This window comes from Suricata suricatta, chromosome 5 (assembly GCF_006229205.1).
Source record: "Suricata suricatta isolate VVHF042 chromosome 5, meerkat_22Aug2017_6uvM2_HiC, whole genome shotgun sequence".
Classification (NCBI taxonomy): Eukaryota; Metazoa; Chordata; class Mammalia; order Carnivora; family Herpestidae; genus Suricata; species Suricata suricatta.
In genome coordinates, this window is record NC_043704.1 from 11,227,854 (window position 1) to 11,299,942 (window position 72,089).

General features: G+C 42.0%; 2 long non-coding RNA genes across 2 annotated transcripts; one reads left to right on the forward strand and one right to left on the reverse strand.

Moving 5' to 3' along the window:
- Positions 1-21,335: 21,335 nt before the first annotated feature.
- Positions 21,336-32,567, reverse strand: LOC115291032. Its single transcript, XR_003908371.1, has 2 exons — positions 32,470-32,567; positions 21,336-21,815 (listed from the first exon to the last, which is right to left on the reverse strand). It is a non-coding gene; the product is annotated as an uncharacterized LOC115291032 (long non-coding RNA).
- Positions 32,568-32,655: 88 nt separating this feature from the next.
- LOC115291510 lies at positions 32,656-57,400 on the forward strand. Its single transcript, XR_003908495.1, has 5 exons — positions 32,656-32,809; positions 33,430-33,606; positions 37,054-37,154; positions 56,259-56,353; positions 57,088-57,400. It is a non-coding gene; the product is annotated as an uncharacterized LOC115291510 (long non-coding RNA).
- Positions 57,401-72,089: the final 14,689 nt, after the last annotated feature.

The following is a 72,089-nucleotide window of genomic DNA, read 5'->3' on the forward strand; positions in this document are numbered from 1 at the left end:
TTTCATTTTGGAGGGAGAAATAAAGGGGAAGTGATGGGAGATGAACACATTGTGTTACCTTAAATCTGGGAGATAGAAGCTGATGGGACAAATTGGGGTCAGGAAGCTACAAACCATGAAAATTAAAGCATCTTAATAAGACTATTGAAATATTTCCTCCAGAACCATTGAAGTCATACACACACAAAAATGAAGGGTCTGGTTCCTTCCTGAATTTACTCACTACTGTTTTCATTTGGTATTAAGGAGAATTAATAATCCTTACCTGTTTAGCTCAATGTGACCAAGTCAAACAGCACACATGACAGGGAGAGAGACTGAGAGACAAAGACAGAGAGACAAAGGTGGAGAGAGAGACACACACAGAGAGAAAGAGAGAGGCAGACAGAGAATTTTCCTTTATATATACATAAATATATGTATATTTAAAATAGAAAGTTTGAAGGGAGCACAATTCATCAGTATTGACTGACATTTTGAGACTGAAGGATTCCATTTAATTTAGAGGTAGCTGTGGTCCAGCATAGGGACCATTTCTAGAAATACTGGAAGCCCAAGGGCAAAAATGTGAGGGGGGTAAATGAGGAGAATGGGTTGAGTTGAAAACTCAAAAACAGGTGTAAATCATTCTTTCCTCCATTTTTCTCCTGGTTGCCCAACTCCATGACATGTGGAGTTCAGCTGCACTTGAATTAATTGTGGAAGTAATTTGAAAAGAGGACACCGATCATTTTCTACAGTGAGCACAATAGGAGTAGTGCTGGTGAACTTTGAGGAAAAATGCATTTGACTAAAAAATATATTTGAACTAAACAAAAATTGAACAACAAAAAGCCACATTTGCTTTTTGTTCTGTCTTCATGATTAGGCCCCTGTTTGTTCTTCACTATTCCAAAGGTTGGCCTGTGTTCTGAATTTCTTACCTTTTAAAAAAATATTGATGGATGCTCCATGGTTATCTTTCAAATACTATTACAAATATTTGTTCTAAATATTTGAACAAATGTTGTTCCTTTTCGTGCATTGTGTTTGGTCTATGCATGTACTCAACTTTCTGAACAATTGAAATGAAGGTTTACAAATAAAAATTTATAAACACAAAACACTCTGTTTTCAGGAGCTTTAAAACATAGGGGGGAAAAGCCTGATATCTTTGTAAGTAATTATAATCAGGATTAGTATCTTAGTCCATCAGGTGCCTATAACAATATATCGCAGGCCAGGTAGCTTATAAACAAGAGATACTAATTCCTTACAGTTCTGGGGATTGAAAGTCCAAGATCAGATGCCAGCCTGGCCAGATAATGGTACTCTTTATGTTGAAGACTTCTCATATCATCATGTGGTGGGAGTGGTTAGGGAGTTCTCTGGGGTCTCTTTTGTAAGAGTGATAGGCTTATTCATGAGGGCTCCACCATCAAGACCTAAGTACCTCCCAAAGCCCCACCTCCTAATACTATTGCATTGGTTTTTAGCATTTCAACATATGAAACTTGAGGGGACACATTCAGCCCATAGCAATTGGCTACAATAATCTGTAGGCCCCAGGGCCAAATAAAAATACGTGCTCCTTGTTCAAAAATTAAGTGTTTCAATATGGTGGCCAGATGGCTTCATGCAAGTGGGAGACTATCTGAACGCAGGGCCCTACTCACAGGTTGCACCTCCACGAAGCTGGCCTTAAGCACAATAAAACCCAGATACTGATACAGAAGTTGGTACTGGGGAAATGTGTATATTACTTGGGCTCTGGCTATCTCAATGATTTCATTTCCAGCCACTACTTCTCTTCACTGCTGACTTTCTTTCTACACATTTCAGGTACAAAGCATGACAATCTAGGGTTTTCACTCTTGTGGTTTCCTCTGTCTGGAACGCATTCTCCTGGATCATGACCTGGCTTACCTCCTTGCACCATAAATCTCTGCTCAACTGTCACTTCGTCAGAAAGACCTTTCCTGGCAACCCCATCTAAATAGCCGGTTCCTATCACTGCATTCCTACCCTGTTTTACTTGTTCATAACTTGTTCCCTGGTTGACCAGCTGTCTATGTGATGAGTATTTCTGGATGGTCTTCTCCAGAAAGAATGCAAACTGTGTGTGAACAAGGTTTTTGTTTATGAATGGCTGTATCCTTAGCACATTCAGCAAATTCTGACATGAATAAGGAACTCCAGAAAGGAATAAGTGAATGAATAAATAAGTGAATAAAGAATGAATGAAGACATGCTGCTGCAGGATCCAGGATTTTTACCCAGGGGAACAGCACCATTTCCAACGTTTCAAGTCTTTGAGGAAAGATTTGACCTTAGATGGCAGGTGGTGTGTGAAAGACATCCACAGTTACAAAAAGACAGGAATGGTAGAGCATGGCATGTTTACAAATATTCTAATACTTTCTTCTCTCCCGGGATGAGTATTTTGTAAATCTAAGCAATTATATTTCTTATCTAACTGTATGTCTTGTCTGTATTTTGTGAGTTCTGTTCAGTTCATATACTTTATCCATTGTGCTGAAAATTTCATCTTTATTTGTATCTGGTATCATATTTCAGTGTTTGCTGGACTCACAGACCTGTTTTCTATGGATTTCCCAAAATTCATACTAAAGGGTACATCTACAAGGCCATGTTTTGCTTTATTATATTATCATGTTTGCCATAGATGGTTGAGCTGAGCTGAACATCTGACCCAATATTATCTAATCAGCTCTCTGGCTCATGACGAATCAGCTTCTCTCACAAAAATTTGAGCAGAGCCACTGAGACTGGTAATGTGTATTGCACCTAAGACATTCAGACTTCTTGGCTGCAATGAATCCAGTGGAGACACAATGTGGGCAGAAAGGAGAAGTGACAAACACACAAATAGAGAAAAATGGAAGACCATGGAGCTGCTGATAAATGAAGGACTCTTTTTCTATAAATTTCCTGGTTTCATGGACCAGCTGTATTTTTGTTCCTCTCTCTAGATGAGATCATTTTCTTATCCTTATAATAACCCACTCTGGGCAACTAACATCCTCACTTTCTGAAATTGAGCCGGAAATTAACCAGAAAAACACAACGACTGGGAAATGCATCTTTCTGTTTATTCAAATATTCATTCCAACAATATTTAATATAATGTAATGCACTATATAGCGATGCACAACCATAGACACCGTAAGGGATAAAAAAAGTAGTAAGTGACAAAATTCATTCTCTTGAGAGGATATGAACTTTCTTGGGAAAAATACACAGGTAACAAAGCATGGTTAATATCTCATGAAGTGGAGAGATCTGTGTAGATGACGTGGGTGAAAAACTTGGTCAGTTCTGAAAGATTAGGTAAGATGCAGGAGTTTTTTTTTAGATGAGATGAATTAGAAGAAAGAATGAAGAAAGTGTCTGCAGGGCCATGAAATCAGCTTGTCTAGAGCAGAGTTCACATAAGTAAGTCAGTGCTTGGGTAAAACTTCTTCTGGAATGTTGAAGCCTTTGATATTCTGGCTGAAGAATTTGTACTTTACTCAGGAGACAACAGAGCTACAGAGGAGTTTTGGGGAAATTAGTAACATTGAAAGCTGTTGCACTGACAGGGTTACCCTGTATCAGAGATCAACGATGTAACTTGTGCTTCTGGTACCCTGTAACATGCATCACTTGTCCACATCTGACTTCAGCAGCAGCGGGGGTGGACAGCTCCTGGGCCCGCTGCTGGGGTCCCATCTCAGGGCAACTTTCATTATCTCTGGGCTTTCCTCCTGCAGGGCTTTCTCTGAAGCTGGGAGTGCCATTGTGCCCGCCCAGAAATGTGGGGGAATTATATCTTCTGAAGTTATTTCAACTCCTGGGGATGGGGAACAGGCCTTCAGAAGGACAGGTCATGAACATTCTGGAGTGTATATCAGAAGGTCTCCAACAGTATTGCATTATATATATGTATATATAGGACAATAACGACAATAGTGCCTCCATGATTTTACAAGGACAATTTTAAGCACTTGACATGAACCCATTCATTTATTCTTCACATCAACCCTAGAAAATAGATACAGTGATGAATTCAATTTTGCAGCTAAAGAGGTTGAAGTAAAGGGTGGTTGAGCATCTAGACTAGAGTCATAGGTGCCAGCGGTGGGGTCTCAGTCCATCGGATCCTCCCCACCGTAGCTGTGTTCCTGCTCCCATTTTGGAGGGACCTAAGGTCAGAGTTAACTCTTTCTTTAGAAACCATGCAGGAGTTCAGGAGAGAAAGATGGGCTCGTCATGCACATAGAGTTTCATATTCCAGCTGGGAATTTAACTACAAATATGAGAAGAACAAAGGAAGAACATTGACTCCTTCCCCCTGCCCAGGCAGAGATGTCACCCATGAAAGCTGATACTGCCCTCTGCTCTGTGGTCCAGGGCAGATTACGGGGATGCACAGTGGGAAAGCAGCCTGCTCCCATGTGGGGCAAGCCAGAGAGAGGCAGGAGCAGTTATGATCCACTGTGATATAAAACCCACACTTTCTGTCAGAGACTCACACAGCAGAGACTTCGTATCTAGCATCTCTTACTGCTGCTGGGTTCTAACACCGGCCTCTCCCTGAACCTCCTTCCTCCTCACGCTTGGGCCTCCTAGAGACTAAATGAAATGAAATGACATGTATGAAATGACACTACCCAGTGCTCATATTTGAAGTGAGCAACTTTCCTGCAAGGCCACAAGGATCCCTTCTCCGGGGCTTCTCTACCTGCTAAGTAACCCACAGAGCAGAGAATTCATGTGCTCCTAATGCACTGCTTGACGCACATCCCTGGCAACATGTCTGTGGGATGTGGGATGTGGATAGTGGTTCAACTGGAAGTGCGTTGGGAGAATAACCCATTAAAGAGGGGAAAATCAATAGCACAATTAGGAACCATTTCATCCTATAATGATGCCAGCTGCTGTGAGGGCCACCGCGACCGAGTGCTGCCTCTAATGGCGTGTGCCGTCTGCTGCTCACATCAGCCTCGCTCCCTTCCCAGGATGCGATGTCCTCTCAGGACACCAAGGATGTCGAAAATACAGCTGATGTAAGGCATAAATATCCTGACTTCATCAACAGGACAACAGAACAATTTATTACAAGACTAAAAACATCCTTCCCCAATTGGCAAAACTTCATGGACAATGCAGTTTCACTTCTGGGCATATTTTCTTTTTGGTTTTCTTCTTTGCCTCTTCTCCTTTCCCATGTAAAAAATTTAAAGCACCGAGACAGATTATTTTACTATGTCAAAGAAGTATAACGTTCCCTGGGAAATGTTGCGTGGGGAATGACTTGTATGCGCTGGCTGTTATTTTCATGTCCAGAAAAAAGTTCAAGTTTACCACCTGTGTCCTGAATAGTCATTGTCTTTCATTACCATCCATTGATTCATTCTAGAAACATGCATTTGGTGCCTACCTTACGTTAGATGTTGGGTGAGGCAGCTGTAAAGGTCATTACAAATTCAGGTTATTGACATCCTTCCCCCCCCCCCCCAAAAAAAAACTAATCTCAAGATCAACCATAAGCACATCTTTTTAAAGTCACTTAAAACTTACGTTGCTCATTGTTTGGTCATAAAATAATTGAGATGAAAAAAATTGAGCTTTTAGCAGAAGAAATGGTTCCCTATTAGTTTTAGTGTAATTAAAATGTGTGTATTTTATAGTTGAAAAAGTAAAACAACACCAGGATAAAGTGGAAATGGAAAAGCTATTTGAGAATCCTAGTTTGATTCTTTAATTAAATGTCCTCGGACATCTGGGATAGTCCCACATACAGGTCTGGTTTGGGGTTGAGTGTTCAGTTGGCCGTATGGCCTTTCTTCTTGTTTCCCTGACATCACTCAGCTCCTGGGGATGAGGAATCATGTTTTAAATGGCTCCTGGAGGCTCACCACACGGCCCCTGCCCCCAACGCCAGAACACTTCTCTCTTCCTCTCCATCTTCTGTCCTCCAGGGGAAAAAGCACTTAAAAGTCAGTCTTTCAGGGGTCCAATCCACATGCCCCTTTCTCATTTTCTAATGCTCAAGAGGAACAAGAAATACATGCACAGAACATGATGTCAGTGCTCCCTTGTTCGCTGCCTCGCTTCATTTTGCCTTGGAGGCTCTTGGGCAGTGAGGCGTCCGCTTCTCAACTCCGATAAGGACCAGAGGTGTCCACCTGTCCCCTGTAGTCCCAATAGCCTCTTCTTCTCTGACCTCCCCAGGGGAAGGGTACTCTGCCAGATATCACCGGGACAACATCGGTGTTGGCCATCGGCAATGGTGTCGGATTGGAGACATCTCCAACTGGTGTTTTGAGTTGCTTTTCCTAAAAAGCTGGTCATCTGCTTGCTTTGGCTGTGTGTTGAGAAAGGGCCATCAGGGCGAGGAAGCCTGGATCAGGAAATAAATAAGGGTAATTAAATCTAATGCTTGACAGATGACATATGCTCATCACCGAGGTCAGGAAAGCACATCAGTTCTCACATCAGAATTACATTATCGCAGATAGTCTGGTTTGGGATTTTCCCCCCTCACAGTTTTCATGCATTAACCATCACTAGAGACAGGATACAAGATGCAGCGATTGTCCATTACTGTGCAGATCCCTGAATTGCATTTAGCCTAATAGTTGTGCTTGCATTTTCCTGGCCGTTCATTCGACTTGTTGCTTTGGGTTAAGGTCTCCTTCCCGCAGAGATTCTGTGAAGAGAGGAGCTCTTGCATCTGTGGCAGGGAAGGAGCGTGAAACACCACCAGCTTTCAGGCCACTTGTTGGTGAACCTATGTTCACAGCAAAGATGATAACCACTTGCTCAGATACACATTGCCTCTTATTTCAGGATTTTAAAATATCTCAAGATAGTTCCAAATCGGTGTGATCTTTACATATAAAGCAAGTAAGTCTAGTAATTACGTACATTCAGATCTTTTATTTGAAGCTTATTTGTTTATTTTGAGAGAGAGAAAGAGAGAGAGAAGTCCCAAGCAGGCTCTCCACTGTCCGTGCAGAGCCTGATCATGGGGCTCGATCTCACAATCCTGAGATTATGCCCTGAGCCAATATTGAGAGTCGGACCCTTAATCGACTGAGCCATCCAGGCGTCCCTCAGGTCTTCATTTTTATCCGAGGTTCTACTAATCAATCTGGTTTGATAACCAATATGAATACATGTTTTATAGAAGTCTCAACCTGCTCTCTTCCCTCCACCCTGCCCCTCTTATTCTGCCCTCTTAAAATCACTGAAAGCTCAAAGAGCTTTAGTGGACATGACTTTGAACACTCCTGGCATAGTTGAGTCCAGATCTCTCACCCTTGAGATGTTTAGGGCGCTTTTCATCAAAAGCATTGCTTTCTGTTTTTGGAACCGCTCAGGACAACTGGCAACCAACAGGGACCCCCTTCTTTCAACAAACTCCAGAATCCTGGCTTGGGCACAAAATGTTCTAATTTACTAACCGTAAGCCTTAAAAAGTGCTCTGAAATGCTTCATGTTATGATGTTTGCTGCACATCCTTTGCTTTAGATTAACCATCCCAGATTCATTTTGCCCTCAATCCAAATGAAGCACAGTGAACCTCGAGGGAGGAAGGAGGTGCTTTTCTTGGAAGACCAAGGGGGATGAGCTATTCAAAAGAGTGTTTAGTATTTATTCCTAAGCAGTTCTTGAAGAGCAAGGGGATGTGAGTAACTTATAACATTTGTATTGGGGCCAAAAATATATATGTTCAAAGTATGAAACAGAAAATTTGAAAAAGAAAAAAAAATAAGGGGAAAAATTACTTGAAGCAAGATAGCTCCTCTGTCAAAACGTTTGTTTGTATTCTTCTATATCAACATACATTTGCACGCACAAATCCTATTGCAAGCATTCCTTTTGAGAAAAGAAGACAGTTTTACTATGCAAACATTTCTGCCCCGGGCTTTGTACTTTACAATATATGTGAACACTTTTTCCTGAGGCAAACATAATAGCCACCTTGTGTTTCATCTTCTGAGTGGGTTATATTTTGCTTTACCAATGTCCTCTTGTTAGAAATTAAGCTGTTGTACGGAGAGGGAGGCAAACCATAAGAGACTCTTAAATACAGAGAACCTACTGGGGGTTGTTGGAAGGGAGGTGGGTGGGGGTGGGCTAAATGGGTGATGGGCATGAAAGAGGACACTTATGGGATGAGCACTGGGTGTCGTATTAAGAGACCAATCACTGGATTCTACTCCTGAAGCCAACACTACATTGTATGTTTACTAATTGGAATTTAAATTAAAAAAAAGAAACTAAGCTGTTGTAGGCATTATGCATATTTCTATCTCATGATTATCTTTGCATTAGACTTTAAAGATTTCTTTAAAATAAATTCCCACAGATGGAATTGCAGGGTCAAATGTTAGGCACATTCTTCAAAGCCGTTATACCTGTAACTTAGTTGCCCAGAAGCATAGGTACCATTTTGTACTCACATACGTAAATGGAGTAGCTATTTCTGTAGTCTTGTGATAAACATGAATAGTATGACTTACCATGTGCCAGGTGTTATGTTAAGGGTTTCCTATGCATTTTTTCCCCACTTGATTCCCAGACCATTCTCTGAGGTAGTACAGATATCATTTGCATTTTACAGATGTGTAGGATGAAGCTTAGGAGCATGAGTGAATTTGACCAGAATTCCAGGACTCTGGTTTTGACTTGGAAGCCTGACTCTTAGTCACCACTGCATAGACTGATACACATACATGCACTTTCACTGAGGACCTGCTAAGTGCAAGGCACTGTGCTGGGGTACAACAGGCCTGTACCAGTAAATCAAGCTTGGTCTTAGTTTCCAGGATCTTCTAATCCAGTTCAGGGAAAAATAAATGCATTCACAAATATAAAATACCATTGACAGCAGAAGAATGAGGTGGGATGGGAAGGAAGGGAATATCACAGCCAGCTGACAGGACTAGGAAGCACTTTGAAGGGAAAGGAAATATTCGAGCTGACCTTTAAAGACATGAAGGATTTACACATGTGTAAATGGAGCATTAGCCTTTCCAGCAGAGGACAGTGTCAGAGTCATAGCAATGGAGGAACACACCTGGTCATGAGGAAGAGCTTGATGGTAATGAAGGGGGTTATGGGAAATATGATGGGAAGCTGTAGTTGGAAGGAAAGTTATGGAAATCTTTGCTGAATTTAGGAGATTGGGTGTGATTCTGTAAAGAGGTGAAGTGTCACTGAACACTTTTAGTAAAAAGACATGATTTGTGTACTGAAGGTTTGTATGAGGGTTATTTGAAAGTGATTAGAACAATGTTTTAAAATGTCATTATTACCCAAAGCAATTTACACATTCAATGCAATCCCCATCAAAGTTGCACCAGCATTCTTCTCAAAGCTAGAACAAACTATCTTAAAATTCATATGGAACCACAAAAGACCCCAAATAGCCAAAGTAATATTGAAGAAGAAAACCAAAATGGGAGGCATCACAATCCCAGACTTTAGCCTCTACTGCAAAGCTGTCATCATCAAGACAGTATGGTACTGGCACAAAAACAGATACATGGACCAATGGAATAGAATAGAGAACCCAGAACTGGACCCACAAGTATATGGCCAATTAATCTTTGACAAAGCAGGAAAGAGTGTCCAATGGAAAAAAGACAGCCTCTTCAACAGGTGGTGTTGGGAGAGTTGGAAAGTAACATGTAGAAAAATGAAATTAGATCACTTCTTGACACCATTCACAAAAATACACTGAAAATGGATAAAGGATCTGAATGTGAGACAGGAAACCATAAAAACTCTTGAGAAAAAAGCAGGAAATAGTCTCCTAGACCTCAATCGCAGCAATTTCTTCTTTGATACATCCCCAGAGGCAAGGGAATCAAGAACAAAAATGAAATACTGGGACCTCATCAAGATAAAAAGCTTCTGCAAGGCAAAGGAAACAATCAAAATTAACTAATAGGCAACCAACAGAATGGGAGAGGATAGTGGCAAATGGCATATCAGATAAAGGGCTAGTATCCAAAATCTACAAGGAGCTCACTAAACGCCATACACAAAAAATGAATGATCCAGTGAAGAAATGGGCAGAAGACCTAAATAGACACTTCTCCAAAGAGGACATCCAGATGGCCAACAGGCACATGACACGATGCTCAGCGTCATTCATCATCAGGGAAATTCAAATCAAAACCACATTGAGATACCACCTCACACTGGTCAGAGTTGCTAAAATGAACAAGTCAAAAGACTATAGATGCTGGCGAGGGTGTGGAGAAACGGGCACCTTCCTACACTGTTGGTGGCAATGTAAACTGGTGCAACTGCTCTGGAAAACAGTGTGGAGACTCCTCAAAAAAACTATCTATAGAATTCCCCTATGATCCAGCAATAGCACTGCTAGGGATTTACCCAGGAGATACAGAAGTGCTCATGCATAGAAGCACATGTACCCCAATGTTCATAGTGGCACTTTCTACAATAGCCAAATCATGGAAAGAGCCTAAATGCCCATCAACTGATGAATGGATCAAGAAGATGTGGTATATATATACAATGGAGTACTATATGGCAATGAGGAAGAACGAAATATGGCCATTTGTAGCAAAGTGGAATGACCTTGAGGGTGTCATGCTAAGCGAAATAAGTCAGGCAGAGGATAGATACCATATATTTGCATTCATAGGTCTAACAGGAGAGACTTGGCAGGGGACCATGGGGAGAGGAAGGGGGAAAGAGAGTGGGGAAGAGTGAAGGACACAGATAAAGGGAGACTACTGAATATTGAAAATGAACCATGGACTGAAGGGGGAGTGGGAGGGAGGGAAGGGGGTGATGGTCATGGTGGGGGGCACATGTGGGGAGAAGCACTGGGTGTTATATGGAAACCAATTTGACAATAAACTATTAAAAAATAAACACCTTAAACTTACACATAAAAAAAAAGAAATGTGATTAGAGAAGAGATGAAGGATGGGAACATAAATAAGTGTCAGGAAGAGAATGCATAATCTTTAGGTAGAATCAGGATTTGACATTTGATTGTATATGAAGGCCAAAAGGGAAAGAATGCATGATTTCTCCAAGGTTTTAGCCTTGGGGGAGTGGGAGGCTCAGATGCTATTATTGAAAAGAGGAGGGACATTAAGAGCAGGGGCTGGTTAGAGAGAAGGAAGAATCAAGTTTGGAGATGGTTAAGCCTCAAGTGCTCAATGAATACTGGAGACACCAGCTGAAAATGTGCCCTTGACCTTGGGTGATGGTTCAAGATTTTAGAAATATAAGCATTATCTATAGGGAAGCTATAGTGGAAGCCAAGAACTTGAATATTACTTTTGAAGGAAAAAGAGAAAAGAGAGGGCCAAAGAAAGGATTTACGCATGTGTAAAGAAAACTTTGTAAATGGAAAGGAGAAGATAAATGACGCCCCCCCCAAAAGGAGGATCCATCACCAGAGTTAAAGGAGGATGGCTTGGAGTGTTCTGAGCATAGGAGACCAAAGAGGTAGAAATATCAAAGAGCCGGAGTTGGTGATGAGCAGGAAGCAATGGTTTTGGCAACTTTGGGGAGAAAGTGTTCTAGAGGCTCCCAGGCAAATAATGACTGAAAATAGATCTTTAGACTTGGCAAGAGTAATGTTAATGTTACAGGTGGTCCCTTAGAAGGTCACCTCAATAGAATGCTAGGGAAGGGGCCCAAGGCAGGAAAAATGTGGAAGGAGTGAGAAGAAAAGAAGAGAGCTTGAGGGTGTGAATATACCAATGTGCACATACACATACACATGGTATACACATAAAAGTTGCATGTAGAATGTGGAGAAGACCTACCATGCTTATAAGCTGAAGATAAGGAGCCAATATCAGTATCAGGCATAGAATGGAGATATAGGCAAAAGGGAGTGACTTCTTGGAAAAGGCACAGAGGAGGTGAAAGAAGTAAGAGCAAGGGCCCAGGTGAAAAGGTTATCTACTAACATGGTATATCTTCTGGAGGAGGAGAAAGGAGTAAAAGTCATTGAGAGCAGTGTAGAGGTGGCAGGAAAAGCAAATGAGGGAATTGCCCTGATGCCCTCTGGGTTTTGGTACAGAGGGAGACACAGTCCTCTGGTGAGCGTGGGGGCCAGGGAGAGGGTAGAGGGAGGCTTGGGCAGGTGGTATGGGGCAGACACTGTAAGGAATGCATCATACTCTGACATTTATTTATTCCTGGCAAAGCTAACAATTGGAAATACCCTTCCCTTAAGAATCCTAGGTTAACTTTTTCTATGAAGAACATTCTGCTGTGAAGGGTTAAAGAGGACAGAGGAGAAGGGGCAGAGTGACAGATGGGGCACAGGTGTTTTCACACATGGAAAGTTTGTTCAAGGGTTTAGAATGGATTGAGGGTCCTCCCCCACCTCAATTCTTTTGGAATAAGAAAATGGTAGGGTATCATTTTTCTTTGCAAAATGGTATGTGGGGATATTGAAAGCTTTTAGGTATTTTACATTCTAAATCTACTATGTAAGGCTAGATTTGCATATGGACAGAAACTGGAGGGACACATTCACAATGAAAAATAACCATATGAGAATAATAATTATTTAAATATTTTTTCTATATTACAAACCATGTATAATGCCTCTGGCTGTATAGTTTTTTAACTATAGAGAATGCTTTAAAATTGTTCTTTTAAGCATAATATTTGCCATCGCTTTCTGGACATCTGAGGTTTCATTCTGACATAAGCACTCAGATATTTGTGAGTTTCAAGGTAGCATAGTGACCCTTTTGTATCTATTGAGCTAATTCTGTAGAAGCTTTTGACTCAACTACTCGTGACCCATTCCAGGAAATGCATTATGAAGGAGTGAGCAGATAACAAATCTCCAACCTAGGAAGAATTGCTTCTGGAAACTGCAGGGCATGAGATAAGGTTTATTCCATGGGAGCTGACTTTATCCAAGCCCACACTTGAGTGATGTAGTGGGCTCTGAGTAAGCTGTGTACACAGAACTGATAAACTCTGCACTAAATTAATTAAGAATTCTATTGCTTTAATAGCTTGTCTTCAAAGACCAATGACTAATGCCGGGATTTATTATGCAAACAACAAAAAATAGGCTATGTAAATTTTATAATGGGAGATCCAGGGTCATATTAAATCATCTCCAGATCTGTTGTTCTTTCTGATAACTAAGCTGTGTGATTACACACTTTGGATACAGAATTACTAGATCATAGAGAGCCAAGGATTCTTTTGTAAATAGAATAGGAAATTTGCCACTGAGCTTAGAGTTTGCAAGGTAACAAGAATTGTGTCCTTTGAGTTTCATGACATCCCTTAAAGGAGATATGACTAGTCCCAATTTATCGATGTAGATGCTGGTTCATTAAGATTCTGTTTCCTGGAATTCTGTCCAAGGAAGCTGAGCTACTTAAGTGGAATGGCTGGGATTTTTACTCTAGACTTCATACTTCATATCCAATTCTTTCTCTGCTATGCCCCAAATGCATTGAGATCTTGCTTGATTTCCCTTCTTTTTTTTTCTTCTTTTCTTTTCATTTTTTACAATAAGGAAATGGAGACTCAGGGAGGCTAAGTGACAGCACTGCTAGTTACTGATGAAAACAGGACTAAATCTGGACCCATCACCTTGACTAAGGCTCTTTCACCTTGTGCCTTGGAATAGAACATAGGTTGAAAGCTGGAACCTCTAAGTGCTACTACATGAGAATTCACTCGTATGGTTTATCTTTCTGTAAAAAGGTATGTACATTGTACATTTGTACAAATACTTGTATGTCCAAGGCTAGGGGCAGGGTAGATGGAGAAAGCACTATAGGACAGGGCCAACTGTCTATCACTGTTGACATTGTCTTGGTCCCATCTGTCAGCTCTGCTTCCCATGCTGGGTCTTGGGGCTCCACTACTATCAGATTCCATATTCTTGCTCCTGACAATGGTATACTTTTCTAGTAGAAGGCCAAATAAGACATGTTTCATCCCCATATCCTCTTATGGATGAGACCAAATCCTCTGCTCCAGTAATGGAATGTTCTGCTCAAAGTCAGAATCTCCATGACTCAGATGCTGGACTAGTGCCTATGACTATACTGTTCTGAGTCACTCTACGCACTCCCAGGTGCTGTCCACTTTTTGCAATTAGATAATGAAATCCTGATAAAATTATGTGCCTTTGTCTCCTAATGCATATGCGCTGGCACTTCTGTATGTTATGCACCTATGAGCATGTCAGATGAATTGTATTGACATCTGCAGGTTAACAAGAGAACTAACAAATGGCTCTCTAAATCATGGCTATACCGATTTAACTCAAACTGCCTGACGCTTCTGGTTGACGTCATTACCATCATCATAAATGCTGATTCACGGCTTCCCCTGGGAGGCACTGTTCTTCAAATTACATGTATCAATTCACCCAATTCTCACAACAGCCCTAGGAAAGAACGTATTTTGCAGATAGGGAGATTGAGGCATAAATCGTTTGTACTAGTTGCTGAGGGTCACGTGATTTGTTTAAGGCGTTGGAATCAGATGCTTAGCCACGCTGACCTTTCAGCCTACCCTCACAACCATCAGCATAGGTTTTCTTCTCTGCGTGTTTGTTGTTAAAAGAGTTCTACAGCTTTGACAAACAGACTGGTGTAAAATGTTTTTACATTGTAATTAAATTTGCATGTCCATGCTTTCTGGGATCTATGTAAGGTTGGGCATCTTTCTGTGTGTTTGTCATCCAGCCAGGCTTCCTCCTGCATGCATTGCTTGTTCATAATCTTTGCCCATTTTCCTTTTGGGTTGCCTGTTTCTTTTTGATTTTGGGTAGTGTGTCAGTTACGTCTTACCACATAACAAATCACCCCAAACTTAGTAGTTTTGGGGTGGTTTTGTAGATTGACGTGGCTCGATCAGGTAATGCTCACCTGGTGTCTTTTATGCAGTTGCAGTGCAGACGGTGGCTAGGGCTGGAGTTAACTGAAGCTCATTTACTTACATATAGTGGTTACTGATGTTTGTTGATTCCAACCTCCGCTGGGAAGTTCAGTGGGGACACTTACCCACGGCCACCCCATGTGACCTGGACTTCCTCGAGACACGGTGGTGCGGTTCTGAGTTTAAGCCTCAGAAGAGGTAAAAGCAGAAGTGCTGGATTTTTTTATGACCTTGCCCCAGCACTGACACAGCCTCACTTCCAGTGTACTCTACTGGTCAAGGGAGGCCAAAGTTTCAGTTTCAAGGGGAGGTGTTGCAAACTGCCACCCTGGGAGAAGAGTCAATGTCATGGTAAATGGGATGTTTGAGCTGGGATATTTCAAGGCAGCTTGTCTTTGGAAAAGTCCTACAGGCACCAAGAGTAATAATAATTTTGCCAACTCTTGTCGTTTCAAATTCTTAATAGTGTTTTTTGATACATAGCAGTTTTATAGTCAATTTTATCAACCTTTTTCCTTTCCTTTGTGTTCTCTTGCTGCTTTTCAAAGACATCATTATTCAATGCCACAATTTCAGTCATGTGCATATATAAAATAGCCTATATATGTATCTTATATTTAAGATTTTAATTTGGGGAGGACATGTTTCTATCAAGTATAGGATAAAATTCTAATTCACCCTCTTTTCATATTGACCATGGTTGAAATTTGTGGTATATAGTATACTTTTTAAAAATTATTTTTTAAAATTATGCTTTCCCTTTTTCTATCTTATTGAGGTTTTTTTAAGTTTCCTGACACCTCTCCCCTGACTTTCCCCCAATTTATTTCATTTCTTGCTTTAGAAAGCATGTGATTTATTTCCATTTTTAGTAGTAATATAAGTATATATGTATATGTACATATATATATACACATATACATACACACATATACATTTTTTGTTTGTTGTTTTTTAAAAACATTTTTAACAAATAATCTTGACATAATGAAATCTGAATTTTCTCTGCATTTCTACCCTTCTTTCCTCAAACATAAGGGCCTTAGAAGTTTTTTTAAAAAATATTTTATTTTTATTTTTACTTTTGAGAGAGAGAGAAACAGGGTGAGCAGGGGAGGGTCAGAGAGAGGGAGACACAGAATCTGAAGACAGGCTGCAGGCTCTGAGCTAGCTGTCTGCCCAGAGCCCAACGTGGGGTTTGAACCCATGAACCATGAGATCATGACCTGAGCCAAAGTCAGATGCGTAACCAGCTAAGCTACCCAGACATCCCTAAAGTTTTTAACTAACAACCTCCAATAGACTATGATGTTGTGGTGTAATATTTTTTCTTGCTTTTATATAAATAAAAACAAGTCAATCTTTTTGTTTTACTTATAGGCCATGTATATTAGAGATATTCACTATTGTTTAATTATCACATCACATCCTTCTGGGCTCCAATTTCCTTCCTCACACAGAGAATGTTCTTTCAGTGCAGATCTAGAAGTATAAACTGTTCAATGTTTTTTTATTTTTGTTTTTGTTTTGGTTTTGTCTGAAGATGTATCTCAGCCATTTAAAGACATTATTCCATTCTTTTATTGCCTCTATTGTTGCTGATCTGAAGGTCTTCACAATCCAACTGCTGTTAGTTTGTGGGTGTATTGTTTGTTTAAATATATTGTCTTTGTCCTTGATGTTTTCCAGTTTTACTCTGTTTAGTCTAAATGAAAGAATAACCTTTTCATTCGATTTGGGTTCAAGTTAATCTAAGGACTCCTATTTCTTACCAATTCTGAAAAATTCTATTGTTCCTTCAAATATTACATCTCCTTAATTCTATTTGATCTTTCTGGAATTCCTATCAGATTCATTCTAATTGTTCTTCTATCTACCATAAGTCTAGCTTATCTATTTTCTATCCCTTCATAGGATAGATTCATGTGATTCATGCTGTGTAATTTCCTCAGCATTAACCTCCAGTTCACTAATTCTTTTTTCAGCTCTCTCTAATTCATTGATTAACCCATCCATTGGGTTTTAATTTTAATGTCTTATTTTACTTTTTCTAAAAATTTTATTTAGTTACTATTAAAATTTATAATTTTTTAAATTTATAGAATCTTGTTTTTACCTATTGAGTTTTATTCTGTATTTCATATCTTTGTTTTAACAGCATGTATTTACACTCCTTTTCAGATTTTTTTCCTGATGTCTTTAGGTATCAAACATTCCTGCTGTTGAGTCTTCCACTTTGTTTAGAATAGAGCATTTGTTGGTGTAGTTTAAAATCCCTACTGTGTGCTCATTTTCAGTGAGAATCCTATCCCTTCTGGCCTGGGTTAAGGAAGGTCCCACTGAGTAATTTTGCCTTTGCTTTTGCTCGGTATCCCAGCAACCCACGAGGCTGGGGCGAACTTTATGTTAACTTCTCATTCTGAAGATTTGCGTATCACTGAAGCAGTGCAATGCATTCTCTCAATCATGCTGCTTTAGAGTTTCTGTTTTTCATGGGGATGTTTTCTCCCCCTACCAAAAATCCCTGACTATCAAAAATCTTCCTTGCAATCTGGACCAACCAGGTAGTAGAGTCTTGGGATGAGGTTATTTGAAAATTCTAACTTTATGAAAATGGTTCCCTGTCAACATCGCACTTTGTGCCCCACTTTATGGGGGTATAAACTTGGTTTCTAAGTCCTGGTAGGTGCAGTTTGCAAGGCAGTAGAATCTCTATGCTCCAAAACCCTTTTTCTCTTATTCTGTCACCAGGCCAGCTACAGTTTCAGTTCCAGTGTTTCCAGACACGGCTTTCAGTTCCCTTTTCATTTCTGGAAACTGAATTTTTTTCTTACTTGTGTATTCAGTTACATATTTAACTTATTATTATTTATCTAGCATTATTGCTTTATAGCACTAGGATTTCTATGATAGCTTTGCCTGCACTGTTGTTGCCAGAACTAGACATGTCCAGAAGGATGGAGTAAATCCGAAGGGTGAAGTTTGGGATTAGAGTTTTCTCATGGTCTTGGGGCTCACCCAGCCAGTTGAAAGGTTACTCTATAGGGTTCAATTCACAGGTGGTAAACCTCTTCTAATGGTGTCCATTTTGTATGGTGTCCAGGAGGATCCTGACTTTCAACGCATGCTGTGCTCTAGAAGAATATTATCTGGAATGTGTTTGCACAGTATTAATACACACACACAAAGATTGTATGTGTATATGAGTTTGGAAAATTATGGGTTTAGCCAACTTTAACATGTTTGTGTACTGTGGTATTTCTCAGAAAAGAAGAGAGATGCACCTGCCGTTAGCATCACTCCTGAATATAAAAGGAAGTAGACAAGAGCGTGTCTAAGTGAGAGCAGTGAATGGGGATGTGAGATGAAAACCAGAGGGTCAGAGTATCTCTGAATCCAATCCCAGAAAGCAGCAGAGATCACATTTTGGACTACCTCATTGGTTTCATTTCAAACATATGACTGTCTATTCAGCAGGGACTCTCTTTAATTTAACTTTAACTTAGTTTAATTGTTCTATAATTTAAGGAAAATCACTGGCCCACGATCTACAGGACAGTGATTTGCTGACATAATCAGTCCACCATTTTGATTTCCGGTTCCTCTCAGGTCAGATATCCTAGGTAGAAAGAGAAGCAGAGTAAATGTTTCTGATTGTAATTGTGAGGGTCAGCTCAGCTGGGATAACAGCTAACATTTATGGAGTCCTGACTGCTTTCCATATGCAGCGGCAAGTGCTCTAAAGGCGTGTAAGCCTCACAAGTCAGTGAAATTCATTCTATAATGAGGCCCTTTTTACGGATGAGAAGACTCAGATGCAGAGACACTGTGTCTCACCTCCCTCTCCCCTGCCATGTTTCGGTTGGCTTTTCACACTATATACTTACATTTTGGACCATATAAATGCTGACTTTCCAGACTTTGAATCCACAAAATTCTTGGCATTCATCTTGAGAATAAAGCAAGATGGGAGCTGTCATCTAACCCACTCCTATGGGTTGCAAATGTCCCGACTTCTAGACTTTTAGCTGCCACGTGTCATCAGACAGAAGCTTTACCTCCTTGGATTTGTTTCTTCATCTATTAAGCAGGGGTTAATAATATTAGGTATGCTTACTTCATAGGATTTTTCAGGGTTATTAAGTGAAATAATATATACAGAAGATGTTCAACATTATTAAGTGAAATACTGTCTATGTTCATTAAGTGAAATAATACATAGGGAAGTAATACACTTTACACTGAAAAATGCTATGCAACATTTAAGCCTCTGTTATTGTTAATTGGAACACAGCTTTGTTTCCTTTGCACTTGTGAGGTGAGTCTGAGGGCCGGCCATGATCCTGGCAGCGGACAAGGCAGCCTGGTGTCGGAGCTGAAGGTGTGGAGTGGCTGTTGACTCTCCAGTACTGAAGGTGGTCCAGGTGTCAGTGATGGAGACAGAATCTTCCATCCTCGCTTCCGTCTGAGGGCCAGAACTGGGGGCTTTCTTCAGCTTATTTCCAAGTCTAGCCTGGATTTGCTGGTTATTCTTTTAAAGTAAATACTAGCATTTTTATTCCAGAATGTTCTGAGGGGAATGTGTGAGTCTTTTGTCAATGGAAAGGTTAATTTTCAGGGACTGTTCCGTATTTTTCTGTTTTCCCTCACCAGACTATCTCAAGATTCTTTGTGATTAAAAAAATATTTTTAAAGAAGCAGAGCGTACTTAACTCTATTTATAAAAGGGGGCCCAAACAAGTCTGCTTGTCCTAAATCTGCCTAACAACTTAGGCAATAAATATTTCTGTATTTGTTTTCGGAGTTCATGAGAGCAGTCAGACATGTTTGATTTAGGCTTAGTTCCCTTAGAGCAGATGCACTTCCCTTTTCCTCTTACCACTATCATGTTTTTCCAAGAATGCAGACTCCCTCCCCTAGGGCCCCCCAGTCTCCAGGACTAACTGTCTGCTTTGCTGGGAAGCATTACGTTCCATGTTAACAAAGTGGGTGGGAAAATCTGGGGTTGTGGGGACAGAGTCTTGCCTCACATGTTTTTCCGTCATTCATTCCATTCATTCATTCACTCAATGATCCAGCCGTTCAAGAATTGCACATTCAGCATTTAAGCATGAGTCAGCTGTGAAATAGACCAGCGGGGTCTCTGCTGACAGGGGCCTTGCATTCCAGGGGAGAGGAGGCTGTGAAGCAGACAATCACCTTATCATTTATTCCTTTATTAGGGGATATTGCATGCTCAGGTCATTCCACGGGAAGAAATGGAGAACACAGAGAATTATTTGCCGGAGGACTTATCATATCATGGGAGGATCCTGCATTGTTGGGAGGGCAATTTTATGGGTAGAGTTTCATGGGCAGAAAAGTAAGTAAGCTAACCTGTTTGAGTCTGGAGAAGAGATGTGAATGTGGCAAGAGCCTGCACTTTTCTGTCGAGAGTCAGGGAAGAAAGAATGGAGTTTGGGGCGCCTGGCTGGCTCAGTCAGTCGAGCGTACCTATTCGGCTCAGATTTGCTGAGTTTGAGCCCGGCATCAGGCTCTCTGCTGTCAGTGTGGAGCCTGCTTTGATCCTCTGTCCCTCTCTCTCTGCCCTTCCCCCACTCATTCTCTCTGTTTCTCTCAAAATAAATAAATACTTAAAAAAAAGAGAAAGAATGGACTTTGAATTTCAGAGAGAGTATCTAGAAACTCATCCTGGGGGTGCTGAGCTGCAGAGACTCGCCCTGGGCTTGGAGGACAGGGTGACTCGGGTTGAGGAGTGGGGTCCCGAGTTCTGGGGTTCTCTCGCTGTCTCATGCCACTCCTGTTAGTTTTCATGGCTCTGTGATTAGAATATGGCAACCATGTTAGCCGACCCGAGCCTTGGCGAATTGCAACACTCATTTCCTTTCACATATACCGCAGCTGGATCTTGCACTGTGGCTTTCTTAGAAGTATTTGATTTTTTTTTCACATTTTCCATTTTTATCTATTATGATCTATCTCTTCCTGTCACAGCCGGAAACGTGATACCAGGATTAGGCAACTCCCCTGTCTCTTTCTCTTGGGTAAAGTCTGAAACAGAAGAACCCCAACGCATCTGTTATCTCTGCAACATTTTATTGCTCCTCTGTACCATCACTTTCTAATTTGGGGTGGAAGGAAATTTTCCATTTACTCTTAACATAAATGTATTTATCTGAAGTCTCCTTTGCATCACACCGATTCCTTTTGGGTTTTTTGTGGGTGATCAGCCATACACACGTGGCAAGATAATTTTGGCTCTCATCCCTGGCTAATCAGGTTGGGTATGCTTTAAATTTGGCAGGGGTTGGGGGGGGGGGGAGGGGGTACAGTTACCAGTTTTGTTTATACTTAAATTCTGTTTATTTGAGTAACATTGATTTCCTGTTTAAAGTAGTACATAAAAGAAAACACAAAAGTAATGAATTTAGATTTTATTTTTAAGAGCCTGAAAAGCATAAGGAATTGTCGGGAGAGCAAGAAATCAGACCAACGGGGGATGTTTGTTGGGACTCCATTCAGGCAGGATAAGAGGGGTGTCTCTGCCCGTGGCCTGATGAAGAAGGACCCACACAGGGCTCTTGCCTTTCGGAAATCAGCAAGCACGCCAGTGCTTTGGGAAGTACGCATGTAGGAGCGTGCGGCTCTGGTCACATCCCTGATGTTAACATGGTGACTAAGACAGAGACCACAGGGACTGGTCACATGTCAGCTAAATCACGGAGCAGCTCAACTTCCTCAAAGAGCTTGGGAAAAGCTTTTCATTTCAGAAATAAAAACAACTGAAAACAAGCCCTGCCTGGGTATGAAAAGCCAATCCTCCGCGTTCAGATTGGTCCCCCTGGCACTTGATGCTTAAGGTGTTAGCGTTTTTGCAGTAGGAGGCGGAGGAATGTGACCTGAGGAAACAGAAGAGGAGAAGACCTTGATAACCAGTCATTCATTAGAGGAGCTGGATGAATCAGGGCGTTCATTCCACTATAGCATTCTCTGTGCCATGAATACTGCAGCAGAAGTTAATAAACTATTAAATTAATCTATTCATTAACAAAGCTATTACATTTCTAGAAGTTTCCAAAAAGAAATTGTTTTTGGGACACAAGGTAGAAGTAAATGTCTCCTTGTGTTGCATCTTATTTCTTTAAGTTACATTCTTAATTTAAAAATTTTTAAAATATTTATTTATTTTTGCGAGACAGAGAGAGATAGATCATGAGCAAGGGAAAGGCAGAGAGAGAGAGGGAGACACAGAATCAGAAGCAGGCTCCAAGCTCTGAGCTAGCTGTCAGCACAGAGCCCGATGCGGGGCTTGAACCCACGAACTGTGAGATCATGACCTGTGCCGAAGTCGGACGCTCAACTGACTGAGCCACCCAGGTGCCCCTACATTCTTAATTTCTAACTCAGATGTTTGCTAGAATACATAAATTGTGTCAACCTTCCATTGAACACCATTCTTTATCATAAATGCTTCAGGGAAAACAATTCTAATTTGCATTGGATAAAAGACTTAAATTTATAGATATGAACATCTGATTTACTAAGCAAACCATTACATTTGTGTTGTTTCTTTTTGAAAGACTCATTGTAGAAAAGCATATATAGGCAGAAATTTCTGCATAAGTGTTGTGAAATAGAATATTGGAAGGTAGAAACTACCGTGGTTCATTTCTTTACCCGAACTTAAAAATTTCTGGGGCTTTTTTTCCCTCTGTAATTCTAGAAATTACCATCTAAAACAGAAGCACTGAAGGAGATTTTGATTAAATAAAGATCATTCTGTATTCTGAAATCTTTTACATTTTCAGGGAATCTAGCCTTCCTGTAGCTCTTATGGGAAATAGTGCCAGGAAATTTGGGGGAGACAGCTATCCTGACTCAGAGAAGAGGCCCGGGTCTTCTTGAGACTCTAAAGGCCAGCTTGATTGTTTAAGAAGTAAAATGCCTGTTTTAACCACCTGCACAACTTCAGAAGCTGGGAAATACAAGAGTTTGTGAAAACTGACTTCCCATCCTGGTTTCTAGGAAATATTTCTGTCTCATCAGAAGACTTCATGATCTTAGCCTAAGTCTCTTCTACTTTTTCTTTCTCGACTGCCTTATCCCCTACAAAAGTGCCGCAGGGTCCTAGAGCTAGACAGTTTTGCTCTTGGTATCTTTTTAAAAATGTTTATTTATTTTTGAGAGAGAGAGCACGCTCTAAAGCACATGAGTGGGAGAGGGGTGGGGGGACCGAGGACCCTAAGCGGGCTCAGCGCTGACAACAGAGTCCAATGCAGGGCTTGAACCCCCAAACCATGAGATCATGACCTGAGCCAAAGTCAGACCTCAACCAACTGAGGCCACCAGGGCACCCCTGACCTTGCTATCTTTAAGTGAGCTCTGAGTTATATACTTGAAAGCTGTTCAGAGAGGGGATCTCATGTGTTATCACCATACAGCAAAAATGCTAATTATGGGAGGGGATGGAGCCTTATTTTGGTAACTATTTCACAATATACACATGCATCAAATCACCACATGTGTTATATGTCAGTAAAATCTCAGTAAAGCTGGAAAAAAATAAATGACTTCTCTTGCAGTATTTCTCTTTATTCCACCAACTGGGCCTTTGGGGGTCTGTCTGGATGTGAGAGCTTCCGAGTACGGCCCCAGTGAAGGGATGTGGGGCTTTCTGACTTTCCTTCCTTGTCCTTAATGGCAACAGACTTGAAGAGCTAGAAGTGGTGATTATTAGCTCATCTTACTGACTGTGGGCCCCAAAGTATTTATTAACATTTGAGGTGCAGAGAAAACATGGCCTCTCTGTGGGTAAATCTACATGCTCGTCCATTTTCCAGGACATTCAGCTTCACACGTGTCTGAAACTTAGCTAGTGGAGAGAGGGAGGAAGAGAGGAATCAGAGAATTTTAAGGTTGGGCTGAAGTAAGCGTGTTCCTCGTCATTAACTTTATCGGGACTGTGTAGTTTCTCACTTCTGTTCATGTGGTGGGCGGTGGAACCAGAGGAGATAAAATGAGACAGCTTATGTTAGAAAATTAGGCAGCTGAGGGGTGCCTGGGTGGCTCAGTCAGTTAAACGGCTGACTTCGGCTCAGATCATGATCTCACGGTTTGTGGGTTTGAGCCCCACATCAGGCTCTGTGTTGACAGCTAGCTTAGGGCCTGGAGCCTGTCTTCTGATTCTGTGTGTCTCCCTCTCTCTCAGACCCTCCCCTGCTCACACTGTCTCTCTCTCGCTCTCTCACACAAATAAATAAAGCATTAGGAAAAAAAAAAAAAAGAAAGTTAGGCAGTTGAGTATTTTCTCCGTATTGTTCTACTTCTGTCTTAAGATGGTGTGTATACATGTGTGTGTACATGTATGTGGATGAGACACACACATGCACGTGCACGCAGAGAGAACCCGTGAATCAAAGAATGGAGGAAAGACGGTAGGAGACACAGAGAGGAAGACAGACAAAGAGAGAAGAATTAACCCTTGTTTCATTTCAGGGAATTGCTCTCAGGTCTGTAGCAAAAACTATGATGAATTAATCAACTCAGGTTTAAAAAGTTCAGAGAGAACAGAGTCTCAGTTCAGATACTGCACGTACTCATGCTCTAGGGAAGAGAAGGAGATGGATGTCCCTTGGCATGGAGGGTGGACGGACAGAACTAACAATTGGCAAGAGCCCTTTCTTACCTAGTGATATGCAGAAAGACTGTTATGATTGTCCCTGGACTTGGTAGGGACATCAATACTCTTTGAGCACTCTCTTCTGGCGATGGTGATTAATTTTTCCTGAGCACTTAATACATACCTGATACAAAGCACTTGACATCAGTTGACTCAAAGTTGACATCAGTTTTAAGCTTCAAAGAATCCCTGGTACTTATCCTGTCCGGCTTCCCTGGTTCCTATTCTAGAATTTTCTTTGATTTAACGATGAAAGAACAGGAGCCTGCCAGTAGTTGGCTGGCAGGGGCTAAACCAGGATCCAAACTCAAGCAGCCAGGCTGAGCTCTGAGGTTGTATCTCTCTTTTGCTACTTGTCGGTTTTCATTTACATGAGTCCTGTCCTAGAAGAGGTCACACTGGGAGGACTCCAGGTAACCAGGTCAAGATTTTGTGGCCATTTAGAGATAGAATCGACTAAGGTCTTGAGTGAGTAATGAATGGAAAATTTTATTTGCTATTTTAGGTCACTTACCTAAGTCAGAAGAGCGGATGGCACAAAACCTGTTATCGTGGGCGGTGTTTGCAATAGGAAGATGCTGTTCAACAGCAGAGGAGCGTTTTGCGGCATTAATGCTGCCCTCCCCCACCCTCAGGCCAATGCCAGCACCTGCTGCTGCCGGGCTGGGTCCAGGGCTGCTGAACGCCCTGCCTGTCCCCTGCACATTCCCCCGGCCCCTAGCAGAGGAAACCTCTCTGCAACTTGCCTTCTCAAGCTTGGCTTTTCCGAAGTCACTCCCAGGCCCAGGAACTGGGGAAGGACGAGAAGGATCCTCGGGGCTCATTGTGCCCCGGGCATCCTGAGGTCTGTGGTTTCCCCTCTTTTCTCTCTGCCCTGAATGGGAGTTCTGGAGAGATCAGAGATCTGTAAGGTGTCTCTGATGTTGTCCCTGCCACTTTGCCCACATCTTTATAGATCCGAGAGGCTTAGACAGCACACAGCACGGTTGCACAGTGTGTGCCCGGCGTGCTCAGAGAAACCCTGATGCTCGGGTCAGAGGGGTCGGATGGGTGACATGCAGGATCCCGGGCCTTTCCCTGCTCACTGAACCAGCACAGCAGACAGATCGGCTCTAAATCAAGCACCTCAGAGGATCCTTTGCACAAGAAACATTGCAAACCATCCTTTGACAGCTTTGCTGGTTCCTAGACAAAAACTTCTTGGATAACAATTTTTTTAATGTTTATTTATTTTTGAGAGAGAGAGAAAGAGAAAGAGAAGGGGACAGAGGACCTGCTGTCATCACAGAGCCTGGAGCAGGGCTCGAACTCACAAACTGTGAGATCATGACCTGAGCCGAAGTCGGACGCTCGATCAACCGACCCCCCAACCACCCCTTGGATAACAATTACTAAATGCATTTCTGCTCAAGGACTGTGGCAGCAGGGTTGGTACCAGGGCCATGTGCGCTGGAAACCACCTGCTCCTGCCCTGAGGAGGGGGTAGGTTTTCAACTGAAATTCACCTACGTGTGACATAAGCACAAGACTGACCAACGGGGACAGATTCTCTCATTGCCCTTCTCTAGTGACTGCAAAACTCTTGGAGGTAGGGTTTTTGAAATAGGTTTTCCCTATTCAGGTAAATTATCTTTTTGCTCCTTTACAGAGAATTTGACTCACAAACCCTTAGTTAAAACCTTTCACAATAGTCCTTAAGGCAAGTCTGCGGTTTCTGAACTTTTAAAGAAATCGCAATGCTTACAAAAGCTTAAATATTTGTAATTCCTCGCAGACTGTAGGGTAACTTGACAGCGTGAACTAAAGCAGCACTGACTTTGTGGAAAATTTCCACCAGGATTAATAATAGTTATGCCACATGGGGATGGAGGGATTAAAAACATACATTGAAGTGTTACTGATTTCATGTATTTGGAAGAAGGAAATAGATCCTTTCTCAATGGGTGGTATCTTAATGAAAAGAATAGGTATTATGAGAATTAAAAAAATTAAGAACTTGTATTTTGGAGACATTGCACAGAACAAGAGATTTTCATTGACACTGCAGGGGAAATGAAGTGTTGCACTAGCGATGGTGTTTTGGTTTCCCAGGAGGGCCCTTGAACCATTCTGTGATTTGGTGTTTTAAGGGCCAGCCCTGATCAGTCATTCCTGTCACATGGGGGCCAACAGTTTCAAGCACAGTCACATCTCCGATGGTTCCCAGGGAAAGCGCACACTGACACTCCACTGCTCAAAGCAAGAATTACCAAATACATAAATACAGGATGTATTTACAGCACAAATATATTCATTGTTGATCTAAGGTTCAAGTTTAACTGGCTGTGCTTTACGTTCTTATTTTTATTTTTTATTTTTTAATTTCTTTTAGTGTTTATTGATTTTTGACAGAGAGAGAGAACAGAGTGTGAGAGGGGGAGTGCAGAGAGAGAGATGGATAACAGAATTGGAAGCAGGCTCCAGGCTCTGAGCTGTCAGCACAGAGCCCCACATGGGGTTTGAACTCACTGACTGCGAGATCATGACCTGAGCCAAAGTTGGACACTTAACCGACTGAGCCACCCAGGTGCCTCAACATTCTTATTTTTTTATTTGCTACATTTGTCAGCGCTGCTCACTAGGAAAAGGACAGAGTAGTATTTTTAAGAAAACCAGTAGTTTGAAGATACTCATTTCTCACTGCAATCACCCACATCGCCTCCTCTGCTTCCTGAAGTGGTCTGGGTTGCCATCCTCCACTGTCACCTGCTACTGTCCCCTCCAGCTTTTTCTGGAAGCCTGGCTTTCTCGGACTTTCCAGCCCAACAGTGGCTGGGGATTGGCATTTCAGAAAAACAAAAACAAAACAAAAAACAAAAAATCAAAACAAAAAACCCACAGGATTACAGCACTTGTAAGTGAGTCTGTTTTCCTGGGGTCAAGTCAGCTTAGGCTTTCCACCTCTTCCCATCATAAGAGCTGTTGCACACAGAGGCTCACCGCAGACCCAGGCATACGGACTCTTGCACACACCAGCAGCGGCACACACTCACGTCCCTCTGCCCAGTTTCACGGATAACATATTTACTTACACGTTACGGATTAGACACAGGGCTAATGCACTTTTCACATATGTCTCATTTACTCCTACATCAGTCTAATTAGGGCAACGCTGTTTTCTCTCTATTTTTTTTGAAGGAGATAATTAAGCCTTAGGATGGGTAAGTAATTTTGCTCGATGTTCATACGGATTCACAGGGAACACCTACTAAGCCCAAGCTCCTACCTCTTTCCTACTGCCTCACCCTCTTCTCTTCTTCTCACATGCCCGCCCCTTTCTGTATGTTATGTCGATCAAAAAGAGATTGTAAGGATTTACTACAAAATGAAAAGATGCCTTGGACTTTGGGGTCGTGTTGTCTCGGTGAGCTGTGTTATTGGGGGGCAAGTTACTGAATCTCTCTGAGATTGGTTTTTCTCATCTTTAAGACTCGAATTCTGACACTGACTGTGTAAGTTTGTTGATGAGGAGAGAAAGAACCAAAGAAAGAATAAGAAAAAAAAAACCACATAAGAACGTAGGGGGCAGGGAGAGGTTAATGGTCCAAGGGACTTGGGAGGAGGTAGTATTAAACCTGAGTCTGATATTTCATTGTGCATTTCTTTGGAAGCCCAGGGAACAATGCTGAGCATGAGAAACACTGATGGCTTTCAGGGGAACATGCAGAGCCCTCAGCTCTTCACAAGTGGAAGCTGTGTGTGCAACAGCCCTGTGGCCCCTAATGCACCCTGGGAAGAGAAAGGTCAAGACTCAGTATTCCTGAGAATTACTTGAAACTCTGATTCATGACTAAGCAATAGCTAGGCTCTTCATTGGATATACAGTTGCTTTTCTGGGCTTCCCTTGGGGAAAGACAGTCCCCATCAGTTACTCAAAATTTTTTTTCAGAAAAACAAAACTAAATAAAATGATCTGAAGCAATGCTTGAAGGCAGAGATTTCTGGACTCAAACAAAATGTTCAACTATTACAGCTCTCTGAGTAACCTTGGATGGCCTGTCTCTGGGCCTTTGTACAACAATGGATTAACTAAGAAATTCCATGAACCTGTGTCTTGTCCTGTGCCAGGCACCCGTCCATGGGACAGCCTGTCCTACTACACAGAAATGAGATGGCTAAGTGTGGAGACAGGAATCATAGAACCCAGTGCACATTACTAGTGTTCATCAGACGGTCCACACACTATGAAGAAACTAATGCCTGGCAGTGGAAGAGAGTATGGTGGGGGCTAGACAGCCAGGAAGCAGAGCTGGAAAAATCCAGGAGGCTTCTCGGAAGAGGTGACATTTGGGAGGAAATTTGTATAACATGTAGGAACCACTCAGGAGAGTGGGCCGGAAATCTATGCACAGATAAAGCTTTAGAGAGTCACGTGGTGTGAGGAAGGAAGTCACGGCAGGGAGGAATTTGAGTTTTGTTGGGAGATGTGGAAGCAACAAGAAGAGGCCTGCACTAGGTCCTTGTCTTCAGCTTACAAACAGCTTTGGACTTCTCCACATTCTATGTGTGTTTTAGATGCAGTGTGTGTGTGTGTGTGTGTGTGTGTGTGTGTTGTACTCTTTTATGAGACGGTGGGCAGGTGTGGCCACAGAGGAGAGGCTCAGGAAACACAACAACAAAGTGTCTTATATTTGCAGGTCTTTGGGACGGGAGCCACCGCTCGCCATGCAGGGCCATGTGGGGAAACACCAGGGTGGCCAAGAGACAGGGGACAAGAGGGTGGGGACAGTGCTTACTCCACCTGGGGCTCCCTCCGGAAAAGCCATTCAGGGCAGGGACAACAGTTTAGGATTGGCTGACTTGAACAATTTCCCCAGGCTTTGGGGTCTGGGGTGGCCCCCGTGATTAAGGCAGAGAAGCATGGTCTCCTGGGGTGTGATGGCCACACAGGGGACGCTTGTGGCTCTGGACTGGTTAGTTCTTTCATCTTAGTACCACTTACACAGTGTTCTTACATAGTGCCCATCACCCATTCTCCCTCCCTCCCAGCCCCCACGCCCCCTTCCACCCTCGGTTTATTCTCTGTATTTAAAAGTCTCTTGCGGTTTGCCTCCCTCATTGTTTGTATCTACATATACTTTTCTTTCCCTTTCCCCATGGCCTTCTGTTAAGTTTCTCATTTCTACATGTGAGTGAAGGCATATGATACCTCTCTTTCTCTGACTGACTTATTTCACTTAGCATAATGCCCTCCAGTTCCATCCACGTTGCTCCAAATGGCATGGCCAGATTTCATTATTTCTCACTGCCAAGTAGTATTCCATTGTGTGTATATATCACATCTGTCAATGGACATTTGTACTCTTTCCATGGTTTGGCTATTGTTGAAAGTGCTGCTTTAAACATTGGGGTGCATGCACCCCTATGGATCAGCACTCCTGTATCCTCTCGATAAATTCCTAGCAGTGCTATGGCTAGGTCCTAGGGTAGTTCTATCTTTAACTTTTTGAGGAACCTCCACACTGTTTTCCAGAGTGGCTGCACCAGTTTGCATTCCCACCAATGGTGCAAAAGGATTCCCATTTCTCCAATATCCCGCTCCTGGCTGGGCCCTTTGCTGTCCCTAATAATTGGAGCCAGAAAGGGTTGGTATTTTTTAGAATGTCAGGACAACATAATACGCAGAAAAGTTGTAAAAACCTTTACAGTGCACACATATCCACATCCTTCACCCTTCACCCTTCATCCCGATCCTTCAACCCTTCTGGAAGCAGCTGAGCTTCCTGATGCATCTCAGAAGGTCAGAGGTAGACTACGCTACGTCACCGTGCCTGCGTCACTCACCTCATTCATCTCGTCACAGAGGCATTTTATCATCTCTTATCATCATAAGAGGAAGGATGAAGACAGTGCACTAAGATACTTTGAGAGAGAGAGAGACCACGTTCACATAACTCCATTACAGAATACTGTCAGAAGTGCCCTATTTTATGATTCGTGATTGATGTTAATCTTTTCTGTGCTTAATGTTTTTTAATGTTTATTTATGTTTGAGAGAGAGAGAGAGCAAGCCAGAGAGAGAGGGAGGCACAGAGTCGGAAGCAGGCTCCAGGCTCTGAGCTGTCAGCATGGAGCCTGACACAGGGCTTGAACCCACAAACCGTGAGATCATGACCTGAGTCAAAGTCTGATGGTGAACTGACAGAGCCTCTCAGGCGCCCCTTTTGTGCCTAATTTGCATACTAAACTTTATCACAGGTACATACGTATAGGAAAAAACATAGTGTAGACATGTATATGGTTTGGCACTCTCTGAAGTTTCCGGCATCCGCTGGGGGCCTTGGAAAAGTGATGAGAGGAACTCGTGTAGCAGGAGTCCATTCCCTTCCCCGTGTGGCCTCCTGCCCTTCCTGGTGCTCTGTGTGCCCAGTAACCAGGCGTGTGACCTGTGGGGCCGGGAGGGGTACTTTTCTCGGGCTTTGCTGTCTGCTGCAGCAGCATTGACTTCATGGTGTTCTCTGGAAATTTCCGTGTGGGAAGTATCACTGGGGTGGGGGGCGCATACACAGACTGCAGAGGGGCGTTCATGGAACAGGGTTATCCAGAGTGCACCACTGCTTTATGCCTTTGCAAAAGTCTGCACAGAATACCTCAGGATTAAGAGTTTAGGACAGATAACAAGAGTTGCTATTATTATTATTATTATTATTATTATTATTATTTAATGTTTATTTTTGAGAGAGAGAGACAGAGAGAGAGAGGGAGACAGAGAGCGAGCAGTGGAGGGGCGGAGAGAGGAAGACAGAATCGGAAGTAGGCTCCAGGCTCTGAGCTGTTAGCACAGAGCCCGATTCCGGGCTGGAACTCAAAAACCCTGAGATCATGACCTGAGCTGATGTTGGATGCTTAACCGACTGAGCCACGCAGGCGCCCCAAGAATTATTGTTTCTTAATACAGAAAGGCCTTGAAGCAGTGTGGGTCGCCTGTGGCATCAGACAGAACACCCCTTTAGATGTGTACTTACCAGCAGGAAAGAAGTTCAAGTGCTAACCCCCAGGCAGAGAACGGCAAAAGCAACTAAACTCACATCGATACAAAGTGAATGAGTCACTTGTATTTTTGGTGTTCCTGCTCTATTTTAAATTGAATTCCCCCTAGTGTAATAGAAACACCAAGCTATTGATATGAAGAGGGTACGGTTAATTCAAATTAATTGGAACTGACAAGATTATTCATGGGAATCCAAGTGACAGGACACAGTAATTTGTCAAAAGGCGGGCTGACGAATTTATCATTTCCCTACTCTCGATGCCCTTTAAGTTGGGATTTTCTCAGCTGGGTTTATTTTTCTGTCACCTGTGAAGGGCGTGGTCTCAGTGAAGTACTCAAGTTATGCCTCTGTTTAACTGCCTCCAAAGAACACAAGTCAACGTGGCAGAGATGATTTGAATGTGGCACTTTTTCTTCTTCTGAGATTAGCATAGGAAAATAGATGCTAGGGATGTTTGGGTGGCTCGGTTGAGGATCCGACTCTTAATTTCAGCGCAGGTTATGATCTCATATTTCCTGGGATGGAGCTCTCCGCTGGGCTTCACGCGGACAGCTCAGAGCCTGCGGGATTCTCCCTCTCCCTCTCTCTTTCTCTCTACTCCTCCCCAGGGCGCGCACTCTCTATCAATAAATAAACTTAAAAAAAAAAAAGAAAATAGATATTATTGGGATGCTGGTCTTGTCAAGGGCACCTGAAGCCACACCCCTCTCCTCCATTACCGTCTCCCTCTTCCCCCTGCTCCCAGCGCTTCTGAAATGCGCTTTCCTGACAACCTAGCGGGAGTTTCCCTATGCTTTCCATCCTCACATCATTACAGTACGAACTGATACCATCTTCACATACAGGAAGGTACACCTTTGTTGTGCGGCTGTCTGGTGCCCTGCAGGATGCTGAGCAGCCTTCCTGGCCTCCGCCCACTAGATGCCAGTAGCATCCTTTCCCCAGAGTAGACAACTGAATCATGTCTCCGGTCATCGCGCGGTCCCGTAGCCCTGCTCCGCCGTTCTTCCGTCAACGGATGCGCACGTGGTTCCCAGTTCCTGGCTCCCGAAAGCAGTGCTTCAAGGAAGACCATTGTGCTTTTACCGATTCCCAGAAATGGCATCGGGGCATATGTATTTTTAATTGTAATAGATATTGCCAGATCGCCTGACGAAGGCATTTGGAGAACACCCTAAAAACCGTAAGTGGGACGAGACTGATAGTAGTCTAAAACTGAATGAATGAGTCCGGAGAGGAGTGATTTTTTCAGTAATTTTTTTTTTTTTTGTAACATGGAAAGAAATATGAGTAAGTTGGAAAATTCACTGTTTTTCTCATTTTAAAAGTGGCAATTCTTTTTTCGAGAGAAAGTGTAATGTTTCTTAATCAGTTCAGTTATCAGATCTTTCAAATGTTTTGCTTGTCAAGGTTCATGGGCAAAGACATCAATTAAAATGAACTACTATGAAAGAAAACCTGTATGTTTTCCCATAACCAAGGTAACCCCCGTGAAGTATTTCAAGGCCAGAAGTGAAAAAGCCATAGGTAGACTAGGTAAAATTGTATTAAGGAATAGAATAATAAAATGCACATATGAGTTTCTTTAGCATTAATGGTTATCTGAAACTGTGCAGCTAACCTAAATTATCAGTCGGCCCAGTCTGAGTAATATGCCAAGATTAGATGATTGATGAAAATAGGTCTTTATTTGATAGTTTGGACATTTTAATATACTTCCTTATGCCGTAGTCAACAGGTAAGGAAAAACTTTAAGCAACATTTAAAAAAATTATTTATTTTACTCCCCTCTTCCCTTTGCAGAGTTATCTGGTGAAAGAAACAAGTTACACCTGGCTTCTGAATTTCAAGATCACCTTATCCAGTGGTAAGGAAAGAAAGATGTTTCTTTTACAATTCTTGATGGGCTCACCAGGTCTTCAGTGGGCAGACACTATTTCTGATGAGCGGTGACGATTCTGCAAGCAGAGACCGTCTTCTGTAAGTCCATGTGCTGGGTGCTTCTCAGAATGTGTCATGTTTCAGGGGAAGAATAGTACCCATTTAAAATTAATCAGAGTGTTTCTCTTCTCGGTTGAGTTTACTTTAAGAAGAAATAGACAACAAATGCATACGTTAAGCTTGTGTTGTGCTTCTTGGTATTCAATCAGGAGCTCCAAGTCTCTGCTGAGCCTCTGAGCTTTTCTTTGAGGACTTGAATATCATAAGGTCTCACTCTGTCAGTTTTGCTCCTGTGATGTACTTGGACTTTTCTAATTTCTGGTTTTTTTTTTTTTTTTTGGTTGTTTCTCCTAATAAGTAAGGTTTCGTTTATGTCATTCCCATTTTTCTTTCTGGTTCTTTGCCAACTTACAATGCAATGATGACCTTTGTTGTATTTTTGTGTGAATCCTAGCAGGACCTTTATAAAGAGTTGCAGTTTAGAATTACAAGTTATGGCACAAAATTCTGGAATATTCAGAGCAAAAGATACTTAAAACACTATCCACCAATTATTTAGAAATAACCACAATGGTCACTGGTTTGCTATAACTTCATATGCTTTCTTGTCATATTACACATCTAATTTGAAATTCAGACTTTAAACAACTTATCCTTTAACAGAGTCATGCATGCCAAACTTAACAAGCCCTAAAAAGTCATTCAATGAAATGTATATATCTCTTCCTCTGTCCATTGCCCCATGACAACTATTTCCCTTTCAAGGAGACATCTGGTGTTTCTGGTTTTCTAATTTACTGGACTTCTTAAATTATTTGCATTGTCTATAGTCTGTTTCTATATTAAGCAGCAACTTGTTGAGTCAAAAGCTGACTTTATCACTTGTTACACAGAGGGAGAGAGTGTGTGTAGGGCACGTTCTGTCCAGACAGACCCCAAGCTGATCTGATAGAGGGTGGGGAAGCACTCAGTCTGGGGACTGACAGACTTTCTGAAGCGGTACTCTTGAGGGATTAGGTGACCCTTAGCTGTGGAACCTTGGCCGTTTGTATGCATCTGTTGCTTATGGCTGACTTCAGGAAGTGCCAGAAGTGAATCGGATTTTCATGCTCGATTGGGACAGCTCCCAGAAAGGTCGAAGTGGTGACTTGTTTGTGCCTTCGGATGATGGCCAAAGAATAGTCATCGTTTTTCTTTCTTAACTTTGGAGTACAGGAACCTTAAATTCTCTCTGCATGAGAAATGCATGGAGATGGAATTGCTGGCTCAGTGTGTATTCCTATATTTTGACTGACTTCTATAGAAGTTTACCAACTTACACTCCAACGATGAACTAGGGTTCATTTCCCCACAACACAGTGTGTCATCATGTTTTTGATCTTTGCTAAACCGATAGGTGAAATTCAGTATTTTCTTGAAGTATTGACTTGTCTCTTTCTTAGTATGGGTGAGGTTGAGAAACTTTGTACATGACTAAAAGCTATTCTATTTTATTTTCTATAAAAATTTTGCTAACATCTACCCATTTATAATGAAGTTTTTAATATTGGTTTTAAAAAATTATACATTAATTAGTTCTTTACATAAAGAGTTGTAAGTATTTTCCTGTCCTTTGTATTTTGATTTTCTTTATTATTTTTATTTGGGGGAGAAGAACATATAAAAACATGCTTTCACATCACTGGTTTGACTAATTGGCATTCTTTCTTAGGTTTAATATCATAGTTGGAATGGCTTACTATCTGAGACTATAATATTTTTCTGTGCTTTCTCCCAGTGCTTTTATGATTTAATTTTCATTCATTATTCTGGCCTTTATAAGGGAGGAATACACTTTTTCAGGGAGCTATGTAGTTGCCCCAACACTATTTGTTGGATAATACATTATTTTTTCACTAATTTGAAGGATCATCTTTGCTCAAAATTCAATTTCTTTAAATATGTTTATTTACTTTTTTTAAATTTTTAAATATTTTTTTTTATTTTTGAGAGACAGAGAGAGAGCATGAGTAGGGGAGGGTCAGAGATTGAGGGAGACACAGAATCCGAAGCAGACTCTAGGCTCTGAGCTAGCTGTCAGCACAGAGCCCAATGCGGGGCTTGAACCCATGAACTATGAGATCATGACCTGAGTTGAAGTCGGACACTCAACCAACTGAGCCACCCAGGTGCCCCTGTTGATTTATTTCTGACTTTTATCCTTTGGTCCATTGATTTCTGTGTTGGCTTTTCCATTTTACATGATGCCACCTGGATTTTTCTGTTTGTTGACTGGGTTTTTGTTTATCATGGTGCCATTTATATTAACTGAACATTCTATATTTATTTTACTATTCTTCTTCTTTTTGCCCTCCATTTAACTTGTGACAACTTAGGTTATAAATCAACAAATTGATCTCCAAAACTTTGCCTCTGTTTGCTTCATAAACAACCACTTGTGAAGGCTACGCTCTCAGTCTACCTTTGCCTGGTCACCAATTTATATTTGCTAATGGATATTTCAAGCACCTAGCATCCTACCTTTTACATCACAAGAGAACACTTTCCCATACAAATAACATTTAGACCTTTGAGTGAGTTGGTAAGAAAAGGCTGACAAACATTTTACAATGAGCAGGTATCTGTCATGAAATGGAAAAGAACAATCTGGCAAGTCTTTAAATTGTTCCATTCAACCAGGACATCTAAAAGCTAAAGAAAAATGTTATACTCAGTACCAAGTACTGCTTGGAAACAGTTGGCTCTATGACTTCATTTTCTTAAGAACATGCTTACACTAAAATCAGTTATTTTTTTCTCGATGACTCAGAAACATTGAGCCATTATAGCACCAAATTTGTAAGTGTGTGTGTAGCGGTGTGTGTGTGTGTGTGTGTGTGTGTGTGTGTGTGTGTTTCCTAGAGAATAATACCAATATTAATGTGCTTCCCCACGGCTCTTCTAACTTTTATTCATCATACAAGAGATTCTATTGATTTACATTGAGAAATAGAAGAGTGTTATTAGCTATTTTTTTCCATGGACACTGAAATAAGTTCCAATGCAGAAACAAATTCTTTTTATTTTCTAGACCTCAGTTTGCTTCACTGGTTAGGAATGGATACATCTGCTTACTCCTCTATAGGCTTTAAGTAGTTTTCCATGTTTATTTTAAAACACAATGCTTAACACTTTCATTGGGGGTTATTTGTTCCTTAAGCAAAATGAGGATTCCTCCCATGATCCCAAAGTCTCCACTGGCTGTAACTCATTAATCTTCTTACACTTGGATGGATAGGAGCTAATGACCACAGATAGTTGAGGTTATGCACCCAAAGTCATATGGTAAGTCACTGGTGAGAAAAAGAAGTGATGGGTAAGATAAATGTCATCATCCTAATAAAAGTCTTATGCTGAGTGAGGTAATTATTATGAATCATAGCATATATTCAGTAGACTCCAGCAAGCACAACTGCATATGGCTGTTTAAATTACTTCTCATTATAGAATTTTAAAAACGAGGAAAATATAAAGAATGAATGTTTTGATGTCTAGTTGGTTCCAGACCGGAGAATGCGTCGTCTCCTCCCACTTTGTTTCTGCCTGAGGTGAGTGTCCTCATTCTTTCAAAACTCAGGAAAGGAAAATCATTACCTTCTTGATATCCTATATCCACCATCCAAAGAGTTGATAGATGGGGCAGAGAAATTGGGGAACATGAGGATCCAGAAAATCCTTGTAGATGCTACATGGGCACTTTTTATTCTTCGAAGCCAAACTTCTTACAACACCAGACCATCATTTCTGTGATGGTCAGTGATAGCTCAGACTGGAGAATCTCCTTAAATTTTATGAACAATGATGTCAGCCAACCTCTCTTAGCAAAATAGAATGCAATAGTGATTGAGTAAGGGAAATTGCCCTTGTTTTTTGGTAGGGCAAGAGATGAGGGCACAAAGTCCATCCTAAATAGAGCTACGTTAAAATCCCCATTTTGATCCATCTCGGAGAAGAGTTCAATTGGCCTGGTCCTTTAAGATGCAATTTCTGAGGCTGGGATATGGACTTAGAGTGTGTCAAGAGCTGCCATCCACCCCCAGCTTAAGGAGGTCTAGGTGGGACCTTGTTCTTTTTAGGAACTCTCTGGAATTAATGTTAGCTTCCCCATACAAAGTCAAAAATACAGGCGAAAATCAGGAGCCAGGCAATTGCTTTTGCAAAGTTTTCTTTTTATTAATTTTTAGGTTTATTTATTTATTTTGAGAGAGAGAGTGCACAGTTGGGGGGGTGCAGAGAGAGAGGAAGGGAGATTGAAAATCCCAAGGAGACTCTGCACTGCCAGCACAGTCGGACGTGGGGTTCAAACTCACGAATCTTGAAATCATGACCTGAGCCATAATAAAAGTCCAATGCTAAACTGACTGAGCCACCCAGGAGTCCTACCAAGGTTTTCAAAAATGCATAACTCTGAGTTTCATCTCCAGGGTCTGACTTGGTAGTTTGCAAGGGCATTTTGCTAGGTGCTCTTTTAACAAGTGCCCATGGTGATTCCATTAAAGGCTGAAATTCCATTGCACACTGCTCTTTGGGAATGAATGTGATTCACACCACTACAATAGAATAATCTGACCCAATTGGTAATAATAATTGATTCATTTTCAGGGACTGTTTAAATTTGTCAAGTTTGCACATTATGGATTCACACATCAATTCACTTCTATATGTACATAAATACAAACAAGCAAGTACCATGCATAATTCTGTGTGTGTGTGGGGTGGATTTATTTGATATAATTTTTTAGGAAAAAAATCAAGTTCTTGAGATTTTGTGAGAGTCTATTGACGAGTCTCCGTTTTCCTAGAAAAAAATTGGAGGGGGCTACTAAATGGTCTACCTTAAGACCAAAAAGGGCAAAAGTATAGAATGAAGGCCAGACAATGATTTCATTATACAAATGAAATGGGAAAACGCAGTGAAATTCTATCCTTCCCTGAGGACTGACCCCACTTAGAAGTTAGAAGAGCAGCCTGGAGTGATCTCACACTTACGAGCTCTATAATCATCACTCTAGAGCATTTGTAGGAGGGTTATGACTAAGGATGAAAGAATCATCACATAAAGTTTTGAGCTTTAACTACTCTTCTGATGGGTGCCTAAGAAATAAAATAGGTAATCAATCCAGATGGTCCATCCCCTGGTGAATAGTGAACAAGGTGTAACTAAATAGGTAAAAAAAAATATCAGCAGTGAAAACCAAATAGGAGAGTCAATGATGGGTTTAAGGTCAGTTTCAGGGACACACTGTTAGTACATTAGGTGATGTCACAGAATATCTGTGATAAAGAAGGAATTGGCTCAGGAAAGTTTCAAACTCAATAATGATTCCGCGTATTTTCATGTTCCAGTGCAGTGTTCAGGGATTTTCCACATTAACACAGAGTTCCCTACATCCAGATTACTGATGACGACACAGAGTCTTGTCATGGTGGAGCCACTCAGACAGCATCTCATTCACACACTTCCACCCAGTCACGGGCATGGAGGACCCTCCCAGTGTAAGGCTCAATGTCAGGGGTGTCAAGACTAGTGAAAGACCTCTGACAATCAACGGGGGTGTGGCAGTTTCATGACCCCTTTCTGCATCTTAATTGTTCTTTGTCTCCAGCAGGTCTGGGATGAGGGTGGTGGAAACACTTGGAAATTGACATGAAATTTTTCATCATTAAAATTAAGTCAGAGCAATAACACAGACACCTGGAAAAGCAAACGTCTTTTTTAAAGCAGGGAGCTCTGGATTATGTTGCTTCAGTTTACAGGATAGCTACACACAATTGACATAATAGAACTCGGCCAACAAACCATTGTTGGATGTGCAATAGATTGCTAATTACTCATGGAGGCATACTTTTTGAACAAGAACAGCACATTTTAATTGCCTTTTAGTGAGATGCTTGCCATTTTTATCCCTCCCACCCAGATCCCATCAGCACTTACCCTCGCACTGGCCTGAGTTTTAATAGATTCATAATAGAAACATTTATGTATTAATAATAATAAAGATAAATGATGTTTGCAAGTGCTTTCTTCCACATTTCTTCTTCCTAACAACTCTGGGGGATATACCGAGCAAATATTATTATCTGTACTTTATTGATGAGGAAACCAAGGCATGGTGAAGTCAGGAGGTTTTCCAAACTTTCAGGGGTGAATCAGTAATCGAGCTCTGGTTTTGCTTATTTGACAGCCTGTTGTGCATTTAATAAGCCAAGCTTGCTGAAACAAAATGCTCAGTGCTACAGCAAGAAGACACGCTGCTTGCCTGGCCACTTCTGTCCCTGTTGGCTATGTGTTCTTAATCTTCAAACACTTAATTTCCTCATCTTTGATATGACAAATGAAACCGCTCTTCTATTATAAACTTTTGGTGAGGGTCTGTTGAGAGGACACATAACAAATTGCTCTGAGCTTTGAATAGTTTGCTCTTTGTCCAGAGTCCTTGAATGGACTTCAGTGAGTCTACAAGACTTTTAACTTTTTGCAAAATTTGGTGCTTATTTGTATCTAATGAAGTTTTTTGGAAAAAGAGTCCTGAAGTTTTATAAGATTTTCAGAGATTTCTGTCATTAAAAAAGAGTGAGAATTATTGCTACAAAACATTATGCAAGATACTAGCCTTATGAATACATGTCTTTTTGATTTTGTAATGCATTCTTCCTAGAAAACATGGGAAATACAGAAAAGAACAAAGAAAAAATAATAGTCATGTGAAAACAGAGGAAACCTGTCTTTATCCATGATACACTTTTGTCTGCTATTACCTCTCAGCTTTTTTTCCCTCCAATAAATCAAAACTTAAAAAAGGTTTGGGGACAGCAAATGGATAGTATACATATTCATTTGCAGTTTGGGATCATTCTAACTACGTGAACATAACCTAGTGGTGTAATATTTTTCTACATGATGTTGAATGTCTGCCTTGAGATCTCTTTGTGGCTTTCCTGTAATTTCTACACCTAATACTCTTGTACTTTTGGAAGGTGTGCATTTCTGTCGTTTTTACCATATTAAATATATATGTATATATAATATGCTTTTACATATAATTATACAATATAGTCATGAAATGTATATATTTTAAAAAAACAATCAATATGTCTCTTATTATTCAAAACAGATGGTAAATTAGTAAGCACTAATTCTTCAAGATGTACTTTAGCTTTTCAAAGATTTTACTAGAATTCAAAATATTATTTATGCCTATTAGTTATTTGGGGGAGAATTTTCCTGTTTATACTTTTATCCTAGATAAAATGGTTTAACTCTTCCTTTATTTGGGTCTTAGATATCCCTGAGTTAAGTTTTGTTCTTTTCTTTGGTATTTCTAATCACTTATCACTTTCTTTGCAATATCTATAGATTGTCATTTGTTGTTTTCAAAAATGGTTGCATTTCTGGGACCCTCAGACAATACTGGAGAACAGTGGCTACAGAAAATGTCATGTGTTCCTCAACATCAATATGGATATTCATATGTATATCATATTGATATCATGCTGCAGTGTCTCAGCTTTGAAGCTGGGAGATGGGGTCATCATCATCTTTAGGGAGCATTGATGCCACTTGTAGTTTACTGGAAGACTTTGAGACAGTCAGTATTAACTACTGAAGATTATTAGATACATTTTGGCTTCTAATGTATTCATAGCCCCATGACCCTTCTCTTCTTTTTTTTTTTTTAATTTTAAAAAATGTCTTTTATTTATTTTTGAGAGACAGAGAGAGACAGCACGAGCAGAGGAGGGTGAGAGAGAGAGGGAGACAGAATCTGAAACAGTCTCCAGGCTTTCAGCTAGCTGTCAGCACAGAGCCCAACGTGGGGCTCGAACCCACGAACCGTGAAATCATGCCCTCAGCCGAAGCCGACGCTTAACCGACTGAGCCACCCAGGCGCCCCTCTTCTCTTCTGAACAATGCAGCGAGTTGGTTAGGGATTTCTTTGGCACATTATTCTTCCATTCTTAGAGCAAACTTTCCCTGGTTACAGGGTACTGTTTTTGGAATATATTTCAAATGACATTGCCAATGTTTTATTTAGAATTTTTCACCTGGAGTCATTGGGCAGATAGGTCTGGCGGGCTTATTTTCCTGTAAGGATTGTCAGAAAGAAATCAAAAAGCTTCCCTCTTTCTTGGAAGGAAATTTTAAACAAATACAAAATCTTCTATTCAAATATTAAATCATTGTGTTGTATACCTGAAACTAATATAGTGTAATACGTTAATTATACCTCAATTTAAAAAAAAACTAAAAAAACTTCCCTAGTCACTTCTTCTTTCAACTTTTCTATATCTTTTATGTTTTCTTAAAAAATCATACAATTTATGTGGTTTTCTAATTTGTCAGAATAGGATTTTATATGATATTTACTTCTATCTTTGATCATGTTTCTTTTTTATTCCCAATTTTATGTGCTTTTATTTTTCTCTTTTTATTAGATTAGACCTGCTAACTGTTTGATCAGGAATTCCTTTCTATGCAGAACCAGATGTGAGATGCATCTGTTTTATTAGTTTTCTGTTTTCAAATTCATTAATTCCTGCTGTTATTCCGTCTCTCCTTTTGTTTTACTCAAGTTTGTGTGTATGTATTCTTGTTTTTGCATTCTTTAGTTTGGCACTGAGTTTAGTTAAGTGTTGTTCTCTTTGGTGTCCCAACACCAAAGAGGTGTCCTACTGGTTATAGATCTGCTTGGATGAGTCCTTGTCAGCATTTCAGATGTTGTGACAGTTTACGTTTTCACTCTTTTTATTTCTAAATAATCCTTAATGGTGTGGCCAGCTACCCCCTGGCCACTTTTCAGAGAGTCATTCATGGTCTGAGAATTTCAGCCTTTTGCCCCTTTTTTGAGTTTATGAGCATATATGTCATATAATGTACAATTTACAAATATTCTTGGTAAAGTTGATAGAAATGTATCTTCCTGTTCTCCTTTTGACACAACATTTGCTTCACACCCAGTAAATTGATCTTAGTGTTACTTGGATGCTCTCTCTCCTCCTGCCTCCCAAAAGGGGACATATATTTACACATTTCAGGTACAAGAGTCACGGAAGGTGTGGTTAAGTCTCTTACCACCCCAGTGCTTCTGTTCACTTGTCTGTGTCCCTCTAATAGTTCATGATTACTATACTCTGAAGATCTTATTTGGCATAGAAAGACGTATGGCTTTTATATTTTCTGTCTAGATTTCATTTACTATCAGAATAATGCAACTCTTCATTCAAGGAAATGGCTTTTTCTTTTAATTTTCCACTGCCTAAAAACAATATACCAACTCCTGTTTTCTTTCACTTTATTAACTTTCTTTTTGCCTTTAGCTGTTGTATCTTTGCCTAGTCATTTAATACTCATTTAATACTTACTTGCTGATTTCTTGTTTGTTTGTTTTATTTTCAAAGTTTTATTTAAATTCTAGTTAGTTAACATTCAGTGCAATATTGGTTTCAGGAGCAGAATTTAGTGAGTTATCACTTACGTACAACACTCAGTGCTCATCACAAGTCTTCTCCCTAATGCCCATCACCCAGTTAGCCCATCCCCAGCCCACCTCCCCTCCAACAACCCTCCGTTTGTTCTCTATAGTTAAAGAGTCTTGTAAGGGTGCCTGGGTGGCTCAGTTGGTTAAGCGTCCTACTTGAGCTAGGTCATGATCTCATGGTTCATGAGTTCAAGCCCCGTGTAGGGCTCCCTGCTATCAGCACAGACCTGGAGACTGCTTTGGTTTCTGTGTCTCCTTCTCCTTCCCCACTTGTGCTTTGTCTCTCTTCCTCTCTCAAAAATAAACATTAAAAAAAATTTAAAAAGAGTCCTGTGGTTTGTTTCTTTCTCTTTTTTGTCAATTTCTTTTAAGTGGCATAGCTTTTAAATACTACTTGGTGTAATTTGATTATTTCACAATTTGAGGGAGGATGTCTTTTACTGTAGTAGTTTTGGTGAGAAGGGTATATTATTGCTGATGCAATCATGCTTATTTGTCTCTTTCATGCTTGTGTACGGATTCTTCTTGTCTTTCCTCCAGTAAGTTCTTTTTTTTTTTTTTAAAGAATGGACTGTTTTCTTTGGTTTTTTTCTCTAGTGATTTTGTTTTACATTCTAGGAATAATTTAACTTAAGGTGTTAAAAAATGCTCATATCAATATTTATGGAACTACCAACATAAAAATTCATACATTATTTACTCATTAGCTTCTATGGAAAATGAGGACATAAACAGTCTTTTGTTCCCATGTTATATTCAAAGCCACTTCCCAGTTTTTGTTGGTGTTATCTGTAACTTTAAAGAGGTGTTATTATTTCTGATAAGTTTTATTATATTCTTTTACAATGTTTTTCTCTCAGTAAGGTGAAGTATATTCTAAACAAATACATTTGGAGATGGTTGTATGCTTTCTGGAAACATCTTTCAGTTATCTCATATAGAAGTGATAATTTAGGGGGCCATAGGATTCTTGGCTAACATCTTTTCCCCTCAAAACTTGATGGATATGTTTTCAAAGCTTTGATGATACAGAGAAGAAATCTGAAACACTTTGTATATTTCAGAATCTTTTGTAATACTCTGAAAGTTGATCAAATACTCTGAAAGTTGACGCAGCAGGTCAGTCCACTCTGCAAACTTGAGGGAGAATCATCATTCTGGTGGCACTAATTTTGAGGCCCTTCAGGAAGGTAGGATATGATGGAAAGACCACTTCCCTGAGAGTTAGACACAGATTCCAATTCTGGCCTTGTTACTAAATGCCATGTGAGCCCCATCTGTGCCAATCTGTGAAATAGGGGTATCTAAAAAGTTTCCTTCCAATCTCCCGAATTAATGAAGGCATTCAACACAAAGAGGTAAATTCATTTGCTGTATTAGCATTAACATCGATTTTTTTAAACTGAAAATGTTTCTGTTTTCAGTTAAAGGAAAAAAGCTTTGTGATAGAAAAATACTGGATAGAACTAAGAAGGTGTTTTATGTAATGTGGTGGGCAGAATGATGGCTCCCCAAAGATGTGCATCCCCTAACCCCCATAACCTGGGCGTATATCTCCTTACATGACAAAGGGGACTAAAGTTTGCAGTTGGAATTAATCAGCTGACCTTGACAGGGAGATTATCTTTGTGGGTTCAACGTGATCGGAAGCAGCCTTAAAAGTGGAAAAAAGAGAAAAAGTGGGGGCCAGGGTGATGCAATGGGAAAAGCATTGGACCCATCGTTACTGGCTTTGAAGATGGAGAAAGGAATCAAGAGCCGAAGAAGCTTCTAGAAGATGGAAAAATCAAGGAGACATTCTCCTCCAGCACCCTCAGAAAGCAACACAGCCCTAGCAAACCCTTGATTTTAGCCGAACATACCCATTGCGGACTTCTGACCTTCAGAACTAGAAGATAATAAATTTAGGTTGTTTTCAGCCACTAAACATGTGGCAATTTTGTAAATTATGGGAAATGAATACACATGCATTATTTGTGGTCCTCAAAACCCTTTACTGTAGATGATGTTGTCTCATTTTATAGATGTAAAAATGAAACGTCGGAAAACTTTTCAAGGTTTCCCAACAAGGCAAGATTCCTTTGGGATTTTGCCACAGAATTAGCCAATTCTAAAGTCCACTGCATTGTTTCTACATTATTTTCTAGGACATTCTTCGTGGGGAGAAAAAGATTTAGCAAGAACATCCCTTATAGCTTCCTCACAAATGTACGTCTTCCAGCATATCTAGCTCAGGCTGTAATAATGCTCTGCTGGTCCTTAGGCAGGAGATTAGTGATTAGCTTATTCATTGCTGGTAAAAACGGAAGGAAGTGGGATGTCTGGGTGGCTCAGTTGGTTAAGCGTCCGGCTTCGGCTCAGGTCACGATCTCACAGTTTGTTGGTTTGAGCCCCGCATCGGGCTCAGTGCTGACATCTCAGAGCCTGGAGCCTGTTTCAGATTCTGTGTTTCCCTCTCTCTCTGCCCCTCCCTCACTCCTGCTTTCTCTGTCTCTGTTTCAAGATTAAATAAACATTAAAAAAAAAAAAGAAATTGAAGGAAGTGGTTAAGTTGGGGATGTATTCACTCTACTTCTCAGGCTCAGGAGACCCTCATCTCAGGCTGTGGGGACTGTAACCTCTGCCTTCTGGCCTCTGACATGGGTCTTTCACATGGTAGCCAGATTGGTCTCTCTGGAATACTGATCTGATCATTCCTCTGCCTTGCCTCCACACCTCAACCTACTTCCTTGCTTGTGTGCTCCCGTGGCCTGGTGCCACCTGTGCCTCCCAAGTACAGTCCCTCTTGCCAAGCACAGGGGTCCTATTTTCCCCCTCTTTACCCCTGCCCCATAAGGTTATAAGGTCTTTGGAGTCATCGTTGGGTTCCTGCAGTTCAGTACCTTTCCTGGAGCTCAGTAGTTGATCAATCAAGACCCGCTTAATGAATGAGACATTCCCTCTAAGGGTCTCTCAGATCCTATTTAAATAAATTCAAATGCTTGCAATTTCAAGTTCTGATTAAGTTCAACTGCATTTTGCTATCACACGTCATTTCCTAGAAACAGATTTTTTGTGTGTGTACCAAAGGAAGAGTGCCCTGAACTCCATCATGGACGACACAGATGGCATTGGTAAGATGACCTCTAATATTGTCCTCAAGAATGAAACAGAACAGAGGCCCTTTCACTCCCGTAAACCACAGTGGAGAGAAGCACAATGAGGAGGCTCACAACATGGAGCAAGTTGGCGTCAGAACTCACCAAGCCACCGCCTGGTCAACGAGTCAGCAGCTGGGCCTGGGGCATGTTGTCACCCTTGGGCAGCTTCACACCATCCCTGTCTAAAAGTGGGGAGCACCCCACTTGGGAGGCTGGTTTTCAGATTAGACATTGCATGTGGAGGCGCTTGGTGTCAGTTTTGACACCCACAGGCCTCCTCAGCTCTTCAGGCTTGGAGTCGCTTTGGCAGAATCCCGTGGAACTGTTTGGCTCTTAGGACCAAGAAGGCTGAGGGTACGTTGGGGCTGAGGGAAAGAGGAATACTGAGTCCCCAGGCAAGACACCAGCACGGTGAGCAAACAGAAAGCCTTTACTGAAGAATGGGAGAAAGAACACTTGCTCTTAGAGACATCAGGTCATGGGCGTGAGCTTTCTCCGAGAGGATCTCAACATGCTTGTTAAACACCTGGTGACTTAGAACTAGCAGACATGTCACCATTCCCTAATTGAGCTTCTGGAAAGGAGAGTCAGGGCTGCCCTGTACCGGATGAGAATGGAGTGAGGCTGTCTATTCGACCAGAAGCAAAGATCATGTCGTTTTACATTTTTGAAGATTTACAATGACCACTAGAAAAGCAATCGACTCCAGAAAATGTGAAGTGGTGCTGCTTTGGGCAGATTTTCATTTTACTGGTGCACTGTTGACATGAAAAAGCTCCAGGTGTGGCTTCTGGGAGTGTCTGCATTCCCAGTAGGAGGATGGGAGGGTCCTTCATTCCTCCAGATGCCTGTGGGGGTGGAGAGCAGACCAGGGCCTCCCCTATGAGACACTTCCCACTCTTGGTGAACGTATAGTTTTAGTCAACCTTATTTGATGAAGGTTATCAACTCTCTAAATCTTGGGACTGGAATGAGGCATCTTGGTGCTGGAGTCAAGTTAGGGGTTAGAAGCTTGATGGGCTTGAGGCCCAGCCATGGGTCTGCTGATATTTTCACATTTACATGTTCATCACATTCTGGACCTGGGAACTGGGACTGATGTTTAAATCATGAAGACCTTAGTTTAAAACCGATAGGAAAAGTATTTTTTTCCTTCATATTTAATGTAATAATTATGTGGAAGGAAAGTAGAGAAAGAATTCCAATTAGTTTTATTATTAGCTGAATAGAAACAAAACTATGATAAGTCATATTAGATTTTATATAATGTTGCCGTGATTTACACAAGATGCAATTTTCCATGGAGCTGACCCACTTTGTGTGATAATGAGCGATTTTGTTATTTATATGAAGGACAAAGTAATGCTTTAATATCACAGAGTTCAGGCTAGTCAGGTTTCATCTCCAGCTTTTCTTGAATTTCCAAAGGAAAGACAGTGGCTATGTCAGCCTGACCCCCATTCCATGATAAGAGACTCCTGGTTTTTAATTTTTTTTTATAGTTTATTTATTATTGAGACAGAAACAGAGCATGAATGGGGGAGGGGCAGAGAGAGAGGGAGACACAGAATCAGAAGCAGGCTCCAGGCTCCAAGCTGTCAGCACAGAGCCTGACATGGGGCTCAAACCCATGAACCGTGAGATCATAACCTGAGCCAAAGTCAGATGCTTAACTGACCGAACCTTCCAGGCTCCCCAAGAGACTCCTGTTTTGAATGTGTTAGGATCTCAGTCTTTTCCATATGGCCTGGGTCACATCTTCTGGCATCCTTGGCAAAACTCATTCTCCCAGTGGCCAAATATGGGAAAATTTGTTTCTTTTTTTGGCATACAAGTCCCTCAATTCAGAGGTAATTAAGGGCTCTTAATTAGAGAGAATTGAATGAAATTTTGTGCAAATTTGCTGTGGATTTCTAAGTGGACACATAGTGTGCATTTATAGCTCAATGTAGAATAACAGTTGGGTGGTGAGCATGTGGGTGTGAAAAAAAATGGCTGTTGTTATGGATTGAATTGTGTCCCCATAACATTGAAGTTCTGGCTGTCAGTGCCTCTAACTATGATCTTACTTGGCAGTTGGGTCCCTGCAGATGATCAAGTTAAGATGAGGTCATTGGGGTGGGTCCTAATCCAATATGACTGGTGTCCTTATAGAAAAGGAGGATATTGGGACACAGAGGAAGAAAACACGGAGGCAAGATGATGTGACAACACAGGGAGAACACCATCTACAAGCGGACATGCATCAGAGACTCCAGAACCTGGAGTAGGTTCTTCCCTGCCTCCCTCAGAAGGGCCCAACCCTGCTGATGCCCTGATCTCAGACTTCCAGCCTCCGCTGCTGTGAGACAATGGATTTCTGTTGGTTAAGCTGTCTAGTTGTGGTACTTGTTACAGCAGCTCCTGCAAACTAATACGGCCACTTAATCCCCAGTTCAGCCATTTGGGTTGAACACTGTGATAGTGGTAATTCTCAGTAAGACTTCAAGCTAGCCGATGGTGTCCCTTATCTCTTGTCTTACCAGTGACTCTAAAGGAATAGAGCCACAGTGCATTGCTAAGTTACTCTTTTTTAAAAATGTTTATTTATTTTTGAGAGAGAAAGAGAGAGAGAACACATGTGGGGGAGGTACAGAGACAGAGGGAGACACAATCTGAAGCAGGCTCCAGGTTCTGAGCTGTCAGCAGAGATCCCAACACGGGGCTCGAACTCATCAACTGTGAGATCATGACCTGAGTCGAAGTCAGATGCTTAACCGACTAAACGACCCAGGTGCCCCCAGTTGCTCTTAAACCAAAACAGGAAGAACTCTGTTGGAAAGTTCCTGCAGAGGTGACCCGAGATAAGGTCGCTTGGGCAAATGCTGGTACAGACTGGTTAACCACGGTCTGATTTCTTCTCTTCTGACACGTTGTTCTCTGCCGTCCGTGCTTTTCCCTAAATGCTTCATCATGGAGATCCACAGCACCCCTGCTGCCCCACAAACACGTGATATCATTTTGACCTTCCTTTCTCTAATTTTCCCATAAAATTATATATTATGTTTGAAAAAGTTTACCTTTGTGGTCTCTTAACACAAGAACAATCTGCCATGTTTAATTATGCTCTGTCCAGATGGGTTCCTCTTCCCAAATACCTTCACTGAAGCTTATGGGTAAGTCTGCTTTGTTGTGAGAGGGTGGGTTCTGACCAGAGCCACCCCCCACGAGGGACTTTGAATGCCTGGGCTTCGCAGTCCATATGAGAGTGTGGGGAGTGCCAGGGAGCCTGTCCAGCTGCTTTGGTGGTTTGCTGAAGTCCGATTGCTCTCCATGGGGGCCGATCAAACACCTGAAATTAAAAGTGAGGATTTGAGAAGGAACAAGGAGAGAGGAAATGAGGGAAGGACGGTCGGAGGGAGGAAGGGAAAAAATAGAGGAGAATGTTCAAAAGGGAGAAAAGGGGAAAGAGCGAAAAAGAAAACGTGAGCAAGAGTGGACTCCAGAGGCCACTTGGCAGGTTTTGTGTGCCCATCCCAGGCCACGATATCTATCTGAGACCACATCAAGCCCATTCTCTGTACCGAGACTCTAGGATTATACACCACTGTGGAGATTCCAGTTTTAAAAGTGCGATGAGACGCGATAGTGATACCACATTAAACACATCTCCTATTGATTCCTTCTAACCTTGCAAAACGAGCTGTGCGCGCTAAGTACCTTTTACTGCAGCCTGGCTGATGGGACCGCAGATGGTGGCTGCGGGGCTGAATTTCCTCGGAGGTCAGCAGACGGGGCAAGTGGGAGGAGACCTGGGGAGCAGCTTCTGGCCGAGGGACCACTTACCCTCCCTGCCCTCGGATGCAGCTTGAGGACACATGCCTGGACAAGTCTGCATCACGGAGACATTCAATCAAGCCTGGCTACCTCGCTGCCCCCTGCACACCAGCCACGTGTACGTGTGCGGCTCAGTGAAAACGGGGAATTCAGAGCAGCAGGACGTGACTCACGGTTTGTCAGGTTGATCTTTCTCAACGCTTATTTTTCTCATAGTTTGGGTTTTGTTTCAAATAAAAAAAATTAAAATAAGTTATTTCATCTAATCTTCTCGAATGTGTCTGCTTTAACACCTTTGTCCTTATGATTCTGCTTCCCATGTGCTGACGGGGGACACGGAGCAGGGTGGGGACAGAGATTCTTGGCCATTTCTGAGAGTGCAGTGCATGGATCCCACAGGTCAGGGCAAGTGGAAAGGAAGCAGCTGCTAAAGCCGGTCACCAGGAATGAACCCCTACTTACCATTTGCAAGACCTCAGGTTAGTGTTTTGGAGGGCCTGCTTTTTGCAACTGGAAAATGGGATGGTAAGACCCGGGGAAAGAATTAGCAGTTAAGGGACACCTGGGTGCCTGGGTGACTGGGGCCAGTTAAGGGGCACCTGGGTGGCTCAGTCTGTTGAGCAGCCGACTCTCGATTTCAGTTCAGGTGGTGATCCCAGGGTTGTGAAATTGAGCCTCGCATGGGACTACGTGCTAACAACACAGAGCCTGCTTGGAGTTCGCTCTCTCCCTCCCTTTCCACTTCTCCCCCACACAAGCAAGCTCTCCCTCTCTCTCTCTCTTCTCTCTCAATAAACTAAAAAAAAAAAAAAAAAGAGAGAGAATTAGTCACGTGCCTGGTGGCTCAGTCGGTTAAACGTCTGACTCTAGGTTTGGGCTCAGGTCATGATTTCATGGTTTCATGAGTTTGAGCCCCATGATAGGCTGTGTGCTAACGGTGTAGAGCCTGCTTGGGATTCTCTCTCGCTCGCTCGCTCGCTCTCTCTCTCTCTCCCCCTTTCTCTCTGCCTCTCCCCTGCTCATACTGTCTCTCTGTCTCTCTCAAATATAGATAAATAAACTTTAAAAAATTAAAAATAAGAATTAGAGTTAAAATGTGTAGTATATAGTATGTCTTCATCAGAGGGTGGCTATTATTTATTTTTTCCTATTATTATTATTATTGCTAACATTACAATAATTTAAATTTCCACCTGCTAGTCTAGATGGTGTCCCCCTTTGTGGAGAACAATCTAGATTTGCAGTGGGGACCAAAATTCATCTCAGAGGAGACAGGAGGGAACTGCTTTCCGCCTGGGGGTATTTGGAGAGCACTGGGAAGTTCCCAATACCCCACGCAGGCTTCTCTTGGTGCCCAGAATCCCTTTTGTCATCCCTTAGGTTAACACCGGATGCCCTGCTTTACTCCTGGGTGGGGTCTGGGGAGGGGTCAGTGCCACTGGCTTGTAAAGTGAGAGGGCACGAGGTATGTCTGTCTTGTATGTTGCTCACCCAATATGTAGTATATGCACTGAATGAATTAATGAGTGAATGAATGAAGTCCTAAGGTATCTTCCTCAAGCATGCTCAGCTTAAGACTTTGTGCAGGAAGCATTCTGGATTTATTAAGTGGGATGGAAAATGTTTGCACAGAAGCCGAAAATACAATTCATAAAAACGTGTCTCATGAAGAGTAAGTCAGTCAGATGGGGGTGAGGAAGAACATCAGGAGATGTCCATGACATTGGGGACCTTTCAGATGGACACTTTGGGATTGGGCTTTGGATCAGCCACAGAGGGAAGGAGGATGAGGGCACAAGGCAAGAGAGAAGAGGAGGTAGGGCAGGTACCTCAAGGGCAAGAAGGTAGCAGCAGGCAGCTCGGAATCAGCAAAAGGGCGGGGGGAGGGGTGGAAGCAGGTGTTGCAAGTGGAGAGTGCACTCACGTGGGAGGGGGGTGCATGTGCATGTGTGAATGTGTGCAGTGCAGTTGTGAGGTATGCGCGGTAAGGGCGCGAAGTGTGGTTGTTGCAGAAGGATGGTGCAGGCGCGCAGTGTGTATGTGAGTGCCTGTCTGCGTTATGCGGGTTAGAGATGCGAGGTCCCAGTGTGTGGAGCGCACTGTGGTGGGGCTGTGTGTCTGCCTGTGAGGGTGACTATGTGGCCCAGGCATGCAGTGTTTGCATGCCTGATGCCAGTGTTTATTACTTATGAATAGTGCAGGTGGTCGGTGTGTTTCTGGTGTGTGTGTGTGTGTGTGTGTGTGCGCCCGCGTGTCTGCACACGCCCGTGGTGCCTGTGTGTGGTGCAGGTGTGCCAGGTGCAGATGTGTGTAGATGTGTCTCATTATAGCACAGGCAGGAGCTGGAAACATTGTGGACCCGATGTCATGGGCCAGTGGTTCTCAAACATGGCCCCTGCCCCAGCAGCATCAGCGTTGCTGGGGAATTTGCTAGAAAAGCAGTATCTCAGGCCTAACTCCCAGAATCACTGAATCAGAGGTCCTGGGGGTGGGCTTGCCCCCTGGCATATTACAAGCAGCCTGGAGGATTCTGATGCCAGCTCAGGTATGAGCACCGTTGCCATATATCCATGTCCCACTTGCTTCGAGCTTTTGCTTCATCATTGATTGTGGAGGGTAGATTTCTCTTCTTCTATCCTAGCGATGAGATCTTGGCAGTTACTCCCAACCTGATAGAGGAAGGCTAGGAATGGGGAGGCTGGAAATCGGATGCTCTGTGCTTGTCGCTTGGTTGGCCAAATCATCTTTTCTTTCAAATGGATGACCAGGCCCACTCAAGGGTTCCTTTGGTCCCATAGCATTGGCTTACTGTGACGTAGGGAAGTGAGAGTGGGCATTGGAAGAAGAGAACCTTATTGAAATGGTGGTGCTTCCACTACTAGATGTGAGCACTAGGGAAACTGATTTGTATTTCTGAGCCTCAGGTGCTTTCCCTGTAGAATGGGAAGACTAATCTTATCTTACAAAAGTGTTACAAAGATTAGATTAAATAGTCTGTGTAAGTCACTTGGCATCATGCTCCCTGCACTATTGTTGGCCAATGAAGTGTCAGTTTCTCTTTTGAACACCTCTTTTGCTTGGCCAGAAACTTGAACAGATGAGCATCTTCCAGCTTTAGGGAACTGATTGATGAAATTATTGTTATGGCTTTCTAATTCCTTGTCAGATGGACATTGGACAGCTTTCTTGGGAGATAATTCAAAGAACACTGGAAGTTTTCTCCAGTCCCAAAGTTTCCTGCTCTGTGCAAGATTTAGCTAATAGTGTTCAATCCAAGTTCTATGTCTTCTATCAGATACATGATGTTATTTTCTGCAACAATGTAGAGACCACAGATACACAGAATAATTAGACTATGAGCCCAGCCCTGCCTTGGTTGTGTGATTTGGGACAAGTCACTTAAACCTCTCTGAAACCCTTGTTTCTTCCTTTGACAAACAGGTTTGCAGCAATGATAAGGTGCTGTGATAAATGCAAATCACCTATAAAATGCCCAGCATACATTAGGAGCTTAGCTAATTATTTTTAAATGTATCAAATATTAAATAAATACTCCCTTCACTTACTCCTCTCTTCTGCCCAACCTGGGTACCAGGTTCTTTGGAAATGACAGCGGTGTGGGGGTGTCTTAGGTTCTTCTGATCTGGGTTTGGCCTAATTTGGAAGCAGGACTTTCCCCACCCTGGTGCCCTTTAGTCTCGTGAATGCAGATCAGAAGGCAACTGGAAGGCAACTGAAACCCAGTTACTCAATACTCTGATTTTGCAGCCGAGGGAGGGAGCTGAAACCCAGAAGGGCAAGGGACGGGCTTTGGATTCCACACTTGATCAGCAGCAGGATGGAGTGAAGACCATGCATCCAACTCCTTAAGCCAATGACTCACTACTTTTTGACTCTTCCACGGGGCTTCATGGAGAAGAAAGAATCTTCTACTGAGTTCAAGTAGCTGGATGGCCCTGCCTCGAGCAAGCCATTGTTTCCCCCAGGGTTTGTTGTCCTTGTCTACAAAGTGGAGATGATACTTGTCTATGACCCATTTAGGTTACGGGAAAATGAGAACTAGGCATAACTATTCCCATTACTGGTTCTGGTGTTCAGTAAGCTCAACACGTTCTCCTTGGTTTACATCCATCTTTTCAGTTCTTCTCCTCTCTATTTCCGTGTTAATTCTCAGGTCTATAAGCCTAAGAAGTTTCTATCAAAGACTTTAACAATTTAAGTTGGGGCTTAAATACTGGTAGCTTTATTGTTGGCCTCTTAATAAAAAACTTCCTTAATAGGTATCGTACTTGGTTTGGAAGCTTGAAAGTCTTCTCTGTTGTAGAGGCTGTGGGGCAATGGGCCTTCTTACTTATTATATGTGGAACTGCATAATGGCGCAGCCTTTACGAAGACACTTTAGCAATCTTATATATCTATACCTTGTGACTGAACAATTCTACTTTCTAGGACAAGGATAAGCTAGCAAAATACAATAAAAGGAAAGAAAGGAAGAAAGAAAGAAAGAAAGAAAGGAACACCAAAGCCTGCTTATGTGGCCTTAATTACAATAGAAAAAGACCAATGTTCTTCAGGAAGGGACCGGCTGACTAAACCATGCTACATCCGCATAATGGAGTGTTCATTACACAGTTGTTAAAAGAAATAAAAGACTGACTTTCATACTGTTATTTTTTAGTACATAAAAATAGGACAAAACCCAAAGATTAATAAAAGTGGTTAATTAGAAGAGAAGTAGGAAACAGAGTGGAAGCAATATGTTTGGAAGCTAGATTTTTAAAAATTTACCTTGTTTTATACATTTAGAAGCACGCAAAACTTTTTTTACAACATTGTAAAACAACAGCTAATGAAAGTAATCCCGTCATTCAAAAACAAAATCAAATTAGATAAATTAGCTTGATGAGAAGGAATTATTTCAAATGACTTTTTTAAAGTTTTTTATTTTTAGTTATTTTGAGAAAGAGATAAAAAGGCGGTGGGGGAGGGGCAGAGAGGGAGAGAAACATAATCCCAAGCAGACTCTGTTCTGTCAGGGCAGAGCCTGACATGGGACTCAGGCTCATGAACCACGAGATCATGACCTGAGTGAAGTCAAGAGTCTTGGACACTTAACCGACTGAGCCACCCGGGAGCCCTGGAATGATTTTAACCTTAGTTTAGTTGGCCATATAACTGCAGTGGAATGCATCTTAAGGACAAAAAAGGAAAAAAAAACTGGCAAGAAATCTTACATTGCTTTGAGAGTAATCATATTGTTTGTAATATATTGGTAAGGTTATTCTGAAAGTTTTTGTGCATGACTTATGATAAAGCATATAACATTATATTAATGCCATAAAGAACCAAGCTTTTTGACATCAGAGAAAAAAAGAATCAAATGGAAAATCAAAGAAATGAAATAAAAACCTGTAACCCTAAGCTTGAATTGGAAATATCAGAGTGAACTGACATATCTCTCAGAACAATAATTTTCTGGCTTTGTCCACTGGAAAGGCTTAGAACCAATAACACTTACAGAAGCAAGGAGCTTCTTAGCACTCATACCGCAGTCTCCAACTACATTTCCCACAGAAAGGAGCCAGAGTGCCTCGGAAAAGTGGTTCATTTAAGCTTGGGGCAGGAAATGTTCAAGATGAACCTGTAACATATTGTCACACTGGAAAGCAAGGAAACTGCCCAAGGCCATTGGGCTGTGACCGAAAGTTCAAAACACACAGGAGCCAAAATGCAAAGGTTCCTACCGGCCAAAGATGAAACAGCCGTATCCGAGGATGGATATAAAAAGAACCAAATCTACAATATATTGAAACATATGGGATCTGTTAAAACCATGCATCGGTAATGACATTTACATAGCTTATGGGCTCCCTTGTAAGATGCTAGGGAACTAACTCACTATTCTGAAAACTGGCACATAAAAGGAATAGAACCAAATATTTCACTTTCCCTTCTGGGTAGGACTATACCTTGAGACAATGAAATAGTTGAGGAAGTAAATTTCTTCTTCCGTAGTAGAATTCCAATTTATAGTTAAAGACCTAGTGAGGAGTTGGCATACCACCACTTTGCAACCTTTAATGAAATAATGGATCTATGCACCTGAGTGTGGGATTGTGTTTGTGTTGGTGAAACCTTTCTCACAGGAATTAGTTTTGTGATTGCTATCAGTAATTGTGAAATGAAAAGTTGTTGTCTTCTATTGTGGATATTACAGGGAACAAGAGGAGGCGGTCTGTTTGGAGCTGGGATGCTTGCCCATTGCATCAACTTACCTCCTGCAACTATTTGTGAAGTCCTGCCAAGTCAGAGGTGGGGACACTCTAAGACGTGCCCCTTGTTTCTGGGAACACAATGATCATGACAGTGAACTGCCTTTTCTTCCTATGATAAGGTGCTAATTCCCCAACACTTTCTCAGATGTTTCATAGCTTTATCTAGGCCATCAAGAAGGAAGCTTTCCAGGGTTTATTGTGGTTTAAATAAAACCACTCTTACTAAATCTGAAAGCAGATTAAATTAACCTGGACATATTTTACAACCTCATGTCACTCATCTGTGGTCAAGAAATTGACAAGATCTTCTTAATATTGTGAAAGAACTCTCTCTCTCTCTCTTTCTTTTTCTGAAATACTCAATTCCTTGGATGGTACCATTGACCAAACTAAGACAGTATTGAGCTTTCCATGCTGCTCTATGCAACTTTCCCCTTCCTTGCCAATCTGCAAAAAAACTCCACACCATAATTGTAAGAGGGTGCATCTACGCCATGCTCTTAACGGGGTGCAGTGCATCAGGGAGATGGGAGCTGCACTGGCTCCAAGAATGCACCCCCCCTCCCCACCCCCCCACCCCTCTCCAGTGTCACCACCAGCTCAGCTCCTCTGTGCTTGCTGCCCAGCTTGTTCCTTTCTGATAAATCAGTACAAATCTGCCAGTACAATCATCTTGCTTTCTCTTGAAACTTTGGGAACAAATTGGGTACATGGTTTTCCCATCCACAGTCCTCAGTAATTATTATTTTTCTGCCTATTTTTATTTTTCAGAGGCTTCTAAGAGACTTAAAAGGTGGTTTCTTAACCTTGATCTGAATAGCAGCTGGGCAAAAAGAGCCGATGTTGGTTGTGGGTATGGTAACCATTTTGTTCTCTGCCAGATTTTGTTTCTGTTGTTGTAATAGAGAAGAAGAAAATTAGCCATCCACTTGTTTCAGTGATTTCAGAAGGCTGCATGGGAACTGACTGCATGGGAAAGGTTAGGAGTTTCAAGACTTTTTTTTATTTTAAAATATCATTTTTTTCCCTGAAAAACATGGTCAATTGATGGCATTATGATTGTGCTCCTTACTATAAAGAATCATTAGAAGAAAGATATTTATATGGCTTAATATTTTACATTTGTCTTCAATTTTATTTTACAGCTCTTTGAACACATGCTTGAATTCTTTTCTTTTCTATGAACGTGCGATGTCTTTCACTTCAATCATTGGCCTTTGCCATTTATTGTCTGTGTTTCCCATTTGAGTGACATCATTGGGCCTTATGAATTTTGTTGGTTTTCATTTTGTTCTTAGCACGTAAAAGCTCATGGTTAAAGTGCAAAGTGCTGTCTACACTTTATTAATTTGCCTCCTTCCTTGTAAATGTTATTAATAGTTGAGTTCTTTAGAATATTGGAAGATAGCTCCTTGGGTATTATAGTCTTAGATCCTATGTGATAGGATCTTCTTACAGATGTGTTCACAAATTGGTATGTACTGTAGAAGACGTGTAAAAGTCTCATCGGTGGCTACCATGATGGACTACAGGGTGGAGATTTGTTTGGGAGAACTTGGAATGATTAGGAGTTGAAGAGTCCTGGAATCACTTGAGTGGCTGGGTGAAGTGTTTGTCTATAGTAATCTGGGTAGAGGGAACAGAGCATCATGGAGCCAGGGTCCAATATGCCATGCCCATTGCTTGTTGGGTGCCTGACCGTGGGAGTTGCTTCTCCTTTCTGGGCCTGTTTCTTCATCAGTCGAATGGGACAATCATAACACCCATCTGATTGGGTTGTTATATGATTAAATGAGCCAATAGTTAATCCTTTGCCTGTGCCGGGCACATGGTGTTTGTTGAATACATTAAAATATTACATTTCAGAAATGGAATGCCTAGTCAATCATAGACCTTAACTACTCTGTATTTACAACATAAAATAAACAAAAGAAGGTGATTGCCTTCTGTCTTGGAAAAAACTGTAACCCAAACTTCCAGGTTCTTAGAATGTCAGGGTGAATAAACTTTATGAGCCATTTGGATTCCTCATTGAGCAGCCTGGAGTAAGGACAAAGGCGGGAATGAGGAGGGGTCCCGAGATATCTCGATTCTCTGACCTCATCTTCAACAGAGGAAAGAGGTAACAGTTAACACACGGGGATGGGTGGGGGATGGGTGGGGGATGGGTGGGGCTGCATATTCAGCTGGGAGGCCCCTTGCCCCCCAGGACATCACAGTCCTTTAATCTGGTTGTGCCTGGCTTCCATGACACAGGAAGTAGAACTGTTTGGACTTAGCCCTGAGGCAGGAAGAGAAAACAGATCAGCTACAGTCTCAGGCATGCGTGAGAAATAGGATGAATTTCAGGTGCAATGAAAGAATGGAAGGAAAGAAAATAAAGAAAAGGAGAAAGACAGAGAGGAAGGATGGGGAACAAGCAAAGGCAAGAAAAGGAGAAAAACTAAATTCAAATCACTAGAAGAAGAAAGGGTATTGTTTTACTATTGAGGTTCATCAGGGACTGTTAGAAAAACTGCCATGTGGGGCGCCTGAGTGGCTCAGTCGGTTAAGCACCTGACTCTTGATTTTGGCTCAGGTCATGATCATGGTCTGTGGGGTTGAGCCCCACATCAGGCTCTGTGCTGACAGTGTGGAGCCTGCTTGGGATTCTCTCTCCCTCTCTCTCTTCCTCTCCCCTACTCATGTATGCTCTTTTCCCCTTGAAAAATAAATGCAATTAAAAAATGCCATTCAGGGGGCACCTGGGTGGCTCAGTCGGTTAAGTGTCCAGCTTCGGCTCAGGTCATGATCTCACGGTTTGTGCGTTCAAGCCCCGCGTTGGGCTCTGTGCTGACGGCTAACTCAGAGCCTGGAGCCTGCTTCAGATTCTGTATCTCCCTCTCTCTTTGACCCTCCCCTTCTCGCACTGCTTCTCTCTCTGTCTCTCAAAAATAAATAACAAACATTTTAAAAAGTGCCATTCAGAAGAGCTATTTTTGCCTTTAAAAATTATTTTCCAAGAAATAGATGCAAAGGGGAGTAAGTACTGGCTTCACGTAGCTTTTCTGGGTTGAGATATTTTTCTTTTTATTCAATTGATGTAAAGAGTTAGCTCTGAAAAGAAAGCAGAAGGAAAAACCGGAGACAATTCAGTGTGGACCTTGTTTCTAAGCAGGAGTTTAGAAGTAAACCAGACAGGTGTAAGTGATGACTTTTCCTCCTGCACAATTTTGAGGCCACAGAATTATAAACTGTGATAATTCCAGAAGTGGGTCCTGTATTCTCTAACCAGCAACCAAATTATAAACTCTACCAGATAAAGAAAAGACACAACTCTTGGGGCAGACTTGGCCATTATCTAAACCTAAATGAAGAATTGATACTGTCTGGCATTGAAAAAGAGATTGAGTTAGATTATCATCTTTAGCTCTGATGAAAATGATTAATTTATAAGTAACAATATTAGAATTGGTTATTCGAATTTTAGGCTGCTGCTGCCTTTTAAAATTTTGAATGTGTTTATGTAACTAAAAATCCTTGTATGGATCTTGGAAATTGCCAGTATATATTGACGTGTCTCCTGGCGTAACTTTGTCTTTGGCTCGGTTTACAAAGAAGTCATATGGAAGCATTGTATGATTTAAAAAAGACATTTAGAATTTCTGCAAAAGCATTATGAGATAAATTATAGGATACCCAGGTAAGCTTGCATTTCTGATAAACAACAAATGATTTTTTTCGTCCAAATGCATCCAAACATTGCATGGGGCATACTAAAAATTACCCACTATTGGTCGCCATTTACATTTAACGGAGTACCCTGTTGCTACATCTGGCAACCCTTTTCTGGAAATGTGAAGTGGGATATTAATTACATGGTCTCTTGGAGAACACTTGCTCAGTTTTTTAAAAACTTGTTTAATTTGAGTATAGCCGGCACCCAATGCCGTAGTTTCAGGTGCACAACATAGTGATTCCGCAGTGACTGCTCACCTGTCACCACACGATGCTATTCCAGTATCATTGATTGCATTCCTCACGCTGTGCCCTTTATTCCCGTGACTTACTCATTCTGTAACTGGAAGCCTGTATCTCTCATTCCCCTTCACCCATTTTGCCCATTCCCCACTCCTTCTTCTCCGGCTGTTTTAATTTACTATGCTCCCCCTTCCTCCACTAACCTTGTCTTTGTGATCTGACCGTTCTGTAAATAACTTCCTTGAGCCTGGGAGACATTCCTGCCTGGGCAGCACGTCTGTTTATGACGCAGCCTCTCAAACGCTGATGAAGCTGCAGGTCACTCAGGCATCCTGTTAAAATCCAAATTCTGAATCGGGAACTTGGGGAAGGTCCTGGGACTGTGCATTTCAACAATTCCCAGATAATACCAATGCTGCTGATCTTTGGACCAAACCTTGAGGAAAGTATCTAGACCCGAGTTCTCGTTTTCAATGAAACAGAAGTAAAACTGTCATGAAATTCTGTTTTTTACTTCTTCCATTTTTGTGGATTCTTTATTTTTTTCAGCCAGAAAAGCTAAATGTTACGCATTTTGTTAATGGAAGAAAAATGTATTAGATTGTGAGAAAATTCTGGAAAAGCACATGTTCCAGGAATTGGTCATTAGATTGTTCATCCGTTCATATTTCTGGAAGGACCAGAAGTGTCATTAGAGAAATCACATGATTGTACTTGGTTAACAGGCTACGCTGGGAGCCAAGTCCCTAAATGCGTCTGTTGTTAAGAAAACCTGCTTGAAGTGATTTTTTTTTTTTATAACACCAAACTCTGTCAGGGAAAAGCATGTTGCAATGATTTCAACATCTGCATAGGAAGGCTCAAAAGTCCTTTTAAAATGAAAATCCCAGATTAACAGCTGAACCATTGGGTTGCCGGGTATTTTGAGCCTTAGACTGGCAAGACCTGAATTAAAGAGGGGTGCTTGTCAATCGGAGGGCACTCACTATCCTCACCAGTGCTCACACCTCATTCTCATCCCCTGCCCCACTAGCAACGGCTCCCCTGTCTTTGCGGGATGTAAGACAGTCGGATTAAATCATCTCGATGTTGTAAGCTTCGTGTCTGCTCCTGACCCTGCAACCCCTGTGCAGAGGGGCAGGCTGCAGAAGACCTGTTGACAGGCTGTGTGTCTGATGTGGCTTCTGTGTCAGACGCGGGGCGACAGGGAGGGGAGGGACCTGGTTGGGAAGGGCTTGGGGAAAGGAAAAACTGCTAGGCTACCCTCCTGGTGAAGTTGAACTGTTTAAGCTTTTGCTCTTAGAGGGAAATTTAAGAAAGGGAGTCAGCTAAAGGAGATGTTGAAACCGTGTTTCCTTTGAGAAGGGTGAATGCCATCTCATTCGAGACCCTTTAGACTGGAGGTCTCTTTTGGTACCTTCGAGACTAAGCATGAAGGTCTATTTTTCTGAGTGCACGGAAATCTGTGGCAGAAGAGGCAGTTAGAACTCACCTCCAAAGTTAGATAATGATCGTATTGCATCAGGGATCATTTCCTGATTTTGATAATTACACTGAGCTTGTGTAAGACCATATCCTTCACCTTAGGAAAGTCACACTGAAATATTTAGCAAGGAACCATCTTGTCTGCAATGCACTCGCAAATGATTCATAAGATAGAAAATGACAAAGCAAAAAAGATTAAATGGAGGTAGTTGGGAGATCTGGTGAAGCTATAAAGGAGTTTTGTAATTTTTTTTTTCTGAGTTTCAAATGATTTTGGAATAGAGAGGAACCGTCTCCTGAGAATGGTGTTTGTGCCCACCCCAGTGCCCTGTACAGTCTCCGCCCTTGAATCCTGGACTTCATGGGCTTCCTGTCTTCGCCGTTAGCGCTGAGTCTGGCTGGCCAGTAAGGACATCTCCAGAGCTTTCGGTCACTGTTCCTCTGTTGGCTGGTCAGATCCAAGGGATAGGGACTAGCCTGTGGAATCTCAGAAGTGAACACCAAGAACCCATCAGCAAACGTTCTTTTTGGTGGGGGTGGCGGTGATGTTCAACCAACCTTTCTTTTAGTTGTGATTTGCTTATGGAAAGGGAAAATTACTAGGCAACTCATGGTTCATAGAATTATCTGAATTCACATGTGTGCCTCTACAGGCCAGCATCCTTCAGTTAGGTGAATTCACATATGTCTTTGTGGAAGAAATGCACAATCTTCCGGCACTCAGAAAACTGTTTTCAGAGCAGTTCCCACAAAGCAGAGTTCTGGAACAAAGAGAGGATAAGTGACTTGTGGATATGCAACATAAAGGGGCAGACAGGGAATGGACACTCAGTTCTTACCAGTTCAATGCCTTTCCATGATCCCAAGCAAGATACCTTGAATAACCTCCTCTCTCCATGCAAAAAAAGTCTTGAAAATCCTTGGCTTCAGTCCAGCACATTTATTTTTATTACTTTTTTCAAATGCTAAGAAGGAGCTTAAGGTTTTAAAGTCTGTAATACTAATTACTTAAGACAGTGAAGAGATCTTTTTAAAAAATATTTTTTAGTGTTTATTTTTGAGAGAGAGAGACAGAGACAGAATATAAACTGGAGAGAGGCAGAGAGACAGAGACACAAAATCCACCAAAACAGGTTCTAGGCTCTGAGCTGTCAGCATAGAGCCTGATACGGGGCTCACACTCAAAGTCACAAACTATGAGATCACGACCTGAGCAGAAGTCAGGTGCTTAACCAACTGAGCCTCTCTGGCACCCCTGAAGAGATCTATAGCCAGAAAATACTTCCCACACATTCATTTGCATACCCCAAGCAGTAAACAAAGTGTTCTTCCTTTCTTGCCAAAACTCAGGTGGTCAAAATCAATCATCTTTGGGAGTTTTTAATCTCAACGATCTCTGGGAGCATGTAAACTCCAAGATCAACAACTGTCCTTTCTTTGGGATAGAAAAATTTAATTCAGTTTAGAATTTTTTTTTCTATTGCTAGAGAGTCTGTTTAGAGAATTCACTTTTTCCTTTTACAACTAAATTTTTTTTAAAGAATAGTGGTACATAATTCTGCTTTTGAGCTAGATACATTCCTGCCATTTATATTTGTATTAAATTATTATTGGTTTTTTTTTTTTTTTTTTACGATGCTTTGCCTATGCTCTCAGAGATTTACCGCAACATCTTAGTCAAACTTGATTTTCACTAAGAAAGAGCCTTTTATTGCCCAGAGCCGCATCTGCAGCTCCTTGTCCCCGTTTGGGAGATGGTAGGGCAGGGCTGCCTTTTACAGCTGCCTGCCTGGGCAGAGACTTCCTATTAGTAGACAGGATGGACACTGGGAGGGGGGGAGGGGGTGGGGCGTCAGGAGGACCAGGGAGCACTAAATAGCTCTCTAAGTGAGAACAATTAGTGATGTAAGTGTATTCTTGAAAATGAACTGCTTTGGGGCAAGATTACTTACAAGCATCATCATCACTGCTAAAATCTCTATAAAGCATTCCATAGTTCTGAGAAGTCATTGTCAGAGACAATACTTATTGGAATTCATAGATAGTGTTTCCTTTTGTACTCTTTGAAACTAGCTAATGTTCTGGTCACTCCAGAGCCTTTAAAAATGGTCCCAGTCCCCAGGGCTTTGTAGAGGGGAAGTCTAGCAGCACGCACGCTGCCATTGTGTGGCTACTGGCAATGATTTATTTTCAGTAGGCATCACATCAGATCTTTTCTTTTTTTCCCCTAAACTGGACATAGCATTAGCTTTTCCTTCATTTACCAACAAATACCAATGCCTTCAACATAACGAGAGCATTCACGTTTACAACATAATTGTTTAGTCCTAATTTCTAAATATATAATTTAACTTTTTAAAAAGTGCAATTTTCTCCTATAGGATTTATGGAACTTATCAAATTTCATATTTATGAGGCTGGGAGGGTCAAGAGGTAGCTGGTAATTTCTAATTACATACGGACAGAGACGTCATGGAAGGATTGTTAATATTACTTGTGCCTCTTTGCATATGGGAAATAGATCGTATAGTCCAAGTAAAATAAATGGAGATGGAGGGGTTTCTGGGTTTTGAGGAAAAGAAATTACTGAAATACTGACATTTGCAGCTTTAATGTAGTTTTGGCTTTTATTTTTGCTATATTTGAATATAGGATTTTATAAAATAAAATGAAGCTTGGAACATCCTTCAAAATATTTGTCGTTGGGCAGTTGGTATAGAAGGACCTTCCATTCTTTCCATATGTAAGAGATACACACATGTCTTGATAATTACATTCATTCAAACTTTTCAGTGCCCCACTCAAAGGGTTGAAACAGTTTTGTGACTTACAAGGTGGTTCAGACAATGGACCAGAAATAAAATCTTTACAAATCTCTTGATAAGGCACTCTGCTCAAACATTTCTGTATTTTTTCTAGATAGAAAAAATTTTATTTTAATTCCAATAGAGTGAACACCCAGTGTTATGTTAGTTTCACTGAACAATATAGTTCAATATAGTTCCCTGAACAATATAGTGAGTCAACACTTCCACAGGACTCCGAGTGCCCATCTGACATGTGCAACCCTTACCCCTCCCCCTCCCTCTGGCGATCACCAGCTTGTTTTCTATAGTTAAGAGTCTGTTTCTTGGTTTACCTCTCTTTCTCTCTCTCTCTCTGTCCCTTTACCTTTGCTTAGTTGTTTTGTTTCTTCATCAAAGCATTTCTAAAATGCTTCTTTAAACCTTCCCAAGTCATTGATATTATATTTTTGAATATTATGATAGGCATTTCATTTTTAACATGTTACATAATTCATACTTCACTAGCTGTTCAATACTTTATTATAAATTGACTGGCAGAAAAGAGCATGTGAATACCTGCTAGACAGTATTGCATCTTCCAAAAAATATCTTGGCTCCGTTGTAGATGAAACTCTGCCAGTTCTTTTCACTTTTTTAATTTAAAAGAATTTTTTTTAACACTTATTCATTTTTGAAAGACAGAGAGAGACAGAGTGTGAGTTGGGGAGGGACAGAGACACAGACTCTGAAGCAGGCTCCGGGCTCCGAGCTGTCAGCACAGAGCCTGACACGGAGCTTGAACTCATGAACTGCGAGATCCTGACCTGAGCTGAAGTCGGACATTTAACAGACGGAGCCACCCAGGTGCCCCAAAACTCTGCCAATTCTTAAACACATCACTGTGGGCACTACTAAGGCATGGCCAGGATGCTGTCAGGGGCCCACCTGAGAGCCAAGAAAAGTGGGGTCAATTTCAGCCAACGCGCTTGGTCTGGCAGTGGGCAAAGGTGGTTTGCAAAGAAAAATCGATGCAGTATAACAACAACAGCAGGGAAATGCATAGGTTGAAACTTGGTCTCCCTCTAAAATTCATAAGCTGAGGCCCTAATTCCCAACGTGATGGCATTAGGAGGTCAGGGGGTAGGGGAGGCTTTGGGTGGTGATTAGGTCATGAGGATGGAGTCCTGAAGGTTTGTAATCTTACAAGAGACACAAGAGAGATCATCTCTCTACCCAGCATGCAAGGACACGCAACAAAGTGGCCATCTATGGAGTGGGGAGAGTGCCCCCACCAGACGCTGAATCTGCCGGCACCTTGATGGACTTTGCAGCCTTCAGAACTGTGAGAAAAACCTGCTGCTGGAGCAGCCCCCACCCCCAGTCTGACACTTGTAATGCGCCCCTAGCAGATGGAGTCAGGTGCCAAGGAGGCAAAGCCTGTCCGCTCGGTCAGGAAAAGTTTTGTCGTAACTTACCTAACATTTGCTCACCACCACACAAATGCACATGTTTTATAGATATTTTTGCGTGCTTCCCATGAGTGCACTTTGGAGTATCAGTGACATTTTCCCTTTGCTGAACTAGAAACCTGAAGGCGAAAGGACTTGTTTGAGCCAAACTGAATCTGCAGCCAAAACAAGACTGGTTTTGTGAGGTCGCTTTGGGTTCTCTGTCTCCGAGGATTACATGCTTCCTTTGAGTTCTGAGTCTTGCAAAATTCCACACCTTGCCTTATGCAGCCATTATTGCTTCTTGTCTAAGATCTCACCCTGCTTACCAAAAAAGGTCCTTCAGAGTGGAAACCATGTATTGGATTTCTTTGTTCTCCATTACACATGGCTTGGCATGCAAAAGACACCAAATAAATTCTTGGTTACATAATTTTTGGAAATTGGAAAAACATTCTCTAATACGCTAGTGAAAGTCACATTGTAAGAGATGAGATTGTACAATTTTCTCACACGTCAGAAAGTAGTTCAAGCCCAAGTTCTAAAATGACCAAGTCTTCTGGTGACTAAATTAAAGGGTGTCCTATTTCTATTTGATACAAAGTATTTTTTTAAGTTTATTTATTTATTTTGAGAGAGACAGACAGTGTGAGTGGAGTGAGTGGCAGGGGGTGGGAAGAGAGTGAGAGCAACAGAGAGAGAGAGGGAGAGAGAGAACCCCAAGCCAGCACAGAGCCCAATGTGGGGCTTGAACTCATGAATGGTGAAATCATGACCTAAGCCAAAACCAAGAGTCAGACGCCATGATACAAGGTGTTTTAAATATCCCATTTCAACGAGTACTGTATTGAGCTCTGAGTATACATTTTGTGAATGACTTTGGAAGCTGGGTAAGGAGACAGGGGCACCTTCCAGTACAAGGTGACAAGGTGTCAGTACCCCATCTGACTCCCACAGGAGCATGTCAATGCCTGAACACATGGCTACCCCCAGCATCTCATCAGCATCATCAATAACACAATTTTTGAGCACCTATCATATAATGAACTGATAAAGAGGGATAGAGCTGTGACTAAGAAGTTTATAATCTAAGTAGGAAAGGGGTAAGCACAGAAGCACTGATAATCTTTCCCACGTAAGTGAAGAATAAAATGTGGGTCCCCAGAGGAAAGACCCAGCTCAACAGGACAAAAACCCAGCTCTTCAAAGTTGGATTCGAGCACCTCTCTTGAACAAACAGCAGGGCGGTGTCACGCTGGGGAAACAGAAACTCTCTCCCTGGCCAGATACCTCGGTGACTCCTCACTCCTGTATCAGGATCAGGGCCCTGGTGAAGAGTCTGAGGGGCCTAGGTTTCCCAAGAGGACTTGTAATTGTCGATGTGGTTGAACTAGGTCACTTGGGTCTGAAGGCACACAGGGGGCTAAACTCCCATTGGATGGCTTTCCCAGCACTGCTGTAACAAAGTCCCACAAACTGGATGGATAACGTAACTGAAACGTATTGTCCCACACTTCTGGAGTGTGGAAGTCCAAGACCAAGGTGTCGGTGGGATTGAACCCTTCTGCGGCTGTGAGGGAGAGTATGTTCCGTGTGCCCCCCTAGGTTCTGGTGGGTCGCTGGCAATCTGCTTTGTTAGGTGTGTCACTATGGTGTCTCTTGTATTTTCCCCGTGTGCATGTCTTTGTCTAAATGTTCCCTTTTTATGGATGAATCAGGGTCCATCCTACTGTAGTGTGACCCCATCTTAACTGGTTACATCTGCAATGACCCTATTTCCAAATAAGGTCACATTCTGAGGTACTAGGGGGTTAGGACTTCAACATATGGATTTGGGGAAACCCAAGTCAACCCATGACAATGGCAAAAATCCATATTTTTCTATTACTGTCCCCCACCACAGGTGAGATTTCCCAGTTCTCTGGTCCTTAGTCCCCTCCCAGGTATTTCCAAGTGAATGGCGGTGTTCCCAGATACACCAGTCAGACGCCACTTGCTCATGCCTACCACTTGCTCTGGGCACAGCTGACTCTCCTAGACATGAGCACCTGTGCTGTGGGACCCTCAGTCTGTGAACATGGGAAAGAGAGCACCCTGACAGCAGTCCTAAGCCTGCTGGCACCCCTGGCAGCAGTTGCTCTGTATTTCTGGAAACTTCTCCACTCAAGGAGCCTCATGCAATGCAGGGACGCTTTCTTCCCCCTTTGTCATTACATGTTCTGTGCTTCTGGAGGTTTAGTGAGGTGACACAGTCTGCACTCGGACTGTCTTGGTGAAAACAGCATGCTATGTTCACGTGATGACTCAGCCCCTGGGTCAAGCCAGCCTTGTCTGTTTGACTTGTGTTCCAGTGGCACATGCTCTTTTCCAGAATGTTCCTGGGCCTTGCATGCGAGTCACCTTTACACAACTGCCCCCAATTATGCCTGATACCCTCAGACAAGTCTGAGCATAACGTGAGGGGATGAAACTTACCCTCCTCCCCGCCTCCTCTGTGTTCACCCCACACTTGTTTGCTCCTTGTTCTGGACAGAACAGACAACTACATTGATCTGATCATCTTCTTCATAGGAACCAAGCACACTGATGAGTTCTGTAACCTGACAAGGGGCGGGGGCGGATATTTGCACTTTAGATGAAGAAAAGGCAGTGACGAACAGACGTGAGTCTCTAATGGAGGGCATTTATGCCACGGCAGTCCCTGTGGGGAGAGAGTGGGCGCTGACGTGCACGTGTGTGCCTATGTGAGCAAGTGTGTGCCTGTGTGAGTGATATGCATATGGCATATTCTTTTGGGGCTTTTCCTCACGTGTCTAGTCTAAAGCTGTCACTTCCGGCCCCATGTAGCATAGTGGTTTTCATAATTTTTAGCCATTGAACCCTTCCTCAGACGGAATCTTCAGATGTGAGTGAACAGCCTGACAGAAGCCCAGGCTGAAGCCATCGAGCTTTCAATGTTGGATTCTCCTCTTATCAGCTGTGTGAGCAAGGTCCATTTACCTGTGCCTCGGTTTCCTCATCTTCAACATGGAGAAAACATTGTACTTAACTAATGGTGTTATTCTAAGAGCAACTGGTTAATGCATGTAGTGTTTTTGGACACTGTCACCTAGAGCTTCTGGCTAGAAGGTAGGTGTGGGATGAGGTCCCAGCTCTTCACACGGGTTCTCTTCCTCCTTCGGAGATGCCCCTGCATCCCCCTCTAGAAACCCCACAGACTCAATGACACCTCATTTGGAGACTACCAAGAAGTGACTAATCCCATAAGTGCTCCCAGTCAATAAAAAAAAAAGTAGCAAATATCGTCCATAATAATCTATTTGGAAAGAGGAACAAAAATGGACCTTTCAACCTCAGTTGGATAGTGAAAAGCATTTTTTGATATAGGAAGCTTTAGAAAATTAATGCAAACCCTCTTTTCCTATCAGATTTCACATCAATCAAAGGATGTCTGAGGCAAATGTCAACCTTTCAGTTCCCAGCAGGTGGATGGTGGTGTGCTGTAGCTGGTGGTTCACACATGTTAGTGATGCCAGAACTCTCCGGATGGAAGTCTGGACGGCTGCGCCCTGCCCTCAGGATTCCTGATTCTGGCATTTCTCATGAGCTCTGGGGATGAAGAAAGTTAAGTCCAGGTGACTCTCAAGCCTGGGCTGAGTGTTCATGCAGGAAGCACGGGCATGTGGAACTTTTACTGATGCTGAGATCTCAGGTAAGAAGTGAAGTCTTCTCTTTGAAAGAATTATTTAGGGGCACCTGGGTGGCTCAGTCAGTTGAGCTTCCAACTTCAGCTGAGGTCGTGATCTCAAGGTCTGTGAGCTCAAGCCCCGCATCGGGCTCTGTGCTGACAGCTCAGAGCCTGGAGCCTGCTTCGGATTCTGTGTCTCCCTCTCTCTCCACCCCTCCCCCACTTATGCTCTGTCTGTCTCTCAAAAATAAGTAAACATTAATAAAAATAAATAAACAAGTATTTAGGCAACAAATGTATGCAGAAATCAGGACATTTCCTTTTTGTTTCTCTTCTCCACCAGCCTGTTGATCTTCCCCTGATTAGTGTTAGCTGAAAACTTCACTGTCCAGACCAGAAATTCACTCTGAGGCTGAGCAGCATGACGCACCTGTGAGGAACATGCCGTCAAAGCACCAACAGCAATGCCATTTGGCTCACTGCTTTCCTTGGATGCTTCTTTGTTCCTTTCAGGACCAAATAACACCTTTTTTCTTTTTTTGAGAATGGCTAAGAGCTGTTCGGTGGGGAGGAAAAGCTCATCAACGTTATTTTGCGTTGTCAAACAGCCCTGTTTATCAAGTGAGCCCAGGAGGCAGTTAGAGGGAAGATTGCAAGGTGAGGTGAGATTCCCCTTTGTGAAACCGTCTTTACCTCACACTTGACAGATATTGCAGATAGATGTGATGAACAAATCATCAAGATGAAACTGAGATAGCATTGCTCTTCAACACGTAGAGATGGTTTGATTAAAAAAAAAAAAAAAGCAAGGACAAACAAGAAAGGTGACCTGGCACGCTCAGAACCAACGAGACACCTGGATGGGTGGTGACGAGGGCTCCGGGTGAAGCTAGTTTATTTACTCTGTGCAGCTCAGAGGTTATGATCACAGCTCAGATTTGATACCGAGGTAATTAGGGGATGAGGTGGGACAGAAGGGATCCACATGGCTCTAACCCAGTCAGATCAGCGACACTGGCATGGAGGTGCGGGGGGCAAGATGTCCTGGAACCCGGTTTTACGTGCCTCCTTGCCCGAGCTGCAGGTGAGCTTTCGACAGCCCCCGGGAGGGGACCTTCTGGATAAAGGACCAAGCGCAGAGTGTGAGTGTGATGGACAGACTCCACAGAGGGGCTATTTCACAAACACAGAGACTCGGCTACAGTGTAAAGAACAGGTTGCTCATAAATACAAGCAGGCATGAATGGTTCTCTTTTCAGCGTCTGAAAAATAGATTCCTACACCCATCTCAGACCTTCTGGATCGGATTTTGGGGACTGGGTCCCTGGAAGTTGCATTATTTGCAAGCATTCCAGGGGACTCCGAGGCAATCCATTAGAAGCAAAGTTTTGGAAATCAAAGCTCCCGCAGAGGACTGAGCTATGCCCTAAAACATCACAGAAATGATGTATGGATATACATATACTCATGAATGAGGGCGCTCACTACCACTTACTGTGCTGTTGCATTTCAACCAGTTATAGATGCACTCAATTTGCAGGAGAATGATCTCCAAACTATTTGAAAATATTTTCAAACTGGAAGTCAAGGTGCAGAAATAAAGATCACACAGAGAGCACACGTACAACCCTTTCTTATACACAGTTTGCCCCATTTGCTTTATTACTTGTGCTCTGTCTTCACACACAGATACACACACACACACGTGCTCACACGTGTGTATGCATGCATGCACACACACACACAGCCTTTTTTCTGAACTCTCGAAGGGTAAGTCACATACACTGTGGCCCTTTCCTACATGGTGCTCTTTCCTAAGAACGTGGATGGTCTCTTACATAACTATCATGCAGTTATCAACTTCAGTAATTTTAACATTGATAGTGTTTTATCTGATCTACCCTCTGGGTTCCAATTTTGTCAGTTGACCGAATAAATTCCTTTAGATCATTTCCCCTCCAACTCAAGATCCCTCTCTTAAGCCTCCCTAATTAATCTGAGATATCTCTGCAGGCTTTTCTCGTGTGTTTTAGGACATTAATATTTTGAAGAAAACCGTTGCTCCACATCCCCATTCTCGTGATAAAACATTTCTCATTTGGGGCTCCTCTGATGTTTCCTTGTGATTAGCTTCAGGTCATGCATTCCATGCTGAAATTTGGCACAGGGGACCATATGTGGGGACCCTGGTCATCTAGCCCACTGGTGATGTTAATATTGGTCATCTGGCAAAGGTTGTTTGATATTTTCTCAGTTTAATCTTTCCTTTTTTCTTCCTTGGAACTAATAAATAGTGAGATGACATTTTCAGAGAACGCAAATATCTCATTCTTCACCAAAAGTTCTCCCTAGATTTAGTAGCCATTGATGATTTTTGCTCGACTGAATCTTTACTATGATAATTGC